Source organism: Pseudochaenichthys georgianus, chromosome 7 (assembly GCF_902827115.2).
Source record: "Pseudochaenichthys georgianus chromosome 7, fPseGeo1.2, whole genome shotgun sequence".
Taxonomy (NCBI): Eukaryota; Metazoa; Chordata; class Actinopteri; order Perciformes; family Channichthyidae; genus Pseudochaenichthys; species Pseudochaenichthys georgianus.
Window position 1 is genome coordinate 2929710 of NC_047509.1, and position 72089 is coordinate 3001798.

Genomic DNA, 72089 nt, shown 5'->3' on the forward strand with positions numbered 1-72089 from the left:
ATGCACGTTGATGGTTTAGAAGAGAGAATCATTGAATTTAATTGTTCAAGGTTTATGGCTGAAAAGCATTCTAGTTTACTATCTAGTGTAATATTAGAACTTACGTTTCTGGGAGCTGTTGATAACACTATACTGGTCAAAGGCAAGAGGTCATTAATTTTGTTTCTTAGAGTAACAATTTTATCGTTAAAAAAAGCACATAAAATCATTACTACTGAGTGCTATGGGAATAGAAGGCTCAATCGAGCTGTGGCTCTCTGTCAGCTGTTAGGAGATTTAGTGGACAACTCGTCCGCGTTCTTAAATCTCCTCGCGTCCCTAAACATGCTGATTATTCTTACAGGAAGGAATTCACTGCTGCCAAGTAACCGTTAAACAATAATCCACTTTAATGGTAATATAACAATGCAATACAAATCAATACAGTACAAATTAAATACAGTTTATCTGTGGGATCCCATAGTTACCTGATATCACGTGTGCCAGCGAGAGGAGAGAGAGAGGGCACACAGCGGGGTTCCTGTCTAAATACTTCGCTGACCAGAGGAGGAGTTATCTGCGCCTCCCTTCCAGACCAGTGATTGGCTGCCCAAATTATTATCAACACCTCACATCTTAAATTCCCCAATCCCAGTGGCTTAGCTTCATTATCACAGGGATCTGAGATGACTGTATGTTAACTCCACACCTTCCCCCTCTTCCTTTGTCCTCACAAAACCAAATGTTCACAGGCCCAAATTATTTTCCCTTTTTCAGCTTCTTCATAGTTTGCATGAATACATACAAATATTCCCTTACAAATCCCCCTTTTGGTCTACACTTAAGAGACCAACTATTCCAAGACATTCACATTATAACCTGGGATTCAGACTATTTAAACATTCAGGAATGGCTCCACATATCAACTTCATATGACCGTGTAGAAATACCAAAATATGTAAATAACTCCATACATCAATTACATTACTTAGTAATAACAAAGTTAATAAAAACCTTCAATCAGAATGATTGAGTACCGCTAATCGTAATAGAAAATCATCTCTCCTCAGTGTTTAGACAAATCGTTTATCAATAGCACAAAAATAAACATACCAAAAAATATAGAAGAAAACAGTAAAATAACATCCAAATAACATCTTTTATCATTTATCCTTCAGTCCTCCTTAATCATCAAATTACAAACTTTAAAAATAGCTTGCATCTCAAAGATTTGCTTCAAGACCCTTATAGTAAAAACACATTTAAAATGTTAGGATTATTAGAAATCCACCTGAGGTATAAAATCTGGATTGTAAAGGTCCAGTTGAAATTCACAGTTTAAAGTATAACCTTCACAGTGGTGATTGAATTAATCTGTAATCTGCAAAATTGCAGTGTCTTCAAGCTTTAACATTACTCCACGTATACTTCATTACGCTTTAGTCCAAAGTAAGGCACTTATCAATACATTTATTTTAGTCCAATACATGGTTCAAAAATCTGAAAAGAAGAATCAGACATTTATTGCGTAGTGTGAAAACCCGAAAAGATATATACATCTTCTACATTCTGAGTGTCAATTTTCATCAACTTGTCATTCATTTCGTGGGGGTCCCCATGGCGCAGACGCCGTGATTGAGCCCCACGGATCTGAAAGCTGGGCGTCGTACATCAACACGGAGTCATTTACTGTGGAATATCCTACTAGTGTCTGGGGAGCCTGGAGGGCGGTTTTGGTCATCTTTCGTATGGCTAGTTTAACTACAGTGACCAAGCAGATTATCACAATTAGCACAACTAGGATAAACATTGAAACGGTCACTGCAAATTTAACCAACCCCGCACCCCACGATCCAAAAGTTCCAGTTAAATCCCCAAGGGTAAACCCATGAGTTTCATGCAACTCTTTTATCCCCCTGGCGATATCATGAGCCATGTCCATTATTTCAGGAGTAGCATCAGAGATGAAAGAACAACACTCAGATCCAATCACCTTGCATGTGCCCCCCTGGGCGGCTAATAGAAGATCCAGTGCCATACGATTCTGTAATGCTACAGTCCTAACGTCCTGTAATTCTTTATGTTCGGCTAACATGGCGGTGTTAGATGCATTTAAGTGATTTTCCACTACTTTGGACAATGCCACAATTTCCTGCTGAGAAACATAAATACCGTACCATGGTAACAATAGACTAGCCACCCGCTGTCCTTTTGTAATTGACCTGCTGTTCCTATGTGGAGAGGGAAGTATAGCTGCAATCTCATCAGCCTTTACTTCACGGATTAAAGGGATTAGATAGGCCAGGTAACAGGTGCCATAGAAAATGTCATAAGGCATACAGCCATAGGCTCGGTCCCCACAAACTAAGTAAACTCTCTGTGGGAGGGGCGTTCTGGCTAACTGCACCGTTATTACAGTATTACAGTCGCTGTGTCCCACATCTGGAGAGGTAAGAGATCCTCTTTCATTTTGGAAACAGATGGACACATTCTTCCACTCATGTACTACCACTGGGGGAACATAGACAGAACAGTCACGGGTAGGGGACTTACCTAAGGGTAATGGCTGTGAACAGTCATGTATTTTAACCACAACTGAGTCCACTGTTCTGGAGCCAAACCAGGGCACTACTGTTACCAAAGCCTCAACTAATAAAGATGGAGTGTGTGGTTGCAGTGTACATATTGGACTGGCAAAGTTAACCGAGCAATTAGTCTGGGCTAGAGCTAATTGGAATCTGTATTCAAAAGCTAGGTTAATATATTTCTTCACATATATTAGTCTCAGGACCGTCAACTGTTTGAAGCCCTCTGGCAGGTAATCTTTATTTACTGTCTCAACAATGAGCGAGATTAAACCCTTGTATTCTAGAGGTTTCTCAGAGTTTATTGGGTACGATGGAGTGTAACAATCTTCGGCATCATCTCCAATGCGGGATGCTATGTCGTTCCAGCTAACTAAACTGTAATCAGTTTTTGAGAAAGGAATTGGGCTAAACATGGGAGAATGTACGGATTCTGGCAGGTTTTGGCACAGCCAACAGTTACTAACATTACATTCGTGTTCATAGTCTAACATTAAACTTATTGCCGAATTGGTCTTAGTTAGTTTAGGTGGAGCGATTAAAGCCTTCTTTGGAAAACGTGTTTCATGCTCTGGTTCAATAAATGCACATCCGGTGACCCCCGAATCGGGAGCTTTGTAATCTGGTTTCCTTGTCGTGCACTGGGACTCGTATTTTAACTGTTCTGCCGTGGTACACCACAGTTCTGGGGGCATATTTGCAATGGTGTTGAGTATTATTCTTACCATCCATGGTGAGACCCGGAACTCCTGATACTGTGTCCTTGGATACGCTTTCCACACCGTGGAGTCGCCCCCCTTGTTAAAAAACACAGGGTACTTAATAACACAGTTTGGTGAGTCACATATTGCAGTTGGGCAGTTAAAAGAAATGTTCTGTGGTTCGTGAGCAGAGAGAGGGGCATTCCTCCTTCTTCTCACTCTGTGTCTCTCTCTTTGTCTTTCTCTCATCGTACTGTATGTTCGTGTGGTGCTTGGAAACAACCTGTCTTTGTCGCTAGGCACTGATTGGCCTGTTGGTGTGATTTTGCCCTCAGGGTCTGGGCTCTTAGATAAGAGCACCTTACTTTCTCCCCCCGAGGGGCGAGAGCCCTCGCCACCTGTCGTTGGAATGGCCCCAGCTTCATCAAGCAGGGCTACCTTGGACAGGTACAGCAGGCCCAGGATGAGGGGGATGATGACAGCTTTCACACGCCAGCCTCCGGTGGAGAAGACAGATGCCATCTGGAAGCGTTGATCCACCCCGCTCTGCCTCGTTCCCTCAGTGCCGTTCCTCCTCTGGGTCGGTGATAGGAGTGTTGTCATCTAGGTCGGTGATAGGAGTGTTGTCGTCTGGGTCGGTGATAGGAGTGTTGTCGTCTGGGTCGGTGATAGGAGTGTTGTCGTCTGGGTCCTCCTCTGCGCAGACCACGTCCGTGATGAGGTCGTCTAGAGTCCTTCCCGGAGGTTTCCCCACGGCGCACTGATTCCAGTGGTACCAGATGTCTCCTTTCCCTTCCAAGCGGACAGCGTGAGATGTCCTCTGCATCACCCGATGGGGTCCAGAGAACCTGGGTCTCAGCCACTTGGGTCTGATCGCTTTCAGCCAGACGAACTCCGCAGTGTTCGCTTCGTGTTTCTCGGGTCCCCCTTTTGCCTCTGCAACCTGGGTGGAAAAATCTACCACTAATCCCTTAAGTTGCTGGAAGTATGGTTTCGAACTCAGAACCTCTATTTCCTTTCCTACACTTAGGGCCCCTGGGCCTGGGAACTGGTGACCATGAGTGAGCTCAAATGGAGAGAAACCTGTCCCTTTGTTAATGGAACTCCTGATTGACATAAGAGCTAGAGGAAATGCGTCTAACCATTTCATGCCTGTCTCCTCGCATGCTTTGCTGAGTTTTTGTTTTAAGTTCTGGTTCATCCTTTCCACTTTTCCCTGAGACTGTGGATGATAAACTGCTCCAAAACTGTGTCTTAGTCCTAAGGACTGTTCTACTGCGCGTAGGTCATGGTTCTTGAAATGGCTGCCATTGTCTGACCTCACTTTCCTAGGAAATCCATGTAATGGAATGTAATGCGTGACTAGGAATTTGATCACTGAGTCTGCATCCTCTCTCCTGCAAGGGATAGCTTCTGGCCAACCTGTGTATGCATCTACTACAACTAACAAATATTTGAATCCTCTTACTTTGTCAATCATGTCAGTGTAGTCAATGAGGATTTCTTCTCCTGCCATCTTAGGTAAAGGAAACTTTCCCTGGTGTGGTTTCACTGTGGCTCTGATGTTATGGGTTAAACAAATTACACACTCTTCCAGGTGATTAGCTATCATGTCTGGTAGGTAAGGGTGCCACCAGTGAGTCAGGTGTCTGCTCATCTGAGTTTTACCACAATGCGTTGGGCCGTGTGCTTCTTTAAGCATTGATCTTACCCATCCTGGGGGTATCACTGGTCTCCCATCTGGGGAGTACCATATCCCATCTTTGTTGGTAGCTCCCCTGTTTGACCATAGTTTTTTGTCTTGAGGAGACCCCGCTTCTTGAGCTTCTTTAAGCGTCTCGTCTGTTATTGCGGGCAGCAAGTCAGCAGATTTTAAGACAAGCATTTGATACCATGGTGTATATCCTGCCTTCTCTTTAGCTGCTTTGTCTGCTGCATTGTTACCCCAAGCCAAGTAGTTATTTTCTGTGTTGTGACCTCTACATTTAAGTAAAGCTAACTTGTTAGGCAACATTACTGCTTCTGCAAGCCTTTTGATCTCTTTCTCATGTTTGATGGGGGTATTTGTGGACGTTACAAAGGCTGCTTGGAGCCCGTCGGTGGGGTGTCTGAAACAACAGCCATCTGTGAACAGGTTTTCTGCATGTGGCATAGGCTCTTCTCTGAGATCTATTCTTATCTTCACATCCTGGATGATTCTCTCCTCACACCTATGGGGTTCTCCGCTGCCTAGGGTGTCTGCGCTGTTAACTCCGTCATGTGTGTAGGTGATGTGTGCTTGTGTCAGAGTTTTCTCTAGCCTGGTCTGTCTTGTGGAAGTCATTGTGAATGCACTTGAGTTCACAAAAGAGACAATGCTGTGTGTTGTCAGTACTGTCAAAGGATGGCTCATCACAATGTGTGAAATCTTGTTCAAGATACGTGCTGTACCTGCCGCATGTCTCATGCAGGGAGGTTCTCTGTTTTCCACTCTGTCTAGTGTAACACTGACATACATCAATATTGTCCTACAACCCCCCTTTTTCTGAAAAAGAATCCCATTTACTGTGTTTTCATTTTCAGAAACATCAAGAAAGAATGGTAATGCATAAGATGCAGAGGCGAGAGCCGTGACTTGGGACATGGACTGTTTGAGAGAAATGAACGCAGCTTCTGCAGCTTGTGTCCAGTTCAGCGTGGCAGTGAGATTGCGCATGCCTTTCTCATTGATCAGTGTTCTGAGTTCAGCTGTTCTTGGGTTATACTCTGGGATGTAGTGTCTGCTGTAGCCCGTGAGACCCAAAAAAGACAACATGTCTTTTACTGTTTTGGGTTTCGGGTGGTTCAAAATGTGTTCCTGATGCGCTGCCGACATGCCCGTGCCTGCTGGGGAAATCACTCTGCCCAAAAATGTCACCTCTTTACGGGTGCATTGTAGCTTTTTCTTGGAGACTTTGAACCCTGATGCGTGGAGCCGCACCAGTAGGTTTCTGGTGGCCTCCAAACAAGAGGCTGCAGAAGGTGCTGCGATGAGAAGGTCGTCTACATACTGTATCAATACTACCCCCACTGGCAATGTAACACCCTCTAGCTGTTCCCTGAGTACTTTGTTAAATATCCCCGGAGACAAACTGAAGCCCTGTGGCAGTCTTGTGTATTGTAGTTTCTCCCCTCCTATTGTAAAAGCAAAAATAGGTCTCATACTCTCTGCCAGAGGTATGCAGAAGAAAGCGTTGGCTAGGTCAATACAGGTGAACCATGTATGTTCAGGTGAGATATTACAGATAGCCGTGTAGGGGTTAGGAACGGGTATCAGAGCTGTAGTCGTAATAGCATTAACGGTTCTCAAATCATGAGCCATTCTGTACTCCCCGCTAGATTTTGATACAGGAAGTATGGGAGTATTCCAAACGCTTTGTGAGGGTTCTAACACCCCTGCACTCTTCAGTCCCTCAACTGCCTTGTCAACACCCCCTTTTGCCTGTGCTTTGATCGGGTATTGCGACCGGTTCACAGGCACAGAGCTGCTCACCTCAAATGTTACTGGTGTGGCTTTTAAGCAGAAACCTACATCATGAGAGTGCGACGCCCACAGGTCAGACGGGAGATCACGCAACATGTCAACTGTATATGCATGGTCAGTTTTCTCCCTACCATGATGTCTATCTACTTCGTGTCTCTCCATGTGGATGCATTCTTGTGTGCAGATTTTAAGACGATAAGCTCTGTGTGTGGGAGAGTATGTCAGTGCCGCGATCTGCGTAGGTTCCCAATCTTCGACTTCTAGCAGCGTCTTTACCATGGGACCAAGTTCTTTAGCTTCATAACCCTTCCTGATAGCTAATGAAATGTGTGGTGTGGCCTCAGCAGACAAACGGTACCAATACAGCTGTTCATCAGAGAGCTCAACCGACGCAGCCACCCCCGCCTGTCCCACAAAAAGATTTGTCGTGGTAACATCCCAAACGGCCATAGACACCTCATTATAGGAAGTCTGTTGTGCCAGTATTCTCCTGAAATCTCCCAGACAGATAGTCTGTCCTACAGCCATGTCTGCAAACCTTCGCATCCAATGTCTCCCTCCCTCAGTAGGCAACGGCATTTTATCGATCAGTGCATGTATGTCCCCTAGTGTGAAAGGATGATAAGCCGTTTTCCCACTTTGCACGGCCAATAAAGGCGCCTGTAATACTGGAGCAATAAAAGCATGCTTGGTGGGGTCTTCTGTGGTGTGTTGAGACCTCAATCTGTTACGGGGCATTGAAAGAACCTGACCTACTTCCAGTCGTTCACTGATTGTTCCTGTCAGAGATATCAGCTTAACTTTGCACCTCGCCCCCCTGCTGTCTTCCTCTTCCTGTCCTGCTTGTTCCTGCTGAAAGGTGTCCTGACAGCTGTCTTTATGACCCTGACCTCCTGCTCCATTGTAAAACCCCTCAGTTTTATGACCTGCTGTTTCCCTATCTCTTTTATGGCCAGCCGACCTTCCCCCACTTCTGTGGTTTGCTGTCTCTTCCTCACTTTCATGGCCCGACGCCCCCCCCTCAGCGCATGGGTAATAAGACGTCGATGTTTGGCGTGATCTGTTCTGAAAAGGATCACATTTCTCCCCCTCCTCAGCGCGCCTGCGTACACCTGTGTGCTGGTCTCTCCTCTCCCTAATTTCCTCTATATCTTCTCCCGAACCCTCATATCCGCTCTGTTCCTGTCCCCTGACTTCCTCCTTACGTCTATCTTGAATCTGTTGTTCATAGCACCGTCTTTCTTGTATTTCCCTCTCGTCTAGGAGGTCAGTTATGTATGTTATTTCTGTCTGTGTAGCGCCTGAGTGGCTCTTTGTAAGATCTGTCAGAAGGGAAGTCAATTGTTCTGAGGTGGGCTCCCTATCAGGTCGACTGTCCCTTCTCGGGGGAACCACCCCCTGGCCTGTGTTAAAACTAGGCCTGCGCGTGGTGTGTGCGCTGTGTATTCTGTCTAACGGGGAGGAAACTTGTGTTTCTTTAACATTTATTCTTTTCTTTGGAGTAGGGACGGACTCAACGCTACCGTGCCCACCATCCTATAATTCCCCCCGCTCATGGCAGTCTCCCCTCCTTCTGTGTCCGATGCATCTGCTACTGTCATTTGCAATTCATTTGCACTTTCGTCGGGTAGAGAATAAGGGGGAGGGGGCTGTGTAATCAGAGTACCTAAATTCGGGTAAAGGAGAGAGGAGCGGGTGGGAATGGCTGGGTTTTGTATGGGCCCCGTTTGAGATTTCTGCTCTGAGTTAGAGACACCCTTATTTTGCATTGTTGTATAATATTCGACTCGTTCCGCTATATAGTCAAAAATGTCACCATCTGTAGGCACCTTCGTGTCTTTGTCTTCATGTTTTTCTATGGGGCTTTGGATTGTCATTGCACCCGGGAGATTTTCGTCTGTGACGGGAGGAACATAAATCCCAATCATTGCGAGGGCAGCATTGTGACAAATCCTCCTCAATCTATCTAGTGCTTGTATTTGTTTGTTCCATTTGCTACGGGCAAACCATCTGGGCTTCTGTTCGTTTAGGTGTGCAAGTTGCTTTATAATCTGTCTTTCATATAGATTCAATGCTGTGCCCAAATTACCTACGGTGTCATCATCCTCCACTCTATTCTCTGTTATCATCTTATCGTGTAGGAATCGGAGATCATTACAAGCCTTTTCCTTAGCTCCCTGTTTGACTCCACTTAAAATCAATCTCTTAATCTGTTCCCATTGCTCCCTGTAACTCCCTGGAATTTCAGAATTGTCTCTACTTTTCTGATGTTCCATTTTGACTTCGTTTTTTTATCTGACTTAATTAAATATGTGTTCACTTGTATTAATATACTAGGCTATTGTCGTCGTTACTATTAATGTGGTCCCCTTCTTCAATACCGAGCAGCAATATACTGAGTAAACTGTAAGGGTGTTACCCCCTTTCAGCCACTAGATGGCAGCAGCAGACCACAAATGAGCTTCACTCTTCTGAGTGCTTTGGTCACACAAGTATTTCAGGTAAAAATCACACAGATTTATTCCCCGTACAGTTTGTCCAGCTTTATAATGTGATGTTTATTTCAACAGGCAGACCAAACCATGGACGGTGCTTCAACACTCATAAGGAATGTGACCGTCCCATGGAGCTTAAACGCCCAGGTTTCAGCGAGCCCTTTATCACACGTTTGCTTTTCAAATTAATGTTTACAGACAAGGGAAACGAGAGCCGGTCTCGTCACAATGTAGGTGACGTTAGCGTTCTCTCCCCAGGATTTAACATATAGCAGTCCGCTGACACTTTCGCTTATTTGGTCTTAGACTGCTATTTACCCCCAGTTATAAACGGCGGATCGATCTGAAATAGCGAACGTCCAGGTTTCGTCGTGTAGGAATTACACCTCACCACCCACAAACTGCACCGCTTCCACGCCACTCCGGAATAAACTACCTGAGATCCACGCTAACTGCTTTATATCTCATCACGCAGGACTCTCTGTACCTTGCGATCAACTTTCACGTGTTTTATATAACTTTCCTAACATGGTACAATATGCATCGTATATTCCATTTAAACGTTTTGTTTTTAAAAACCAAAAAACACCGTGAAACGCCTACAGACAATCCTAATGTTTTAGATATACCCAATCACAGACAGTTGATTTTCATAACAGGCGTCTGCGATACCTTTTGTCTTGTTGTTGCAGGGCCCTGCCGATTGTCTGAGGTGTTTGAAAGCGTTTGTTCCCGACCCAGTCTGGCCGTCAGAATCCTTCCACAGCTCTGTTTATTCGGCACGTCGAGATCACCATTTGTTAGGAGATTTAGTGGACAACTCGTCCGCGTTCTTAAATCTCCTCGCGTCCCTAAACATGCTGATTATTCTTACAGGAAGGAATTCACTGCTGCCAAGTAACCGTTAAACAATAATCCACTTTAATGGTAATATAACAATGCAATACAAATCAATACAGTACAAATTAAATACAGTTTATCTGTGGGATCCCATAGTTACCTGATATCACGTGTGCCAGCGAGAGGAGAGAGAGAGGGCACACAGCGGGGTTCCTGTCTAAATACTTCGCTGACCAGAGGAGGAGTTATCTGCGCCTCCCTTCCAGACCAGTGATTGGCTGCCCAAATTATTATCAACACCTCACATCTTAAATTCCCCAATCCCAGTGGCTCAGCTTCATTATCACAGGGATCTGAGATGACTGTATGTTAACTCCACACCTTCCCCCTCTTCCTTTGTCCTCACAAAACCAAATGTTCACAGGCCCAAATTATTTTCCCTTTTTCAGCTTCTTCATAGTTTGCATGAATACATACAAATATTCCCTTACACAGCCTGGCTACAGTGCTGAAAAGAAATCTTGCATTATTCTTGTTCTCATCTATTAATGAAGAGTAGTAGGCTGCTCTCGCTTTACGCAGTGTTTTCTTATATTCATTGAGAGTAATATGCCAAATTAAACGAGATTCTTCAAGTTTAGTGGAACGCCATATCCTTTCAAGTTGTCTCGACTTTTGCTTTATTTTGCGGGTTTCGGCATTATGCCATGGAGCTAATCTATGTTGTTTTGTTTTCTTCTTTTTCAAAGGAGCAACAGAGTCTAATTTTATTCGCAGCGCATCTATAGCACTATCAACAACATGATCAATTTGGGGTGGTGTACATTTTGTATAAGTTACCTCCCCTACATGCAGACATGCTATCGAGTTAAGTATTGGTTGAATCTCTTCCTTAAATGTGGCTATAGCACTAACAGATAGGTTTCTGCTGCAAGAGCTTTTGACTAATGCTTTGTAGTCTCGTAACAGTACTTCAAAAGTTACTAAGAAATGGTCGGATAAAGCAGGATTATGCGGTTCGACTAATAGTGGCTCAATTTCAATACCATAAGTCAGAACAAGGTCGAGAGTGTGATTATAGCAGTGGGTTGGTTTATTTACACTCTGACAGAAACCAACATAATCTAATATAGAGTTAAATGCAACAGTAAGGCTATTTTTATCATCGTCAACCTGAATATTAAAGTCACCCACGATAATTACTTTGTCTGTTTTAAGAACCAAAGTTGATAAAAACTCAGAGAATTCTGATAAGAATTCTGAATAAGGACCTGGTGCACGGTACACTGTAATAAATACGATTGGCTGCAAAGTTTTCCAGGTTGGATGCGTAAGACTAAAAACGAGGCTTTCAAAGGAGGTATAATTTTATTTTGGTTTAGTATTGATAAGTACACTTGAGTCAAAGATTGCTGCAACTCCACCTCCTCGGCCCGTGCCTCGAGCAATATGAGTGTTGATATGGCTGGGTGGAATGGCCTCATTTATGCTGACATATTCTTCATGTCTCAACCAAGTTTCAGTGAGACAGCATATATCAATATTATAATCTGATATTAAATCATTTACCAATATTGCTTTCGATGCTAGAGATCTTATGTTTAAGAGACCACATTTAATCTTCCTGTTTTGTTGCACTGTAGTAGTTGTTACATTTACTTTTATTAGGTTATTATTATGTATGACACCTCTATTAGGTTTTACCTTAAATTGTCCTTGGGCAGACACACACACCGCTAATATTGGGTATTTTAATGGGTTCGGGATTCCTATGGATGACTGCCTAGGAGAGAGCGCAGAGAAGCATGTAAGACTGCGACTCCGCCTCCTGGTTTTAACTCCAGTTTGTCATGGATTAAGTCCACAAAGCCCTGAAATGTTTGCCGAAATGAGATCGGCACCATCCAAAGTAGGATGAATGCCGTCTCTCTTAATCAGACCAGGTTTTCCCCAGAAGGCTGTCCAATTATTTACGAAGCCCACATTGTTTGCTGGGCACCACCAAGACAACCAGCGCTGAAATGATGACATGCGGCTATACATGTCATCATTGATCAGATTGGGGAGGGGACCAGAGAAGATTACGGTGTCCGACATTTGTATTTGATTGTTATATTATATATGAGTGTTTGCCTCTTTATTTAATATGTTAGTCTACTAGTTCCGTCAGACTATTCAATGGCCCCTGGTAGACTCCAACACAACAGACTATTGATATATTGTGCAAAGGGTTGGGTACCGAGAACCGGTTCCAAAATTTCGATTCCAACGCAGTGGCGGTTCTAGACCAATTTGACTGGGGGGCCAGTTATTTTCTGAGGGGGGCACAATAAATGCAGGACGAAAAAGAGAACTAGACAGTATGAAGTAATTGCGCATAAGAAAACAATGCAATACAGTTATTGGTATTTGTTTCAGTACACTTATTTATTTCAGATATATCTTATAGTTATTACTGTTAGCTTCAGCTTAAGTTATAGTGCAATGTTTGCATTAACACCATATTTATATAAAAATAAAGGCAATGAACAGTTACATCTCTACTTTACATAAGGGTGTCTGCACAATCTCACATTACAGCAACAAAATCCTGCGGTTTTTGGCAAACCGAGTACCAGAAAATATACATTTAAAAAAAAAAACCGCTTCATTGTTAGGGGGGCCACAGGGGGCAGAGGTCAGTGTTAGGGGGGCACTGCCCCCCCCCTAGAACCGCCCCTGTTCCAACGGCATTATTTAGAAATGTGAATTTCGGTTCCGCTTTTCGATGCCTGAGGAAATGTTTCTCGCCACTCTCCGTAGCCTACTGATGACTGCGGCGGGTCGGGAAATGTAGCGTTGTACCTACACGTCCTACAGCGTAACCTGGGACCAGGGCCCTTTCTCATTTAATCAAATCCCCCTCTTCGACTCCTCGACTCCTCGGTCCGGAAATTAATTTCAGCTCGCCATGTTGAAGGACATCTCATTTCTCGAAATGCACTTCGAGGATCGAGCGTCGAGGAGGCTCTCTGGAGGAGCTCTAACCGAGGATACACTGATGGGTCCTCCACGGTCCTCCACGGCTCCTTCGTGGATGCATTTCCGGGAACACAGGTGTTTCAAAGAGGCGTGACGCACAGCCGGACTTATCTCAGCCAATGACAGCTCTGCATGCATCCCCTGGATATTATTTTATTAACTGCTCTCATCGCGACGCGATGTTCCCAGAGAGAACAGCTGTGAGGTCCTGCAGAAAGCAGAGCAGTGTGTATAATATATATCACTCAGTATAACAGGCCTACTCTCTTTATTTGCTTTAGTTTAGTAGATATCTACAAACAAAGAGTCCATATTTTTCTAAAACCATTTAGTGCTTCACATAATAAAATACACAACGGCTGTAGCCTGTGTTAGGAACTGTATGTGCGTGTGTGTGGTGTTGGTGTGTGTTGTACAGTGTGTGTGTAGATGCAGCGGACAGACAGGTCTCAGTTGGTTTGGTGTCCTCTGCTTACTTTTAATACTTGTAAATAAAACTTTTGGCCCGTAATTTATGTTCCTCATTGTAGCGACCAGAGAGGGGAGAGGGGGGGGGGGGGATATATCTAGTCTCTGATAGTGTTACATTATTATGAGAGTGCTCTGTTTGATTCTGAAATTGTATATATTTATATAAATATATATGTGTGTGTGTGTCCACATCTGTAGCCTGTTATTGTCTCATTATACCGCACTGTGAATGAATTAAAAGTAAATATAAAGTGATCATGAACACATCTGTTCGAGTTATACACTGAGCTCTATGTGGGTCTTTAAAACTAACGCGTGCACACGCACGCACGCACGCACGCACGCACACACACACACACACACACACACACACACACACACACACACACGCACACACACACACACACACACAGCAGCAGCCCTCTTCTTGCTACAAACTGAAATATGAAAAGGTTAAACTACACACACACACATCATCTCGGCTCGCGCAGCACGCTCACATACATAGATTGCGCAATAATGTATTGCGCACCTTGGAGGTGCCGCGCAGGCATATTGTCATTGAAGAGATGAGTAGTTCTTTTGGTAAACATGTTTTTCTTTTAGCCTATTTACCTTGTTAGCGTAAATAATACCCATTACATTGACACATGCATTATTTGTGATTAAAATACTGGTTGTTGGTAATGTATTAGCGACCCCCACAGATGTATGATTTCACTGTGTCCGTGGGAGCTGAGACCCCTCCTTATGGGAGCTTAGCTCCCATTGGCTCCCACATAACTCGAACCCTGCATCTGTCCATCAGACAGAGGGCTGCTGTGCGTGTGCCCCTGTCATCATTAATGGACGTCTCCTTAAAATGACCGCTCAGAGGAGAGGAGTTCTCATATCTCTAACCGCCTTCTGCTTCCCCTCCTCTCTCCTCGGCTCCTCCGCTCGCACCTCCTGTGGGCGGGACCAGAGCCCTAGAGAGATAATTATTGATCTTTGTTAATTATCTCTCTAGGGCTCTGGGCGGGACTAAGTATCGAGGATAGGAGTCGAGGAGGGGAGTTAGAGAAATGAGAAAGGGCCCAGGGCCAGCCCGTCGCACTGGCGTTATTGATGTTCGCCAAGGGCGCCAGATCTGTGGATGTGCTGCGCTGACAGCTCTGGGAGAAAAAAAAAAGTTTTGACCGTTGGGGCTCATCCTAATGTTCGGCCTTGATGTAACAACATTCATAATTAAGTAAATGTAACACCCTTTTCATCCTGGTTACACTTTTCATTTGCCCTGTACGATGGGCGCTGCAAGTGATGAAAATGGGGGATGTTGGTTTATCTGGCAACCGCAGCTCACAGCCAAAGTGCGAGTGAGCGAGGGAGCGAGCGAGGGAGAAGGGGAGGGTGCACCGGTACCAGCGCTGTTGTTATTAGCATCTGGTGCTAGCTGCTCTAACGGATATTAGAAGAAGATGTTTCTACAATGATGTGGAGGAGAGTCCTCTCCAGTCAGACTGAGAGGCTGATAACTTCAGCTCAGTGAGGTAAAGGACTCGGAGTGTTTAGATAGTTCACTTTAGTCTAAGTTATCTCAGTGGGTCTCAAACGTTTTGATCACAATTTATGTAAACACATATTTCCAAGGCACTCCTTTATAATTATTGGGATAAAACAGGTTTGAAATAATTCCAATGTAAACTATAGGACAGTAAACCAGACATATCGTTTTAAACTGGAGATAAAAAAATATACATAAATAAAATAGTAAAATAAGATATGAATGAACAACACAAATAAAATACGTTACATGTATTTGTTATTGGCTATGGTAGGTTATTGGTTATGCTCACATACTTATTTCCTTTAAAAGTTGGACTGTTGCACTGTTGTAGCTTCAGTGGTTCTCAGGTTAAAGTTACATAGCAGTGAATATAAACAGACTGATTAATGTGAACATTACTGTAAACTAACCTGTGTAAAAGTTTCTCGAATAAATGTAATTGTTTTGGTGGAAGAAGCATGTATCATTTTTTTACCCTGCCCCTCAAAGAATCGGAATAGAGAACCGTTAAGAACCAGAATCGAAAAGTAGAATCCGAATCCGAATCGTGGAAATTCAAACGATACCCAACCATAAACCTCTAACGTGCAATAGACACTTTTCTTTCTGGCAATTATAGTGTGCAATAATCATTTTTAAGTACAAAACATCATCGTTATAACATCTCAAACCTTGTTCTGTTCGATATTTAAATGCTGATAGCCTACTCATTTTTAGTCATGGATGAGTTTTTAGTATTTTTGTTACAAATGTCCTTTTTTACTAGATTCAAGATTGAAAGGTTTTATTATATGCACAAAGCGTAGAAATGGCAATGCAATTATTCTGACCTGAGCTCCTCCAACAATGCGACATATAATAAAATACACAGATACAAAATAAAAAGTAGTGCAAAAAGTCTCTATATTTATATTTCATATATTAGCTTACTCTTAATTGTTGCTGCCTTTTTGACCTGCTATGTCACCTTTGCTCTAACGCTGTACGTGTCCCCATTGCGGGATTATAAAACGAATTCTGATTCTGATGTTTGCCTTTTAATCTGCACTGCCGTTTGCTGTAACATTGTAAATGTCCCCTTATTTCGGAAATTGGTATTTCCCATAGGTCTTGAACGCAGCAGGGGAAGTGGGAGGGGCTTAAAGTGACACCGCAGCAGCAGGTGAAGATCCTCCACCGAGCAGGAGAAGCAGCAGGAAACGCAGCAGAGTTTCAGCAGAAAGAAACCACGGTCACCTGAACAGGTAAGAAGCCCATCAGCACCAGAACCTTAAACTGATCCTGAACCAGTACCAGCTGCTGGTGCTGATATGTGTGAGTGAGAATGACTGTGAGAGAAGGTGAAACTTGTTGGGTTTGAAGCCAGAAGTGTGTGTGGTGCGTGCGTGTGACCCTGATTAAGGTGTGTTTGTTTGAGCTGCACATTTTACTGTTTATTTGTATGTGTGTTTTCATTGCTTATTTCACCTGTAAACTCTACTTTTATTTAAATGTTGATATGTTCAACAATGTTTTTACATTATCACAAATACATTCTTCATCATAAACTTTAAACATTCTTTTTAGGAAAATGCGAAAGTCAAAATGAATGTCTTATGATTTAGTTTTATTATAGATATTGTGCAATTATTTACACCTTTCTTCCAAATGTAGCCTTACATATTTTGTATATGGGCAAACTAAACTTTTAAATAAAGTTATGTGAAGTTGCAGCTAACGATTAAATCCATCTTCTATTCTTCAGATTGTTTACTCTGTTAACTGATTGACAGTTTGGTCTGTAAAATGTCACACATGTAAAAGTGCACCACTATTCCCTGTAGCCCAAAGGGATGCATTAACTTACTTTGTCTGATCAACATTTCAAAATCTAAATATTTAAAGTTAATCATCACTTGGAAAAAGGAGCAAATCATCTGAATTAGGAAACTAATGAGTTTGAGAATTTTTTGCGTTAAATCCATCAAAATAGCCGGTGATTTTCTGTTGACTCGTATATTGAGCTGCAGCGTTTTATGGGTTTAAACCATATTTGGACATTCAATATGAGGTTTCATTTGACTGTTGTAGAGTTTGGAAAATATCTTATTTTGAAGCTACAAAAGAGTTCTGTAAAGCCTAATGTCATAGGCACAATGTTTAAATACGCTAAATCGACTGTTTCATTTTTAAGGTCAAATGGTGTTAAAGATGAACTAGTTCCCATGTTAATTGGTGACCGGCTCACATAGTTCCAAACTTTACTCAGTGAATCTGCTCTTTGAAGCCTACTTCTGTGTTTCCTGCTCAAACAGGGTGTGTATTTCAATCAGTAAGAGGAAAGACACTTTGATTGGATATTGGGAATGATGGGGTTTTATAAAACATCGTGTTGACTTTCCAGCACAACCGCATGTTTTTAACTGAGCTGGCCCTGCCCCCTCCTACCTCGTTCTCTTAACCCAGTGGTGTCCAAACTCTTTTCACCGAGGGCCTCATACAGAAAAATATACGAAGGGCTGGGCCATTCACTAGACTAGAGGTATATCGCCTCATAAGTTCAGTTATAAGTCAGCAAAATCAATCACATGTAGGTAAATGATGCTTGTGAGTGTTGGCAGCTCATCCCTTAAAACAGAAGCTCAGATTGATTATAATCAGGGGTGTATTTCAAGCTTGTAAATAAGTCATTGGGCTTTTGTCTTATCAACTAAGATATGTTAGAAGATGTTTCCAACTTTAATAGACTGAATTTATTTGAGAAGTGGTCTTATTACCACGGGAATTCTACTGTGTAATGTATTCTTACTAGGGCCTGGACTTTAACGCGTTAATTAAGATTAATTAATTACACAAAAATTAACTCGTTAAAAAAATTAATACATTTTAATCTCACTTTAATCGCACTTATTTTTGCACAGCGGAACGTTTCTCACTGGATGAGTTTCAGGCGTACCGATTATACTGGAGCACCAACTAACGTTCATGACTTCAGCATGGGACTTCAAACAACAACAAACCACGGGGAACAATAGTCAAACATGAACGAACAAGCTGATGAGACCGCTTTGGTCGGCCCCGTGGATGGGACATTTTGTTTTAAAAAACGGACGGATGGAAGCGTCGATAAGAGCACGGTTGTGTGCAAATTATGCAAAAAAGAATGTGCATATCACCGCAGCACATCAAGCCTAAAGTATCATCTAAATGCAAAGCATGTAGCAGCTAGCGTGGACGTTAGCCCGACTCCGAGTGCAAGGAACCACACCCTGACCCAACCCACACTCAACCAGGTGACTGGTTTCAGGGCCAGGTGGGGCGGCTGTGGCTCAGTGGGTAGAGTGCTGGACTTCGAATCAGGGGGTAGCAAGTTCGAGTCCCACTGCAGTCAACATGTCGTTGTGTCCCTGGACAAGACACTTCACCCCAAATTGTTCCTGTGGGGATTGTCCACAGTATTCAATGTATGTAAGTCGCTTTGGATAAAAGCGTCTAACAAATGACATGTAATAGTAATAGTAATAAGTAAGTCCACGTCTGAGGAAATAACCAGCTCCCTGGCTCACTGGATTGCACTCGACTGTCGACCACTTGGAGTCAAATCCATGTGAAAATTGCTTCTCACTGTTCTCAGGTCAAATATGTATATTTGATTAAAAATGCGATTAATTTCGATTAATTAATTACAAAGCCTCTAATTAATTTTTTTAATCGAGTCCCGGCCCTAATTCTTACATGTATACTGAAGAAGTGCAATATAAGACAAGTTTCACTTATGGCCGTATTACATTATACTTGTTTAATTTGCTGAGGGCCAATTCAAAATGGTCCGCGGGCCGCATTTGGCCCCCGAGCCGTAGTTTGGACACCCCTGTCTTAATGCTTCCTTTGAACATTAGGGTTGGCCTACACACACACACACACACACACACACACACACACACACACACACACACACACACACACACACACACACACACACACACACACACACACACTGCATTTTTCCCCTTTTTGTGTCTTATTCTTAAAACACAAATCAGGAGATCAGGAAACAGAAAAGGGGAAACGTGTTTTTGTTGCTTAGCTTCTTTTGAAATGTTCCTCTGTCATTGTTGTTTGTTTGTTCTGTGATCTGAAAGCTCACTGTTGACAAGATGTCAGGTTGCTCGAGCAGTGATAGTGATATCATATTACCTGTTTTGCCTCAACAGTTTACATGCATCATTTCATCTGTGTTGCAACACATAAAATGATTATATTCTAGCTTCATTGTATGGTTTTAAAATGTTATAAAATAGTGAAAATGTCCCTCCTTGTTTCTGAAAGTCCAAGGTCGAGTTTTTCAGAGATGTCTTCTGTCAGAAACCCAAAGATATTAAATGTGATATGAAAGTGAGAAAACAAGGACATCTCCTATGGAGGTTTAAATGGCATTCGTTCATTAGCAATATTAGGAGCCGATTGTTCTGCTATTGATTTACTAAATCAATATATTGACTTGGCTCTAAATTGAATAACACCACAACCCACATTATCCAAAATGACTTACTAGATGTATTTTCTTCATTTATTTGTAAATTATTGTTATTGATGCGTGCAGTTGTATTGGTCCTGCATATTTGCTTCAAATAAATATATAAGTTAAACTGTTGGATTTATTTTATTAGTATAAGGTAATAAAACTGGGCAACAAAAAATTAAATCATCTCAATTATAATTTTTTTTAAATATCAATTTGTTTTGATTGACATTTAAATTGATTCAACCCTAACTGGTCTACGAGTACATGGTGCTGCATTTAATCTAGCTTTAATCGTTGTTTAATGTTAATATATAAAACTGTGTCTAGGTGTGATGGCATGTGTTTTATAAGATAATAATAAAATCGATTTTATAAAGCACCTTTCATTGCTAACAGCAATCCCAAGATTAAGATAACATAAGATAACATAAGAAGCAGCATAAAAAGACAAGGCATTGTACATTAGAGAAAATAAAAGACTAGAAATAAACATTCCAAAATGTAAACATCTCAAATAGAAATACAATAGCATTAACAAAGTAGAACATATACATGTTGACATTCACATTTACAGTAACAAAATATAAAGCAGGATATAATGTATACATTAAGTGTGTGAGGAATGGAATATTAAATATTAGATTTAATTTATAAATGTAAAATATATATTCTTTTCTTTTAAAGGTCACATATTATGCAAAATCCTCTTCTTCATGTCTCTTCTACATCAACATGTGTCCCCTCTTCTTCATGTCTCTTCTACATCAACACGTGTCCCCTCTTCTTCATGTCTCTTCTACATCAAGACGTGTCCCCTCTTCTTCATGTCTCTTCTACATCAACACGTGTCCCCTCTTCTTCATGTCTCTTCTTCATCAACACGTGTCCCCTCTTCTTCATGTCTCTTCTTCATCAACACGTGTCCCCTCTTCTTCATGTCTCTTCTTCATCAACACGTGTCCCCTCTTCTTCATGTCTCTTCTACATCAACATGCGTCTCCTCTTCTTCATGTCTCTTCTACATCAACATGTGTCCCCTCTTCTTCATGTCTCTTCTACATCAACATGTAAAGAAGCCAACAAGTAGTCGTAGAAGGGGTGAAATCAAGTACAGTTCACGTTGACTCTGGTGTCCCACAAGGCACTGTGCTGGGTCCATTGCTTTTCTTATGCTACATTAATGACCTGCCGTCACATGTAGCATCTACAGTGCGGTTATTTGCGGATGACTGCCTGCTCTACAGGCCTATTAAAAATGGAAGTGACCTGACTAGCCTTCAGGAATGGGCTAACACTTGGGGAATGTGCTTTAATACTAGTAAGTGCTACATCCTACGAACAAGCAGATCAACTAACCCGCACATTAAAAACTATACTCTATGTGGCCAGGTGTTAAAAGAGGTGACCCACCAGCCTTATCTTGGGGTAGAAATCCATAAGAACCTGAAGTTTGGCCAACACATTGGCCAAATTGTAACACAGGCAAACCGTTCGCTCGGATTCCTACGTCGGAACCTGCGACGCTGTCCCCAGAAACTGAAGGAGACAGCTTTTGTGGCCCTAGTACGTTCTAAACTAGAGTACGCCAGCTCGGTCTGGGACCCCTACACTGATAAAGACAGTAATGTCCTGGAATCAGTACAAAGAAGAGGTGCAAGATTCATTTTTGGAGATTATGAATGGGACAGCAGTGTCACAGAAATGCTCGAGCGGTTGAACTGCGTGGAATTAAGTGAAAGGCGGCGATTGGCTCGTTTGGTTCTCTTCTTCAAGATTGTCCAGAACATCTCAGCCATCGATGCATCGATGTACCTAGAGCCAGTTAGAAGAAGTGCAACCCGCAAAGCCAATTCTTTGAACTTTGAGCACATTTTCGCAATTAGTGACACTCTTAAATACTCCTTCTTTCCGAGAACAATCAGAGAGTGGAATTTGCTACCAGAAGAAGCTGTCATCGCAGAAACCGTGGAGAGCTTCCGGCACATTTTAAGACATTTAGCGGGGATCATCCATCCCCCACTGAGCGTGATACCTCTGGGCTCTGCTCAGTATTAATCCAGATCCAGATCCAGAACAGTCTCTTCTACATCAACATGTGTCCCCTCTTCTTCATGTTTCTTCTACATCAACATGTGTCCCCTCTTCTCCATGTCTCTTCTACATCAACATGTGTCCCCTCTTCTCCATGTCTCTTCTACATCAACATGTGTCCCCTCTTCTTCATGTCTCTTCTACATCAACATGTGTCCCCTCTTCTTCATGTCTCTTCTACATCAACATGTGTCCCCTCTTCTTCATGTCTCTTCTACATCAACATGTGTCCCCTTTTCTTCATGTCTCTTCTACATCAACATGTGTCCCTTCTTCTTCATGTCTCTTCTACATCAACATGTGTCCCCTCTTCTTCATGTCTCTTCTACATCAACATGTGTCCCCTCTGTGGAAAGAGACTCTGAAAGCTTCAGGAACAAAGATTCTCTCTCTTTTTGATCCATTTCTATAAAAACCTGTCTGAAAATGAGCTGATCAGATTTTGACCACTTTATGATGTCATAACGATTTTTTGGCTTGTGTAACCATTAGCCAATCAGCAACCAAGCAAATGTGTGTGTGTTTTTTTGAGGGAGTGTTTGTGCAGAAGCTGCTCTTCTGGTCCCACCACCTCCGGGGAGGGGCTGCAACAGTCTCAACTGACTCACTGTGGATGGATTAAACAACTGTGTGTGTGTGTGTGTGTGTGTGTGTGTGTGTGTGTGTGTGTGTGTGTGACCCCAGTAACAGCTTCATGTTCCACATTTATAGCAGCTAGTAAACCTGTCTTTACTACTAAATAGAAATCCAACCATTCCACCACAGACGGCAATTGCTTTAAAAAAAAGTGTTTTCTGTTTACTAATATTACTTTAATTGTGGAATTGGTGGAGGCAAGTTCTCACCGATAGACTGAAGGTTAATAATCTCATTTCAGAGAGACCAACAGATGCACTCTGAGATCAGAAGGAGGCTTTAGAGTTGTGTTTGCACTCCTCACTGAAATCCCAATGTTTACAGAGGAAGTGCTTAATGCAGTAAACTCACAGTGACATCTTTTCTCTATGACTTGACATAGTGAATATGCAGGAGAGAGGCCAAACTGTGTCGGATCAGCATTCATTCAGCATTAGTGCTGTAGTCGGCAGGAATGTGATGATGTGATGATTACAGCATGACAACAAGATGCTGGTCAAATGAAACCAGCGATGGTTGTCGTTTCCTCACGTCATGAAGTTCTTCACAGCCGTCTGAATGGAAGTCTGAGACCCTAACCAGGGCTATTCACACTGATGCATTCGTGGGTGCTTAAAGGTCTGACACAGCTGGGCCTCTTCCCTTTTTATTCCCTTCCCTCTTCCCCTTTTATTCCCTTCCCTCTTCCCCTTTTATTCCCTTCCCTCTTCCCCTTTTATTCCCTTCCCTCTTCCCCTTTTATTCCCTTCCCTCTTCCCCATATTCGTGTGATTAAAATGTGGGGTTTTATCTACAACCGTGGGTTTAATGCAGTCTGCACTTCACATCAAATGACAAAAACACTTTCAGTTCTCCAAACTCTTCCATCTGATTTCACTGCATGTGTAAATCCCCTTTACCCTTTTTAAAAGAGACCTTGGTCTCTGAATCCATGACAATTATTGTATTTATTGATTTAATAGCAAGCTATGATTTACAATGATGTTGAGATGATGCATCATGTGATACGGCTTCATGGATACTAATGTATTGAGATATGGAGAACACGGCATGAGACTCCCTGTCTAAGCTCAGTGTGGATGTAATAATAATGAACATAGTATTTAGTTATCCGTCTTTGTAGCTGCCAATACAAACACATATAAATAGGAGATTAGTAGGTGACTGTCGCCCCCCCGCCTCAGGTCTGAACATGCTCTCACTCCTCCTTCAGACCAGTTTAACCACTAAACCTGTCGCATATTTACACTCGGTTTCTACTGTGGAAATGAGAAATGCTGCCAAAGTTCACCAACATTCCTGCTGTGTTTCTTGGTTGGGAAAACTCTCCTGCAGTTCATTGTTTCTTTCATTTCTTTTGACATTTCTTTAAAAGTGCTTTTCCACCCACTCGCTGCTTCCTCTTTGTGTAAAGTGAGAATACCATCTCAAGGGAAGAGTCGCTGTCTCACCGCACTGTCACATTTGGTTTCACTTCACTGTGATGTGCATGGCAATATATAGTTTAGTTTCTGTAAAAAAAAACAATATATATAATCAAGGCCCCTCCACTTAGTTAAATTCCTTTTTTATAATTTGTCAAATCGATGTAATTGCTATAGTAAACCGATTTAAATGACAGCTCAAGGAGTTCAGGTTAGCAAGAAGAAATATAAATTGTGCATCTACATCTGCAAATTTTCATTTGTTTTAGTTTTTATTTATATTAAGAAAAACACATTATTTTCAAGTATAGAAACCAAACCGTCTTCTACTGTTGTCTCTGACGTTTTTTCATAAATATTCAAGAAATCAAGATGGAGGCCAGCATGTCTGACAATAAGAAATGTTAGAACATTGGTGTGTGCATAAGTTAAATGAGAACAGGCAAAGTAATTCATAGCTGCTATCATTTCTACCCTTGCCCCACCTGACACAATCATTTTACATTATGCAAATATTGTTTGTGGGTAGGTGTAAAATGGCAAATGTATGGTATTTGTTGTTTATCAATTTTATTTTACGTCATTGATTCCGACCTGGCATTAAAAAAACGTTGTCTCACTGATAACTTTCTATAGACATTCAGGTTTATTTATGTAGCACATTTTGTGCAGCATACTGTAGGTCTTCTTTGTTCTACAGTAATGCAAAACTAAATGCTACAAGTGCTTGTGTACCGCTTTTAAAGTCAAAATTCAGTTGTAAATCTGCTCGAAGATTGTAGGTCAACTTTTTTGAGAGACTCTATGGCCGTTTCTCAATCTTGAGGATGCTGGCTTGGTAGTCGCGTACTTCCAAGTCACTTTCTTCAGAAACGAAGCAAGTATGCTTCCAATCCACGGCTTCGGAAAACGAAGAAGAATGGAACAGGCTAACAAGTGTGCCACTCTCTAACGCAGGGGTGTCAAACTCAATTTCATCGTGGGCCACATTCGCATAAAGGTTGCACTCAAAGGGCCGGTTGTGACGATATAAATATAAAATAATGCATTATATTACATTATTGCCTCTGACTTGGATTATTATCGGATAGGGTAATAACTTAGTAATTAACTACGTCTGAAAGCAGAAGTCCAGGTCTCTTCAGTGCGCATGTCACAAAACGAGATGCATTGTGGGACATGTAGTTTATGGGCAACCTGCTTCTGTAAAGTGGCATGTAACCGGTATAATAAACTTATTATATTCTTTGCAAGCTCTTGCGGGGCCACATAAAATGAAGTCGCGGGCCGGATTTGGCCCCCGGGCCTTGAGTTTGAGACCCCTGCTCTAACGGTTTCAACATAAACTGTACCGAAAATAAATACCTCACGATGTCTATCTAATTATGAACTTGCTTTACTTTCACGGAACACCTTTTTGGTGATAACAAATGTAACAAAGTAACATATTTACCAACACATGTTCTACACCACTACATACTTACATTTAACACGAGAACCGCCGGAGATTTATTTATACCTAAAACCGCCACCAGGGTCAACTTTACCCAGCATTAGAATGCATTGATTTTCAAAGTAAAAGTATTGCTTTAAAAAGAAAGATGGTCCTGTGGTATTGGTATTTTGACAAGCAATTTTGTTAAATTGTTTCGTTTATTAACTACAACATAGGGTTTCGAGAGGAGAGTTTCTGCAGCAGAGTTTGGAGGCAGAAGTTGGAACGAGTCAGAGGAAGGGAGGGCTGAGAGCAAAGGTAGAGGGGGGAGGGAACGAAGGTTGCGGCGGACAGGTGAAGAATGAGAAGAGATTAGTTTGTTATGTTTGGAAAGGGGTAGAGAGAATGAAATGAAGAAGTGATCGGAGGTGTGGAGCGGGTTTACAGAGAGGTTAGAAGTAGTGCAGTTCCTTGAGAATATGAGATCAAGGACATTGCCAGCTTTATGAGTTGGTGGAGACGGAGACAGTGAGAAAGCAAAGGTGGATAAGAGAGATGTTAGTTCGTCTATCTTCCCCGTCTGGAGGTTGAAGTCTCCGAGAAGTACAGCGGGAGGACCAGTTTCAGGGACGTGTGAGAGGAGATGATCTAATTCCTCCAAGAAGTCCCCCAAGGCGCCTGGTGGATGGTAGAGAACAACAATGGTTAATTGTATAGGATGGGTTACTGTGAGGGCATGGAATTCAAAGGTGGAAGGAGTGAAGTTAGGTAGCTTGAAGAGGGAAAAGCTTCATTTGGGAGAGAGCAGGAGACCAGTGCCACTGTCTTTGGTTGTTGTTGCCAAGGAAGCTACGGTGATGCAATAAAAATGACAGACTCAATCTAACCATAATCAGAATCAGAATACCTTTATTAGTCCCACAGAGGGGACATTTGCATAAAAGTATTATCGTATCATATATCAATATCATAACTGACAATTTTGCCTAAAGGGGCTTTACAATCTACACTGCATACGACACCCTCTGTTGTTCGAGCCTCATTTCAGATCAACTTTATGACTTCATATAGCTAAACAAAAAGACAAAACTCAGCATACCTTATTTCAATGTTTTATTTTATCCTCACATGTAACCGTTCAATGCTTCACATCAATGAGATTGTGTTGTTTTCCCTCCCCAGTCTGACCATGAGGTGGCACTTCCTTCCTCTCCTTCTCTCGCTCCTCTCCCTGCTGGTGGAGGGAGATTCAGGATTCAGGATCTGTGCCTACAATGTGGACAACTTCAACTTGGCCAAAGCGTCACAAAGTAGAGTTCTACACACTCTGACACGGGTAGGACACACACACACACACACACACACACACACACACACACACACACACACACACACACACACACACACACACACACACACACACACACACACACACACACACACACACACACACACACACACACACACACACACACACACACACACACACACACACACACACACACACACACACACACACACACACACACACACACCATGTATACATCACTTCAGGGGACATTACATTGACTTGGAGACTTATCATAACCAACACATGCCTAACCCTAACCTACCGAGAGCCAGTACACACACACACACACACACACACACACACACACACACACACACACACACACACACACACACACACACACACCCCAACCATTTTCTGAGAAGCTGAAACATCCTGTTCCCAATGTTTGCCATATTATTGATTTTTAAGTCCTGCTCTATTACATCATTACCATGCTGTCAAAATAAACTGGCACAATACATATTTTATTAACTAAAACAATGATTAAATATTATCTGTGATGTATGAGCTACAGTAAATACAGGTACTTTCAAATCTCATGGACCTTTTTACTGAACTAATGCATAACCTGTAGTCTAATGTTTTAAATTGTATGTGTATTTCTGTCTGCAGGTCGTGGCTCGCTGTGATATCTGTCTCCTGCAGGGGGTGAAGGATCCTGATGGTAAAGCCATTCAAAAGCTTCTAATTTCTGTAAACAGGTAAGGAGAATATTAGTGAAGCAGGTCACTGTGCTTCACTCTCTAGTTTGTAGGAAGGAGCACAAAGCCTTAACGTTTTTATTTTGTCTGTGAAATATTGCCTAATTTTTATTGGCAACAAAAAACACTTGCTGGAGGCAGTGGCAAATTAAGTCATAAAGCACCTTGTATTACATGTTTTAATGACTCAATGATTTACTGATATGTTATACACTTATAAACCATAATTGACAACACGATTTGGATGTAAGGTTTTGAAATATCCCATTAGTTGGTCAGTAGCAGTTTCTATAGGCGCTTTCACACCGGAGTACTTTTCCCAGCAATAGTTCCGATAGTTCCTGAGATTTTGCGTTCACACCAAAAAGATCTGGAACTAGAACTTTTTTTTCGGGAACCTTTTCAGTCCCTGCTAGAGAGGTGGTACTTTCCTGGGGAGGAAAAGGTTCCAATTTCTGATTGGCTGGGCAGATTGCAAACCACGGCCGCTAAAACTCAGAAAAGTTTTGTGAAGCTGCCATTTTATTTGCTCGCATTAGCATTATTAGCATTAGCCCAGCGCACCAATGGAGAGAGACTAACTTATGGCAACAAAAAATAAAACATGGGAGTGATGAGGAGGTGTCGGTGCTTCTGGCGATTTACTCGAAAGGCTTCAGTAGAAACTGCTGGGAGTCTTCCCAGCAGCTTCTACTGAAGTCCACAACTCCAGGGACTTCGGGTGGCAGTATACGCCGTGAAGTCGTTTGCTGCCTGCCATTAAACCCAAAGCAGAAGAAGAAGTGACGTCAGCGGCTTCCTTTGCGTAATCTTCCCTCAGGGACTTGTTCCGGTGTGAACGCGATCTACTGGATAGTTCCGGAACTAAAGATTTCCGGGTAACTAAGTTCCGGGAACTCTTCCTGGGAAAATTACTTGGGGTGTTTCTCAATGTCGAGGAGGCTTGCTTGGTAGCACATGTACCTGCGAGTCAGTTGCTTCAGAAGCGAGGCAAGCATCTTATAGCCTCGGAAAACGAAGAATTGTGGAACAGGCTAAGAGATGTACGTCATATGCGAGGCCCCGCCTTAAATGGACCGCGATTTCCGCCAAAGATTTGGAAATGGGTCTGAGCGCAAAGCATTGTGGGGATTTTAAGACCGCGGAGTCTACACATGTGCAGCCTCGAAATTTCCCGCTACGAAGTACCCCGGCCTCGGTAGAATTCCAAGTATGCTGGACATTGGAACAGTCCTTCGGCGGGACTCAATGACGTAGTATCCTTGAAATAGTGGCTCTGGAGCAGCTTTCCTCGACATTGAGAAAGACCCTTGGTGTGAAAGCGCCTTATGATTACACACTTTTATAAGGATTCATGTTTATTTTTTTTTATTAATTGTTACTAAATTCTGTTTAGAGACAGAGTTAAACAGATGAACGGATTATTTAAACATTAACATTTCACATGACCAGGGCAACAGATTTGAAATTTCCGCACACGATTTGAGAGAAATTAGACTAATGTGCATTGAGAAATATATTTGATTTCAACTCAAGAAAAAGTCAAGGTTCAGAGAACAGATGAAAGCACAAAATATTGTGTAATATATTGTGTTATATAATAAATTGTTTCTCTATTCACGACAAAAGCTGTTAAAAGTGATTTTGCATACAGTACAGCATCACATGTAAAAATCTCTGTAATTATTTTTGAATGTTGACAAAAAATCACAACTTTAACTGCATCAACGTGGTGATCGTTGTGTGTCTGCTGTCTGCCTCCAACAGGGCCACTCAAAGGTACAGTGGATTTATGAGCATGTAGAACTTCATCTAATTACTAATCCTGTTATGTTTAACACTTTATTTTGGATAGTTGACGTTAAGGTACATTTGCAACAAGCTGACTGTCAACAAAATCTGTTTCCACTGGAAGAAAAGTATATGAATTTGTAGGTTTATCAACAAAAATATGGTCTGGCACATTGAATAATCATGATTTTAAAGCATTATTGATGTGCCTGTTGAACCTTAAGGTTAAAGGAACTGCTTCAAAGACACAGACAAGCCTAGCTTAACACAAATATGATGCAAACTGCAAACCTAAAGATGTGGGAGAAGTACTCCGATCTTGTACTTGAGTAAAAGTAGAAGTACTCAGATCTTGAACTTGAGTAAAAGGAGAAGTACCAGAGTGTAGGAATAAAAGTAGCGACAGTAAAAGTAGTCGTTGTGCAGATTGGTCCATTTCAGAATAATAAATATGATATGTTTTATAATGATTGATCATGAAAGTGTTCTCAAAGCTGGTAAAGGTGCAGCTAGTCTGAAGTACTTTGTAGACTGCAGGGTAGCTGGTGGATTTACTCCAGGTGGAACTAAAGTCTGATTTAACACTTGATTATATTTCACATCATCATCGTAACTCAAGGTACAACATTTATGTAGTGGAGTAAAAGTACACTATTTACCTCTGAATTGTAATGGAAGTACAACGTAGCATAACATGGAAAGACTCAAGTAAAGTACAAGTATCTCAAAATGTTACTTAAGTACAGTACTTGAGTAAATGTACTAAGTTACTTTACACCTTTGCAAACCTCAAGCTAAATCAATAGTTAGCACATTCACTTTCCAAGTACCTGGAATGTCACTGGTTTACTTTTACCATATGGTTTATTAAACATTATATTCAAAGAAATGTGAAAAGGAGACATTGTGTTTTAAACCAGCAGTTAGCATTGACACTATTTCATATTTTTGTTTATATTTTATATAGGGCTGCACGATTTTGGGAAAAATCTAATTGCGATTTTTCTGACAAATATTGCGATTGCGATTTGCGATAAATGTTTTTAAGCGACACAACGGAAGTTTATTGTAAAAAGGCCATATCTCCGGCTAGGAAGGTCGTATCAACGTGCTCCCGTCTCTAGCACCCCCGCAGCCCGAGCTACGAGTGAAATAACTAAACTTACATTAAATTGCTTTAAAGTCAAGCTTTAGTTTAAAGTGGACCTATTATGCTATATTGGAAAAATATATTGTAGGGCCATACCTATACAACACATGTCTGTGAAGTTTTTTGCTTAAAATACCAAACAGATCACCCATTGTAGCCTTGCCTCATACTGCTCATACCCCTCTTTTGCAGCCCTGTTAGAGAAACGCGGATTTTGGGTCCTTAGCTTGAAAAAAAAAAAAGAGGAGGCGGAGCTCATGCCTGATCAGAATTCTACCGGAGATAAAGTTAAATTCTGCTGTGATAAAACGCCATCCTGTTCTAAACCACATCAAAGATTATTTCTGAAACAGTATGGAGCTCAAATGCTTTTTCTCTTGTGGGTTTATCACAAGATGAGTTCCTTTTTTTATTTCCTGCTTTTTAAACACATGTGCTTTACAGTACAGGTTAGCTCTGAGTGTTAGCGAGGCTTGCTAATGTAAACAAAGACGAGATTACGTCCAAAACACATCAGGCATTGTTTCTGATGGCAACTTTCTGTGGGTCCGCTGCCGATTTGACGTCAGATCGGCAACAAACCTGTATCCGCTCGTTGTACCCCCGTTTTTCAAAGATTTGGGTACGGAGGAAAAGAGAGGGTTTTATTTTCTGATGCTGCGTGAGTTCCCCGACGCACCGGGGACACATATTTATCACAAATTGCATTTTGCATGATAGGTCCCCTTTAAGATTCACCCTGTAATGGATGTAAAACATGTGATGGAGCATTACTAGCCTGACTCAGATGGTTTGTTTCACCAAACCATCTAGGAAAGCTCCATTGGAAGCCATTTGGAAAGGGCAGGCACTTTCAAAAATACTTGGCAGGTGATTGGATCAATCTGTCTATCACCTTCTATCATGGGCCACTTCTGATTGGTTAACAATGGCTGGTACATGTGGAGCACAGCACTTCTGATTGGTGTGGATGACTGACACACAAGAAAAAAAGAAAAAAGTAAAAAAAAATCGCAGGCTTTGCGCATAATCGCATCATTTAAAATCGCAATTTCGATTTATTATCGATTAATCGTTCAGCCCTAATTTTATATTGACGCAGTGAGTGTAGATAACTTTGCAGAACTGAACAAAACCATGCTTGTTGTTTATAACTCTACTGTCTATTAAACCCAGCTAACTACAGGACCTGACTAGCTTGATAGCAAACAAGATACAACATTTAAATATTTTGATTCAGAAAGGCTAGCAGTTTCCCCCTTCTTTCAGTGTTTGTGCTAAGCTAGGCTAAACAGGCTGCAGACCTACATAACAACATATGCTTTTGTTGAGTCAACTGAGTAGATTTACCAAAATAAAGTGTTACACCTGACTATATCAAAGGGTTTAAATTGGAATTTATTCAAATCAGACGCATGTTTTTTCGGCTTGATTCAGTCAAAAAGCATTATAATATACATTTTACTTCACCTACTATTCACACATTTACGTTAATTTATTCGAAGACATTAGAGTTACTGTGTTGTCAAAAATCCCAGGGAGTTTAATCAGTTTTATTCCATTATAACAAAACATCTAGGAGCACATTTCCAAAAAAAGGACTGTGAACACTGATAGCTCGATGAATTTTGCATAATTTGTCCCACGTCAACTGAACGTAGATGTCAATGTCACTGGCGATATATAATCATACGTTCTTGAAAATGTGACTGCTGTACGAAGACCAAAAAGTAGTGGACCCAATACTAAGCCATGTGGGACACCATATACAGGAAAGTCAGATGATGTGGTTTTTAAAATAATCAACTATTTTATAACTTGGCAAATTAAGTTTAGTTACAGTTGTTAGAAAGAATTGTTTGGTGTTTGCAGATCACTTTTTAATTTAATTATAATCTAAAATGTAAATAATACTGTGGATATTTATTTATTCGTTTATTTGGCAGGGACATTGCACATTAATGAACACTTAAAACATGAAATGTGCCAAGTGTAAATATAACGGATTTAGCTTTGAGCTACTTTCCATAAGTCCCTCACTTGAGTAAATGAAAATTACAACTATAGCAGTACAAATACATAAAATGTAAGAGTAGAATACCCAAGTATTGATATTGAGGATAAGTCGCTGGCTGTCAATTATCAAACCACTACAAACACTTCAAAATATCCAAAAATAAACTTGTTTCACTGAAATTTTAAGTCAGTATATTTTCAATAAAGGTTGGTATGTACACCAATGTTTTGCTCCACCTTTGAAATTAGCCAATTAAACCCAAAGTATATATCTGGAACAAGGCTTTACTTAAAAATCGGCTGCTTTCTTTCTGGTGATGGCTAACGGGGAACTATGATTTTGTGTCCGTATCCGTCTAAAAATTGTTGGTGAATAATTAAATTGCTTTAGCTAATTGGCTTTTTTAATCGACAAATGCAAGTCTGTTGGTTTCCCTGGGACAATTATGAGGCTATAAACCATGAATCAACTTGGGATAAAAAGCATGATTTCTATATATTTTACTGTAAACCGTCTAAAGCGAGGTTGTTGTGCATGTGTGGATCTGTGGGAAACGTCTTGTCAAACAAAGAGAACATATATATTGATGTAAAAGTACAAGTTCTGCATTCAAAAATCCTACTGAAGTATAAGTCCAGCAGTGTTATAAGATACATTTACTCAACTCAGCGAAATGTCTCTTGAGAGTGATACATTATACGACATAAGTAGACTTCTTTATACACATTTATGTAGTTTAGTCCAATGGTTTATCAACAAAGGAGTCACACGCCTCTAAATTGTATCACACTTTATGGAGTATTAGAATATTTAATTGAAACCATGTGGGAAGTTAAGAGGAGACATTTTTCTTTCTGGATCTGAATGCATTTCATAGACCCAACTAGAACATTTGGTGTTCCCCATTAGGACAAGCATTTGTTTGCAAGAGGTCACAGATTGCGACCAATAACAATCGAACACTTTGTTGTATTTTAAATTCTTATCTTGTGCGCTAAAATCTATCTATCCAAAAATAGATGGATAGATGGATGGACGGGCGGTGGTGGCGAAGTCCATAGGGACTCGGCTTGGCAACTGGAAGGTCACCAGTTCAAGTCCCAGAAAGACCAAGTGCTACCGAGGTGTCCCTGAGCAAGGCACCGTCCCCTACACTGCTCCCCGGGCTGCGTACATAATGGCAGCCCACTGCTCCTAACGCTAGGATGGGTCAAATGCAGAGAAACTATTTTGTTACATAATACCTGTACTACATAATGACAATAAGTTGAATCTTCTTCTTCTTCTTCTTCTTCTTCTAAAAAGTACAATATTTACTCTAAGTGTAGCTTGTTAACCCATTGAGTTGAAGAGCAGCTGGTGAGAGCGATATTATCATGAGTTGCTGTCCTTGCCTTCAGTATCAGCTGATCTTAAATCAGGAGTTTGGTTTGTTTAGATTATATGTTTTTGTGCCTGCAAAACTGAGTATTCTTAAGATGTTGAAATCTGAAATGAATAGTAGGATATGTAGGAAATGGTTTATGTTCTGCATGGTCCACACATACACACAAGCACAATACTATCTGATTTTATGAGTTTTTGAATTGGTTTTGATTGATTTGATTAAGTGTTTAAAAGTCAAATGGCATGTTGACATCTATTAAAAGTCTCCAAATCCCTGTGGGCTTGTGTTCAGAATGGAGGTTTTGGTTCTTTCTCACCAAAATCTGAGCCCTGTCATTTGTGCATATATTGACTGCTGTCTTTGTTGATTTTTGTCATTAATAGTTGATTTTTGTCTCTGTTGTAACAAGGTATGAACATCACAAATACAAGGAAGTATCCAGTAAGAGTCTGGGAAACTCTCCCGCCGACATGCAGCAGTATGTTTTCATCTACAGGTAAGACCAAGTTCAGGTTAAAACCACACCGGAACACCGCTTGTTTCGCCTCGATTTCAATTAAAAAAAGGAAGAAATGAAAAAATTATATCATAAAAACAAACTTCTATGGATGGATAGATGGATAGATGGATGGATGGATAAGTACTTTATTGATCCCAATTTGGGAACATTGTTAAAAACCGATCCATAGAAATATAAGATGTTCATAGCATATGCTCCAAAATCCAATGAGGTAGTACAATAAACATTATGGTAGTGATAAAGTTTGGATTAATTGAAACAGAGAAAAAGGTTTTGAACGGTTCTTTTAATACATATTTCTTTGAGCTATGACAGCAAGTGCATATAACACTTTCCCTTAATTTGTTTTACTTTTGGTATTTTAAATCTTCCAAAGGTTTCTGCTGTGAAGCTTAAGCTTGTCAATATTAAGATTTGAGTCGTAGTCGACCTCTTACTAACCTTGACTGAAGAAAATCACAAAGAAATAAGTGGAACATGTGATAGAAATCGTCTGAAATACCCAATGACCCAATAAGCTCTGGGATAAAAAACGACCACAAAAAACCCCTGAATACACTTGTTGGCGTCCACCAGCGGACAGAGGAGACGGCTGTTTGTGTCCCACGCCAAACAAAAAATCGACTTATTTGTGTTGACTATAGAGTGCCACAGTGACGCGTCCTAAAACCCGGAGGTAAACTCCTTCCGGTTCCTTCCACAAAAACCAATGCAATTTCTCCATAGGATTTTGGAAAATAGCTCAAAATAAGGTCGGTGGTTGAGACACATTGAAGATCACGTTTTGTTCATTCGGACAATCTCCACATGTCTACCCTACTTTTATAATTCAAATCGTAAATCTATCGATTCGATTTATGATTTTTTGTCGAAGGAACCGGAAGTGCTAAAATGCTAGCTTACTTACTCTATTTAACTTGGGTAACAAGTTTGAGTTCACAAGGTTAATAACCATGTGTTCACAATCTGTGGTGGAGATTCATGGTTTTGTCACGAGAACCAATTGTTTGGTTTCAAGTTGATGCCGATATTTGAAAAATCAGTAGCCAAGGTATCGTAGAAGTATTGCAAGGGCTTCAGACGTAATTGTGTTTGGGACACAGTAAACTAAAGCTTCAGCATGTCCTGGTAAATGTACTTTTTTCCGCTTTTAAATTGCTTCAGTGCGACCAACAAATCCATATTGAATTTGGTAGGGCTAGTTACCGTAAGCTGATGACAGTTTTGCACTTTTCAAGCTCTTTCCAGTAATAATTAATTAATTAATTTTACAATGATGAGTTTAATGACATGTTGTAAAAGTGATTTGGCACAACTTGAATGGATACAGTTTTAATAGAAAATAGATTTTAGAGTGGGAATCATCATGACTTTCTAAAGAAAACAGTAAATGGTAAAGAAATAGCGTTTATTAATTATATTATTCAGTTTGTTATCTTGGTATAGACATTGGTATGTTTGGTATTGAGTACGACCTTTCTCCTATAGTGACATCCTTAAGACAACATTTTTTTAAAGTGAACAAGCCATGGGAACATGTTGGTGGGATGTATTACACAAATGAGATTGACTTTAAGATGATGCAAAGACATCTTATACGATCCTTTCAGTGTGTCTGAGAGACTGATATGTCAAATATAAAGAAAATGATAAAAACAGATTCAGATCAGTCTTGTTCCTCGTCTGACAAATCATACTTCTTGTTCTTCTTGTTGTTCTTCTTCTTCTCTTTTCTACATTAAGATCAGGCATGGTGAAAGTGACAGGGAAGCATCAGTACGAGAAGAAAAATTCCTTTGTCAGAGCGCCGTATGCCGTTCAGTTCCAAAGCGATAAAACTGGTCAGTGGACATGAAACATAAAAAAAATATGTTTTCCAACAAATCTAGTTAATTGACAGCTTTAGTACGTGGTGTTAATCGGAACTAAATAATTCATACTATAATTCAAAGGTTTGTAATCCTCTGCGACGAATAATTATATCAATCCAGTCCAAGTTTGAGATGACTACTCTACAAGCCTGAATGATTCATACTTTTATGTGAAATAGATTTTTTTATATATAAGGTTTGTTTTGTTCAAGGGGAACAAAACTCGGAAAGGGACAAATACTGAGCGAAAATTAAATGAGAACAGAGGAAATCAGCAGTCATTGGCAAAATACACTGACCTTTAGCATCATGATGTACGGATTGAATCCAGAATCACACATTTGTTTATTACTTAGTATATTTTCAAATCCCCTTTTCCCCTTCCCATTGTTTTTGTCCTGCAGCAATCAAGAACTTTGTTTTGGTTCCACTGCACACTGATCCCAGTAAGGCTGTTCAGGAGATCGACCGACTGTACGACGTCTTTGAGGAAGTCCGCAAGAAATGGAACAACATGGTGAGAAGATGGGATTTGATATGATCGAACCATGTCAGACTATGAAGGGAATGCTTGTAAACATCAATGAAGATTCAAGGCTTTTATCGTCATTTGTTCATAGCTACAGTGTAGTTATGTCAATGAAAATCTTAGGTCACGGCCTCCTCCAACAGTGCAACACAATACAACAGATAAAATAGTGCAGGTAAATACAAATAGAATAAGTGCAAGAATAGTCTATATACAAGTCATTGGAATATTAGATACATTGATGTGATGTTAGCTATAGCTGTAAGCTGGAAACAACTTGGACTTGTTTGAAGGGGCCCTGTTATTATCTGTGGGGTTTTCCCTCTCCTGTAGTGTGTTCTATAGGTTTGTGTGCATGTAAATGGTCTGCAAAGGCTAAAATCCCAAAGTTCCCTCCGGAGGGAGTTTCTCTGCCACAAACTCCCTGCCTGGAACGCCTCCATTGGACTCCTTCATTTACATCAGGAACCTAACTCACAGACATCACTACGGAAAACTCGTGCTCCTATTGGCTAGCGCTCCAACACATTGTACGTAATAGGCTAAGGGGCAGGACATCTCTAAGAGGTTGACCAATCACAACAGAGCCGGCCAGCTAACCAATCAGAGCAGACTGGGCTCTGGTTTCAGACAGAGGGTGAAAAGAGGTGCTGCAGCACAGTATGAGAAAAATAAAGAGCTTTTTGGACATTAAAGCATGGAGACATGTCCCAGTAGAGACACTGCATACTGATATACACCTGAACATCAGCAGGAGAGGACTCTTTAAAGTAGAGACACTACATACTGATGTACACCTGAACATCAGCAGGAGAGGACTCTTTAAAGTAGAGACACTACATACTGATATACATCTGAACATCAGCAGGAGAGGACTCTTTAAAGTAGAGACACTACATACTGATATACACCTGAACATCAGCAGGAGAGGACTCTTTAAAGTAGAGACACTGCATACTGATATACACCTGAACATCAGCAGGAGAGGACTCTTTAAAGTAGAGACACTACATACTGATATACACCTGAACATCAGCAGGAGAGGACTCTTTAAAGTAGAGACACTACATACTGATATACACCTGAACATGATAGGGCCCTTTAAATGAAATGAAGAACACACTCACCACTAGGTGACGACACAGAGCTGACAATATCTGTGAAATAAAATGAAACATCCTACTGTATATCAAACAACCTCACTTCAGCAAACTTACAACAATGATATGAATCTTTTGTTTTGTAACAAAGACCTTTCTGAACATTAAAGCATGAAGACCTGCTGTCACAGTAGAGACACTAAATATGAATATGAACCTGAAAATGAGCAAAACATGTCCTCTTTAAGTATCACATTTTGTTTGTGTTCGGTATAGAATGTGATGTTCCTGGGAAACTTCCATGCCAGCTGCGCCTACATGACTCGAACGAACAAGAAAGACATCCGACTCTTCACTCGGGCCGGTTTCTCCTGGCTGATCCGAGACAAAGTGGACACCACCATCGGGGAGCACACCAACTGTGCTTATGACAGGTAGGTCTGTGTGTGAGTAAATGTGTGTGTGAGACACAGTCAAAATCAAGTGAAGAAGAAACATAAACGTTCTAAAAATAACTGCTTTCATTTTAAGGCTTACCCTAAGGATGTATTTTAAACAAAGTACATGTATCGATAACATGAGTCAATGAATACAACGGTAAATGAAATGCAACTTTCCTGCCTTCAAGACATGCTGCTCAAAATACTTGACATCTGAAAACAGAATAAGTTCAATGTAGCAGAGAGGGGAAGGGGGAGAGAATAAAGGCACATTTAAGGGACGTTTTTCTATCATTCTGGATGTTTTTTGAATGTTTAATAATGTTTTCTTTTAGCTTACTTATTCTATATTATTTTGTGATTGTGTTTTCTCAGGATCGTGGTATATGGGAAACCCTTTCTGAAGGGCATCACTCCGTTCTCTGCGATAGTCTTCAACTACGTCAAAGAGTTCAAACTCTCCAAGACCTGGGTACGTCTCTCTGTCCTCTTTCCTCTCTTACACATTGTGCATGGCTTGGTGGATGGTAATGTCTTGCTGTCTGTCTACACTTTGGTTCAGACTAAAATATTTCATAAACATCTCATTGTGATTCACTAACCGTTGCCACTTCAGATACTGTAGGTGACATCAGTGAGATACAGTAAATCACTACTTAGTTGTCATTCTTGTTTGCATCTTACTTTTTATAAATACGTTTTATATTTAAAATGTTGCCTTTTATTCAAACAGTTCAGCATTTGTTATTGTTTTAATGCAAAAAGCACACAGTAGCAGGCAGATGGAGATTTTGGTCCAATTCCAAACCACACCCTACCCACTCCCCCTCCGTGATGGAGTGGACTCCGGCTGTGGTCACACTCTCTGCTGAATGAGGCTCCCTTCTTTCAGGTGGAGGGAGTAAATACAGCGGCAAGCTTTGGGACGAACTCCCCTGTCTCAGGCACCAATAGGAAATGCCATCATTTTGTAACAATGGTTTAAAATCAGCATCTCTTGGATTGAAAATAAGAAAAATAAAACTCAAAAGTCTATGTACATTTACACAACTTTAACCGTTTTCTAGACTAGACATGAGTAAATGATCATAATAACCATCAAGTTGTTAACATCTGTTCAGCTCAGTTTATCAATGAATGTTTCTATGGAACTGTTTGTAAACGGCGTGTTTCCTGACGGACACAAACAGCGTTGAGTCCCGTCAGGTAGTGCAGCAGGTGAAGTCAGGTGCCATGCAAACTCGCTGGTGGAGGGCTTGATAACCCACTCCCCCTCCACACTCGTTGGTTTGGAACAGCACTTAATGTGGTGGACCCTCCGCGAGAACACGCAAACGGAGGGGTAGTGTGTAGGGGGTGGTTTGGAATAGAGCCATAGTGTTTTTTTTTTTTAACTCTGTGTTCTGTTGCTTCTGTCTGCCAGGCGCTGGGTGTGAGCGACCACTTACCTGTGGAGGTGAGACTAAAGAGCTCCGCCTCTCTCCTCCAGGCCATCCCCCTCCCGATCCTCATCAGCGTCTCAGCTATCGTGCAGTACTTCCTGTCTGCTCTGTGATCGTCTGCTTCAGTCTTGAGGTGTAAAGCCTTTTTTTTTTAATCCAAACCTGCAAATCAATGCTCTGATTATAAAGAGGGATCTGGTTTATTTTAACAGTGGTTAGAAGTAACACAGATTTCTTTGTAGATGTACTAGTCGTTCCTCTAATTTAGTGTGTCATATGACAAGCAAAGGTAACAGACAAGCCTCGAGAAAAAGAAAATTGAGTGACACATTATTTCATTTTTATATCAAGATAAATTATGATTATTGGGGTGCTCATTTTTATTTTGAAAACCCAATGTATTTACCTTGTTTCTGAAGATATCAGACCTTGTGATATCGTATACCGTTTTTCCAATGTAATGGCTTTTTCTCAAGATAACAAATGTCCCATCCTGTATTGGTCTGCTTCCTTTATTATAAATGTAATAATAGTAATGCAATATAAGATAAAATAACATAATATATTCAGGATGGATGATACAGCAGTTGCGGTTTTTAAACTAGCTTAATGATTGTAAATACTGTATATTGAATTTGAATAACACATTATGCAACTGTTTGGATTTTCCAAATGGCTAATAAGTCAACTTATTATATCAGAGATAATATTTCCTAATACTTTTCTCTGTAAATATTTGGAGTATGTGAGGAAATTGTAAGACTTTTATTGTACTTGAGTTTGTGTGTTTTTAATATTCAGTGAGTTTTTTTTTTTATTTTGAAATAAAATGTTGTCATTACTTGAAACCTGTTGGCTTTTATCGTTACAATATTTACAACTCGTCCTAATTCTTAAAGGGGCCTTATTCTGCTTTTTAGGGTTTTACCTTTCCTGTAGTGTGTTATAAAGGTTTTAGTGCATGTAAATGGTCTGCAAAGGATAAAATCCTTGTTTTCCCTCCATAGAGAGTTTCTCCCTCACACTCTCCCCCCCTGCCTGAAATGCCTCCATTGGACTCCTTTGTTTATTCCAGAACATAGTGACATCACTATCTAACACTCACGCTTCTATTGCTCCAACACATTGTACGTGATAGGCGGGGCGGGACATCTCTAAGCGGTTGACCAATCACAACAGATCAGGTGCATGTTGCAAAACATGTTTCCAGTGGATGAAGGGGGGGGTCTAAAGTCAAAGATGAATCTTGATTGGGCCAAATTTGACCTGGAGTCACCCAAAACAATTCTGCTGTCTCCCCAGACCCGAACACCAAATTATACACTTTTTTTAGAGACCTTCAGACTTGGCAAAAATGGTCAAAATCAGTTATGTAGTGTTTATAGCTGTTGTGGAGGATATCAGGAAGCCTTGTTCCGATAAAAAAAAACTAGAACGTAGTTATTATATCATTTTAACTTGAAACGGGTCACGGGAGACCCGAACACAACGTAAGGGTTAAAGTAGAGGCACTAGATAGTAATATGAACCTGGAAATGATAGGGCCCCTTTTAAAGGAAAATAAGAACACACTCTCACCACTAGGTGACAACACAGAGCTGACATATAAACAAAATGAAAAATCCTACTGTGTATCAAACAAGCTTCAGCAAATGTACTGAAAAGAAAAAGTTATGAATGTTTTGCTTCTGGTGTTTCAAGCAGCCAATGCATTTCACAAATGTTTCTACAATATGAACACTTACTTTAGTAATGTCCTAAAATATTCGATATAATATAAATAAAGTAAGTACATAATATGCAGGATGGCCCATTTCGGATAAAATATAATAATATATGTTCCAGGATTGATACCTGAATGTGCTCATCACTTTGTTGCAGATGATAAAGGTGGAGCTGATAGAAGAGAATTATCGTCCAGGGACTTTATCACAAAATTATATTTTATCTAATGGACTTACCGATAGTTTGTTTTAAAGTTAAATATTCCACTGTTAAGTTTGCGTTTTAGGAAAGTGAGAACATATTTGATTTCAAGGAATTTCAAAAATGTTCAGGGAAAGTAACAGAGAAAATGTAAAATCTTTGAAATAGGTATTGCTTTGACTTCTCTATACTTTACAGCAGGTCCAGCTTCATGTTGAACGTCTGCTTCACTTTACATGTCTTAGTTCACTTTTAAAGTCTCATGCAATACTCACTTTCATATCTCCTGTGTCCGGTGCCTTGCTCAAGGGCACCACGGCCAAGGAGGTGAGACCTCTCCAAGTAGCAGTTGGAGAGGTCTCGACTAACTCCCCTTTTGTGTATTTGCAACTCTCAACATGCCCAGACGTTTAATGATTTTCACCTCATTCTGAAAGCAAGAGGTGAAATGTGCTAAGGTGACGGCCATGTTGGTGACGTGTGTTGTGCGGGACCAGAGATGTAGTTCATTGAGCCGTTTCACACAAAAAAATGTTACTTCACAGTTTTACCACAACTTTGTTTTTCTTGACTTCCAAAATTATCTTTTAAATTGACAAACATCATATGTGTAATTCATGGCACAATTCAAACGGCATCGAAAGATCATTTCTCTCTCGCCATTGACTTCAATACATATTTTTTCGGAAATAAGGTCCCATCGTGTTCCACCGGAAAGGGAGGGACTTCGGCTCTCTATAGCGGGGCGCAGTACGTGAACTCGCCTCGCAGGTGCACACGCCAGGACGGAGTACATCTGACTCGAGACAAAACTTGCTCAAATCCGAGTCCAAGTTGGAGCGTCAATGTACAAGTCAAGTCCAAGTCATCGTGCACGAGAAATCACCAGTCCGAGTTCGAGTCCGCGTCAATCAGTACGCGAGTCGAGTCCCGAAAATCGGCACTTGAGTCTGAGTCCAGAACTCGAGTACTCCATCTCTGCTATCAGCTGACGCCAACAGGCCAGAACAGGGAGACAAAACGCCGAGAGCAGCCGAAGGTTTCAGGCCTGATCTCAGCGAGGTCAAACTGATAAACTGGGTCAAAGTTATGGGCCCAGGAAAATGTTTCCCCAACACCCCCCACACCAGAGACAATCCAGGGAGCGGACATTGAGATTGTGAAATCCTACAAATACCTGGGTGTTCATCTGAACAATAAACTGGGCTGGACTGATCATTCTGCTGCTCTGTACAAGAAGGGACAGAGCAGACTCTTTCTGCTGAGGAGACCGAGGTCTTTCGGGGTGCAGGGGGCACTCCCTTCAGACATTTTATGACTCTGTTGTGGCATCAGCCATTTTCTATGGTGTGGCCTGCTGGGGCTGCAGCATCTCGGCTGCTGACAGGAAGAGACTGAACAGACTGGTACGGAAGGCCAGCTTTGTGCCCAATGTCTCACTGAGAGATATTCACAGCTCCTTCCTTCCTGCAGCGGTCAGACTGTATAACCCTCATGGTCCCTGGTAGACCCCCACACATAACAACAAAGACTATAACACCCCTTGTTGTGCAATACCAATTATGTGCAATATATACCTTGCTTCTATATCTCTCAGAACTGTTACAGGATGTGTGTTTTGTAAATGGTGTAATTTTTGTATCTTTAATATTTGCTATGCATGCTTCTTGTTAACATTAAGCTGTCTTTGGCTCTTTTCTTGCTGTAACAAATGCAAATGTCCCCTCTGTGGGACGAACAGAGGTATTCTGTTTCTGATTCTGATTGGTTGAGTTAAGTTGAGTTATTTTTCAATCGCCTCACGCAATGTTTTTTAAATGTATTATTATTAAACAATTATTTGGCCAAGTCCCATCGAGAATGGAAAACGTATCATCCAATGGAGCCCTGGTCAAGAAACTGGCCTACATGCAAACATTTGAACATGTAAAACAAACACACTGCCTTTATGATGACACCCACATAAACTTTGAAACAAACATGCAGTATCAGCTGTATATGCAAAGGACGAAAAGGGGAACAAAGATGGACTGAGGAATTCGTTGGAAGAGGTCTGCAGGAAGTCAGGCCACAGAACTTTGAATATGCATATGTCTTTAGCACATGAAAGGCCAACTGTAGCTGTGTACATGACAGGATGTATGATGACCTAGAAGAGCATCAGGACTGTTTTAGGCATAAGATAGCTATGTGATTAACATGATGATTCAGCCTCTATGGAGACACACATATGACTGTCATGTTTATTGCTTACGTGGGTCTTAGACAATCTGAACGAAGCATTGAATACTGCTTAAACCGGTATACATGTATCTTGTGACTGTAACTCCCTCTCTTGTATATCAGCGTGTGAAGGACACTGTTCAGGAACTAGTTGATGCTCTGTATGTGATGACTCCTTCCATTCTGGAGAGGATAATAAATACATGGATCCTGATATTGAAGCTGAAGCCGGTGATGAGTGATATTTTTCTAACAAGTTGCATTGATGACCTTTTTGACCTCACAGGTTGCGGTTCAATTCAAAAGATTATCCTATCGTCTTTTCCAAACCACTATTCCTTAACTTCTGAGTTAAACATCAATAGACCTATTTCTAATCTTCCGTTCCTCTCAAAAATTCTTGAGATAGCGGTCGCAAAACAGCGATTATTTAAGTGATTACTTAAAAAACAATGATTTATTTGAAGATTTTCAGTCTGGCTTAGAACACATCATAGCACAGAGACAGCTCCTCGACCATGACATCCTATTGCAAAGACTCGAGCACTTAGTTGGCATACAGGGAACTGCTTTAGGCTGGTTTAGGTCCTATCTATCTGAACGCTGTTATGGAAATCTAGGGCCCAAACACAGCTGGAGAGTACAAGTCAAATGATCAAAAACAAATAAATGGTGAATCAAGCAAAGCTGTCTTTTGGTTATTTATTTGAAGCTTCAAATACACGACATAATAATATATTGTCACCGGTCGGACAGCGTATGGAAAGTCTGCCCGAGAGTGCGCAGAACAATGGGAAAGCAAAGGTTATATAAGGAAAATGAGTGGGAAAGAGAGAAATCTGGATTCACACAGTCGGATTGTTTATGAGACACCCAGTGGCCTTGAGTAGATAGCATAACAGTTCTCAGAGCAGGGAAGTTCGTGTGTGTCTGTGTGAGTCTCTTAGTAGCCAAAGCATCTCTTTGGCCTTGAAGGAGAGGAAGAAGAGATATATAATAATGGTAAGAATATATCAGGAAATAAGAAGCATTTGGTTTAAACATATGAAAGATATAATAAGGATAATAATAGGATGATAATATAAAAATGTCCACTACATTCTCCCCTTTTGATCATACTTGATCAATAGAAAAAAACAAATGATAGGATAGACTGATATAACACATCAATGAATACACTCCATCGCTGGTTTAAGTAAACACATCACAAATATATCATAGAAAACTGGCTGTTTTGTGGAGACAGACTCCAATATAATGTAAGCATAAGAGAGGAGATACACACATGATTATATTGATAAATCGGAATCAGACTCTTCTGATTCTAGCTGATCTATCTTACTGTGGCGCAAAGGATTGTCTTGTAATGGAATAGTAGTATACTGAACGAAAGCTGAGGACACCATGCTAGAAACGCATTTCTTCAGTATTGGGATAATCAAAACAGGTTGTTAAGATGCAGCACGGTGTCAGTGATGTTCTTGGTGGCGTCGGGAATGTAAGTGCAACAGGAGTCACCGATTACATGACACAGGCCACCCTTTGAGGCGAACAAAAGGTCAAGAGCGAATTGGTGGCTGCATGAGCATGTTCCTAGAGGCTATTATGAATGGGGTCAAAGCCTGGAAGCCTTGCGTCCTCTCCTAAGTGAGGTTCTCTAGCCGGACGTGTAAGGTATCTATTTTATGGGCATTGTTTACTGTACCCCACCATGGGAACAGGCCACCCATGAATTTAGCTCCAGCGGACGTCATATCTCTTTTTACCTTGTGGTGGTCGGGGTGTTGGAACTCTGGGTAATGATGTGTCGTGTGCATTAAGGACGTGAGTACAGTGACTGCTGGATTCAAATCCACTAGAGTGCATGTCCCTATCCAAAGGGGAGCCAGAACTTGATAGAGCTTGTTGCCGCACAACCAAACGTAATCTTCTGGCGCGCTAAACCCAGCATCACTGGGCCCAGTTGGAGGGAAATATGTTAACATCAGGGAATGCTACGTTAGAAAGGATTCTCTCAGGGGCACCAGATATGTGACAATACGAGATTTTGTAAGCACCGTCACCGCATGTGTTCCGTAGGATGCGAGTACAACCAGTAGTAGTGCCTAGGAAAAAATAATGGTGGTGTAAGAGACGTTTTGTGGTAACTCTCTGGATGCAGAGGCTGTGTTTCATCCCTCTCAAATGACTGGGTGCACATGGCTGACGGGTTGGTACTTTGCGTATGTGGTGTCAAGCGTGGATGCACGCAAAGAGGAGTCAGACCGATTGCTGCATGGTGGGGGAAGCTGCCGAGCATAACGCCACTCGGTTACGCTGTCTTCACCCTTGATGGGCTTGTCAGAGCCATAAACGCGCAGAGGTGTTCAACCTGGGTCAGAGAGCGCGGACGAACTGGCACGGACATTGATGAGTCCTGGGGGAAAAGGTGCATGCATAACATGACCCATTTGTCCTGCGGCCTGCAAGAATGATCTCAGAGTGTGCCACCAGACGTTACCGGTGATCCCATTACTGGTCTGACCCACATCAATGTTGCTATGGTTATCGCCTATGTATAGATTAAATGTAGATGTACCTATGGATGTCAACAGTGGCGTCAAAGGTTGCTTACGTTTTTCCGGGTCTGAGTTTTGGGCGCGATGTCTATGTAAAATGTGCCACACGGGTCGGCGCCGGATACATACATACAGACAACAAAATAAAATAAATGTGGTTCGCCCTGCTTTCCCCATGTACCTCTTAGATACCTCGATTTTGGCTGACATGCTGTATGCTGAAATGGATACATAAAATATAGGACTAGTCCTAACACAACTATCATGGCAAGTATGCAGAGGAACCATTCTATGAGTGTCCAGGCTCTCCAGTAGCATTCACATTGCTCACGGTTGCGTTGTCGTCTCTCCAGGCGAGCCCTCATCACGAGGGGGAAATGTTCCATGGAGTGTGTGAGTGTATTCTCTCGGTCGATTTCGTGACACGGACCGTCAGACTTCGCACACTGATAACACAAACGAGGAACCAGAGAGCATATGGAACCGCTCAGCTGGCACTCGCTCGTGACACCTTGTGTGTAGTGTGTTTTGGTGTATGTAGTGCAAGTGTGGTGCTGGTGGTGACTAGGACACGTCACTTGCTGTCATCTCTGTTGGTGACTCGGACACGTCACTTGTTGTCATCTGTTGGTGACTTGGACATGTCACTTGTTGTCATCTGTTGGTGACTTGGACATGTCACTTGTTGGTCATATGTTGTGACTTGGACATGTCACTTGTTGTCATATGTTGGTGACTTGGACATGTCACTTGTTGTCATCGGTTGGTGACTTGGACATGTCACTTGTTGTCATCTGTTTCTATCGTTTCTCCTTTCCTGTGACCACGACCTTGCAGTGGCTGGCGTGGACCCATGTAGCTCTCTCGGCGACCTTGACCGCTGTCTGGGTGACGAGAAGCACCTGGTAGGGACCTTGCCAACGATTGGATTTCCAGCTCTTTCTCCGGAAATCCTTGACCAGCACGAAGTCGCCCGGTTGAAGGCGGTGAAGCGGACCAGTGGCAGTCGCTAAAGTGGATGATAGGTTAACACAATATGACAACATAGCATCCTCACACAAAGTTGTGGAGGGAAGAGGACATCCTGGAGCCTTGAGTCCAATCTGTGGAGGAGCCCCAAAAAGGATTTCAAATGGGCTGAGTTGACTCCGTGTTCTTTTCCGCATCCTCATGTACATCAGCACAATGGGCAGAGCTTGTGTCCATGACAGACCTGTGTCTGCACAGCATTTTGTTAGTTTGTAATTTTGCATAATGCAGATTAGCATGCTTCACAGTGCTTTTGAGCTGTTACTGTGAACCCCCTTGTGAACCACTCCTGATTTATAGACTCTAACATCCCCCTTTTGACACATGATCCAACCCATGTGTCAACTTAGCGAAATGAGGGAAAAAATGTCTGGGAAGACATGGATTGGAATTTGGGCCAACCCAAAAACAGCCCCAGCAGCCTTCCATTGAGCCTTCTCAACTGGCGTAGCTAGCTGCTGCATGGAAGTCAGTGATGACATTTTGTCAGTGAAGGAGGGGACAGGGATTTTAACAAATGAGTGTGCGTGAGGTGCGAGAGGAATCAGAGCAGCTGCCTTTGCGGCTGAGTCAGCAGACGCATTTCCTAGGGAAACTGGGTCTGTACTGCTTGCGTGTGCGGCACATTTACAGACTGCAACCTCAGATGGGAGCAGAATGGCGTCTAGTAAGCCTGCAACCAGTGCATGGTTAAGTACTGGTTTGCCATCAGATTTAAGAAATTGTCTACACTTCCAAATAGCCCCAAAATCGTGTACTACCCCGAAAGCATAGCGTGAGTCAGTGTAAATAGTCACGGTTTTGCCTTCTGCAAACGTGCAGGCTTCAGTTAGTGCGATGAGCTCTGCTGCCTGTGCTGAGAGGTGACATGGAAGCGGTCCAGAACGGAGTACAGCAGAATCTGAAACAACAGAAAAAATTGACTTGTTTGAAGGGGCCCTGTTATTATCTGTGGGGTTTTCCCTCTCCTGTAGTGTGTTCTATAGGTTTGTGTGCATGTAAATGGTCTGCAAAGGCTAAAATCCCAAAGTTCCCTCCGGAGGGAGTTTCTCTGCCACAAACTCCCTGCCTGGAACGCCTCCATTGGACTCCTTCATTTACATCAGGAACCTAACTCACAGACATCACTACGGAAAACTCGTGCTCCTATTGGCTAGCGCTCCAACACATTGTACGTAATAGGCTAAGGGGCAGGACATCTCTAAGAGGTTGACCAATCACAACAGAGCCGGCCAGCTAACCAATCAGAGCAGACTGGGCTCTGGTTTCAGACAGAGGGTGAAAAGAGGTGCTGCAGCACAGTATGAGAAAAATAAAGAGCTTTTTGGACATTAAAGCATGGAGACATGTCCCAGTAGAGACACTGCATACTGATATACACCTGAACATCAGCAGGAGAGGACTCTTTAAAGTAGAGCCACTGCATACTGATATACATCTGAACATCAACAGGAGAGGACTCTTTAAAGTAGAGACACTACATACTGATATACACCTGAACATCAGCAGGAGAGGACTCTTTAAAGTAGAGACACTACATACTGATATACACCTGAACATCAGCAGGAGAGGACTCTTTAAAGTAGAGACACTACATACTGATATACACCTGAACATCAGCAGGAGAGGACTCTTTAAAGTAGAGCCACTACATACTGATATACACCTGAACGTCAGCAGGAAGGACTCTTTAAAGTAGAGAACACTACATACTGATATACACCTGAACATGATAGGGCCCTTTAAATGAAATGAAGAACACACTCACCACTAGGTGACGACACAGAGCTGACAATAGCTGTGAAATAAAATGAAACATCCTACTGTATATCAAACAACCTCACTTCAGCAAACTTACAACAATGATATGAATCTTTTGTTTTGTAACAAAGACCTTTCTGAACATTAAAGCATGAAGACCTGCTGTCACAGTAGAGACACTAAATATGAATATGAACCTGAAAAGGAGCAAAACATGTCCTCTTTAAGTATCACATTTTGTTTGTGTTCGGTATAGAATGTGATGTTCCTGGGAAACTTCCATGCCAGCTGCCGCCTACATGACTCGAACGAACAAGAAAGACATCCGACTCTTCACTCGGGCCGGTTTCTCCTGGCTGATCCGAGACAAAGTGGACACCACCGTCGGGGAGGCAAACCAACTGTGGCTTATGACAGGTAGGTCTGTGTGTGAGTAAATGTGTGTGTGGACACAGTCAAAATCAAGTGAAGAAGAAACATAAACGTTCTAAAAATAACTGCTTTCATTTTAAGGCTTACCCTAAGGATGTATTTTAAACAAAGTACATGTATCGATAACATGAGTCAATGAATACAACGGTAAATGAAATGCAACTTTCCTGCCTTCAAGACATGCTGCTCAAATATTGACATCTGAAAACAGAATAAGTTCAATGTAGCAGAGAGGGGAAGGGGGGAGAGAATAAAGGCACATTTAAGGGACGTTTTTCTATCATTCTGGATGTTTTTTGAATGTTTAATAATGTTTTCTTTTAGCTTACTTATTCTATATTATTTTTGTGATTGTGTTTTCTCAGGATCGTGGTATATGGGAAACCCTTTCTGAAGGGCATCACTCCGTTCTCTGCGATAGTCTTCAACTACGTCAAAGAGTTCAAACTCTCCAAGACCTGGGTACGTCTCTCTGTCCTCTTTCCTCTCTTACACATTGTGCATGGCTTGGTGGATGGTAATGTCTTGCTGTCTGTCTACACTTTGGTTCAGACTAAAATATTTCATAAACATCTCATTGTGATTCACTAACCGTTGCCACTTCAGATACTGTAGGTGACATCAGTGAGATACAGTAAATCACTACTTAGTTGTCATTCTTGTTTGCATCTTACTTTTTATAAATACGTTTTATATTTAAAATGTTGCCTTTTATTCAAACAGTTCAGCATTTGTTATTGTTTAATGCAAAAAGCACACAGTAGCAGGCAGGATGGAGATTTTGGTCCAATTCCAAACCACACCCTACCCACTCCCCCTCCGTGATGGAGTGGACTCCGGCTGTGGTCACACTCTCTGCTGAATGAGGCTCCCTTCTTTCAGGTGGAGGGAGTAAATACAGCGGCAAGCTTTGGGACGAACTCCCCTGTCTCAGGCACCAATAGGAAATGCCATCATTTTTGTAACAATGGTTTAAAATCAGCATCTCTTGGATTGAAAATAAGAAAAATAAAACTCAAAAGTCTATGTACATTTACACAACTTTAACCGTTTTCTAGACTAGACATGAGTAAATGATCATAATAACCATCAAGTTGTTAACATCTGTTCAGCTCAGTTTATCAATGAATGTTTCTATGGAACTGTTTGTAAACGGCGTGTTTCCTGACGGACACAAACAGCGTTGAGTCCCGTCAGGTAGTGCAGCAGGTGAAGTCAGGTGCCATGCAAACTCGCTGGTGGAGGGCTTGATAACCCACTCCCCCCTCCACACTCGTTGGATTGGAACGGAAACTAATGTGGCGGACCCTCCACGAGAACACGCAAACGGAGGGGTAGTGTGTAGGGGGCGGTTTGGAATAGAGCCATAGTGTTTTTTTTTTTTAACTCTGTGTTCTGTTGCTTCTGTCTGCCAGGCGCTGGGTGTGAGCGACCACTTACCTGTGGAGGTGAGACTAAAGAGCTCCGCCTCTCTCCTCCAGGCCATCCCCCTCCCGATCCTCATCAGCGTCTCAGCTATCGTGCAGTACTTCCTGTCTGCTCTGTGATCGTCTGCTTCAGTCTTGAGGTGTAAAGCCTTTTTTTTTTAATCCAAACCTGCAAATCAATGCTCTGATTATAAAGAGGGATCTGGTTTATTTTAACAGTGGTTAGAAGTAACACAGATTTCTTTGTAGATGTACTAGTCGTTCCTCTAATTAGTGTGTCATATGACAAGCAAAGGTAACAGACAAGCCTCGAGAAAAAGAAAATTGAGTGACACATTATTTCATTTTTATATCAAGATAAATTATGATTATTGGGGTGCTCATTTTATTTTGAAAACCCAATGTATTTACCTTGTTTCTGAAGATATCAGACCTTGTGATATCGTATACCGTTTTTCCAATGTAATGGCTTTTTCTCAAGATAACAAATGTCCCATCCTGTATTGGTCTGCTTCCTTTATTATAAATGTAATAATAGTAATGCAATATAAGATAAAATAACATAATATATTCAGGATGGATGATACAGCAGTTGCGGTTTTTAAACTAGCTTAATGATTGTAAATACTGTATATTGAATTTGAATAACACATTATGCAACTGTTTGGATTTTCCAAATGGCTAATAAGTCAACTTATTATATCAGAGATAATATTTCCTAATACTTTTCTCTGTAAATATTTGGAGTATGTGAGGAAATTGTAAGACTTTTATTGTACTTGAGTTTGTGTGTTTTTAATATTCAGTGAGTTTTTTTTTTTATTTTGAAATAAAATGTTGTCATTACTTGAAACCTGTTGGCTTTTATCGTTACAATATTTACAACTCGTCCTAATTCTTAAAGGGGCCTTATTCTGCTTTTTAGGGTTTTACCTTTCCTGTAGTGTGTTATAAAGGTTTTAGTGCATGTAAATGGTCTGCAAAGGATAAAATCCTTGTTTTCCCTCCATAGAGAGTTTCTCCCTCACACTCTCCCCCCCTGCCTGAAATGCCTCCATTGGACTCCTTTGTTTATTCCAGAACATAGTGACATCACTATCTAACACTCACGCTTCTATTGCTCCAACACATTGTACGTGATAGGCGGGGCGGGACATCTCTAAGCGGTTGACCAATCACAACAGATCAGGTGCATGTTGCAAAACATGTTTCCAGTGGATGAAGGGGGGGGTCTAAAGTCAAAGATGAATCTTGATTGGGCCAAATTTGACCTGGAGTCACCCAAAACAATTCTGCTGTCTCCCCAGACCCGAACACCAAATTATACACTTTTTTTAGAGACCTTCAGACTTGGCAAAAATGGTCAAAATCAGTTATGTAGTGTTTATAGCTGTTGTGGAGGATATCAGGAAGCCTTGTTCCGATAAAAAAAAACTAGAACGTAGTTATTATATCATTTTAACTTGAAACGGGTCACGGGAGACCCGAACACAACGTAAGGGTTAAAGTAGAGGCACTAGATAGTAATATGAACCTGGAAATGATAGGGCCCCTTTTAAAGGAAAATAAGAACACACTCTCACCACTAGGTGACAACACAGAGCTGACATATAAACAAAATGAAAAATCCTACTGTGTATCAAACAAGCTTCAGCAAATGTACTGAAAAGAAAAAGTTATGAATGTTTTGCTTCTGGTGTTTCAAGCAGCCAATGCATTTCACAAATGTTTCTACAATATGAACACTTACTTTAGTAATGTCCTAAAATATTCGATATAATATAAATAAAGTAAGTACATAATATGCAGGATGGCCCATTTCGGATAAAATATAATAATATATGTTCCAGGATTGATACCTGAATGTGCTCATCACTTTGTTGCAGATGATAAAGGTGGAGCTGATAGAAGAGAATTATCGTCCAGGGACTTTATCACAAAATTATATTTTATCTAATGGACTTACCGATAGTTTGTTTTAAAGTTAAATATTCCACTGTTAAGTTTGCGTTTTAGGAAAGTGAGAACATATTTGATTTCAAGGAATTTCAAAAATGTTCAGGGAAAGTAACAGAGAAAATGTAAAATCTTTGAAATAGGTATTTGCTTTGACTTCTCTATACTTTACAGCAGGTCCAGCTTCATGTTGAACGTCTGCTTCACTTTTACATGTCTTAGTTCACTTTTAAAGTCTCATGCAATACTCACTTTCATATCTCCTGTGTCCGGTGCCTTGCTCAAGGGCACCACGGCCAAGGAGGTGAGACCTCTCCAAGTAGCAGTTGGAGAGGTCTCGACTAACTCCCCTTTTGTGTATTTGCAACTCTCAACATGCCCAGACGTTTAATGATTTTCACCTCATTCTGAAAGCAAGAGGTGAAATGTGCTAAGGTGACGGCCATGTTGGTGACGTGTGTTGTGCGGGACCAGAGATGTAGTTCATTGAGCCGTTTCACACAAAAAATGTTACTTCACAGTTTTACCACAAACTTTGTTTTTCTTGACTTCCAAAATTATCTTTTAAATTGACAAACATCATATGTGTAATTCATGGCACAATTCAAACGGCATCGAAAGATCATTTCTCTCTCGCCATTGACTTCAATACATATTTTTTCGGAAATAAGGTCCCATCGTGTTCCACCGGAAAGGGAGGGACTTCGGCTCTCTATAGCGGGGCGCAGTACGTGAACTCGCCTCGCAGGTGCACACGCCAGGACGGAGTACATCTGACTCGAGACAACACTTGCTCAAATCCGAGTCCAAGTTGGAGCGTCAATGTACAAGTCAAGTCCAAGTCATCGTGCACGAGAAATCACCAGTCCGAGTTCGAGTCCGCGTCAATCAGTACGCGAGTCGAGTCCCGAAAATCGGCACTTGAGTCTGAGTCCAGAACTCGAGTACTCCATCTCTGCTATCAGCTGACGCCAACAGGCCAGAACAGGGAGACAAAACGCCGAGAGCAGCCGAAGGTTTCAGGCCTGATCTCAGCGAGGTCAAACTGATAAACTGGGTCAAAGTTATGGGCCCAGGAAAATGTTTCCCCAACACCCCCCACACCAGAGACAATCCAGGGAGCGGACATTGAGATTGTGAAATCCTACAAATACCTGGGTGTTCATCTGAACAATAAACTGGGCTGGACTGATCATTCTGCTGCTCTGTACAAGAAGGGACAGAGCAGACTCTTTCTGCTGAGGAGACCGAGGTCTTTCGGGGTGCAGGGGGCACTCCTTCAGACATTTTATGACTCTGTTGTGGCATCAGCCATTTTCTATGGTGTGGCCTGCTGGGGCTGCAGCATCTCGGCTGCTGACAGGAAGAGACTGAACAGACTGGTACGGAAGGCCAGCTTTGTGCCCAATGTCTCACTGAGAGATATTCACAGCTCCTTCCTTCCTGCAGCGGTCAGACTGTATAACCCTCATGGTCCCTGGTAGACCCCCACACATAACAACAAAGACTATAACACCCCTTGTTGTGCAATACCAATTATGTGCAATATATACCTTGCTTCTATATCTCTCAGAACTGTTACAGGATGTGTGTTTTGTAAATGGTGTAATTTTTGTATCTTTAATATTTGCTATGCATGCTTCTTGTTAACATTAAGCTGTCTTTGGCTCTTTTCTTGCTGTAACAAATGCAAATGTCCCCTCTGTGGGACGAACAGAGGTATTCTGTTTCTGATTCTGATTGGTTGAGTTAAGTTGAGTTATTTTTCAATCGCCTCACGCAATGTTTTTTAAATGTATTATTATTAAACAATTATTTGGCCAAGTCCCATCGAGAATGGAAAACGTATCATCCAATGGAGCCCTGGTCAAGAAACTGGCCTACATGCAAACATTTGAACATGTAAAACAAACACACTGCCTTTATGATGACACCCACATAAACTTTGAAACAAACATGCAGTATCAGCTGTATATGCAAAGGACGAAAAGGGGAACAAAGATGGACTGAGGAATTCGTTGGAAGAGTCTGCAGGAAGTCAGGCCACAGAACTTTGAATATGCATATGTCTTTAGCACATGAAAGGCCAACTGTAGCTGTGTACATGACAGGATGTATGATGACCTAGAAGAGCATCAGGACTGTTTTAGGCATAAGATAGCTATGTGATTAACATGATGATTCAGCCTCTATGGAGACACACATATGACTGTCATGTTTATTGCTTACGTGGGTCTTAGACAATCTGAACGAAGCATTGAATACTGCTTTAAACCGGTATACATGTATCTTGTGACTGTAACTCCCTCTCTTGTATATCAGCGTGTGAAGGACACTGTTCAGGAACTAGTTGATGCTCTGTATGTGATGACTCCTTCCATTCTGGAGAGGATAATAAATACATGGATCCTGATATTGAAGCTGAAGCCGGTGATGAGTGATATTTTTCTAACAAGTTGCATTGATGACCTTTTTGACCTCACAGGTTGCGGTTCAATTTCAAAAGATTATCCTATCGTCTTTTCCAAACCACTATTCCTTAACTTCTGAGTTAAACATCAATAGACCTATTTCTAATCTTCCGTTCCTCTCAAAAATTCTTGAGATAGCGGTCGCAAAACAGCGATTATTTAAGTGATTACTTAAAAAACAATGATTTATTTGAAGATTTTCAGTCTGGCTTTAGAACACATCATAGCACAGAGACAGCTCCTCGACCATGACATCCTATTGCAAAGACTCGAGCACTTAGTTGGCATACAGGGAACTGCTTTAGGCTGGTTTAGGTCCTATCTATCTGAACGCTGTTATGGAAATCTAGGGCCCAAACACAGCTGGAGAGTACAAGTCAAATGATCAAAACAAATAAATGGTGAATCAAGCAAAGCTGTCTTTTGGTTATTTATTTGAAGCTTCAAATACACGACATAATAATATATTGTCACCGGTCGGACAGCGTATGGAAAGTCTGCCCGAGAGTGCGCAGAACAATGGGAAAGCAAAGGTTATATAAGGAAAATGAGTGGGAAAGAGAGAAATCTGGATTCACACAGTCGGATTGTTTATGAGACACCCAGTGGCCTTGAGTAGATAGCATAACAGTTCTCAGAGCAGGGAAGTTCGTGTGTGTCTGTGTGAGTCTCTTAGTAGCCAAAGCATCTCTTTGGCCTTGAAGGAGAGGAAGAAGAGATATATAATAATGGTAAGAATATATCAGGAAATAAGAAGCATTTGGTTTAAACATATGAAAGATATAATAAGGATAATAATAAGGATGATAATAATAAAAATGTCCACTACATTCTCCCCTTTTGATCATACTTGATCAATAGAAAAAACAAATGATAGGATAGACTGATATAACACATCAATGAATACACTCCATCGCTGGTTTAAGTAAACACATCACAAATATATCATAGAAAACTGGCTGTTTTTGTGGAGGACAGACTCCAATATAATGTAAGCATAAGAGAGGAGATACACACATGATTATATTGATAAATCGGAATCAGACTCTTCTGATTCTAGCTGATCTATCTTACTGTGGCGCAAAGGATTGTCTTGTAATGGAATAGTAGTATACTGAACGAAAGCTGAGGACACCATGCTAGAAACGCATTTCTTCAGTATTGGGATAATCAAACAGGTTGTTAAGATGCAGCACGGTGTCAGTGATGTTCTTGGTGGCGTCGGGAATGTAAGTGCAACAGGAGTCACCGATTACATGACACAGGCCACCCTTTGAGGCGAACAAAAGGTCAAGAGCGAATTGGTGCTGCATGAGCATATTCCTAGAGGCTATTATGAATGGGGTCAAAGCCTGGAAGCCTTGCGTCCTCTCCTAAGTGAGGTTCTCTAGCCGGACGTGTAAGGTATCTATTTTATGGGCATTGTTTACTGTACCCCACCATGGGAACAGGCCACCCATGAATTTAGCTCCAGCGGACGTCATATCTCTTTTTACCTTGTGGTGGTCGGGGTGTTGGAACTCTGGGTAATGATGTGTCGTGTGCATTAAGGACGTGAGTACAGTGACTGCTGGATTCAAATCCACTAGAGTGCATGTACCTATCCAAAGGGGAGCCAGAACTTGATAGAGCTTATTGCCGCACAACCAAACGTAATCTTCTGGCGCGCTAAACCCAGCATCACTGGGCCACGCCAGTTGGAGGGAAATATGTTTAACATCAGGGAATGCTACGTTAGAAATGATTCTCTCAGGGGCACCAGATATGTGACAATACGAGATTTTGTGAGCACCGTCACCGCATGTGTTCCGTAGGATGCGAGTACAACCAGTAGTAGTGCCTAGGAAAAAATAATGTGGTGTAAGAGACGTTTTGTGGTAAACTCTCTGGATGCAGAGGTTGTGTTTCATCCCTCTCAAATGACTGGGTGCACATGGCTGACGGGTTGGTACTTTGCGTATGTGGTGTCAAGCGTGGATGCACGCAAAGAGGAGTTAGACCGATTACTGCATGGTGGGGGAAGCTGCCTAGCATAACGCCACTCGGTTACGCTGTCTTCACCCTTGATGGGCCTTGTCAGAGCCATCAACGCGCAGAGGTGTTCAACCTGGGTCAGAGAGCGCGGACGAACTGGCACGGACATTGATGAGTCCTGGGGGAAAACGGTGCATGCATAACATGACCCATTTTGTCCTGCGGCCTGCAAGAATGATCTCAGAGTGTGCCACCAGACGTTACCGGTGATCCCATTACTGGTCTGACCCACATCAATGTTGCTATGGTCGTTATACGCCTATGTATAGATTAAATGTAGATGTACCTATGGATGTCAACAGTGGCGTCAAAGGTTGCTTACGTTTTTCCGGGGTCTGAGTTTTGGGCGCGATGTCTATGTAAAATGTGTCACACGGGTCGGCGCCGGATACATACATACAGACAAAAAAATAAAATAAATGTGGTTCGCCCTGCTTTCCCCATGTACCTCTTAGATACCTCGATTTTGGCTAACATGCTGTATGCTGAAATGGATACATAAAATATAGGACTAGTCCTAACACAACTATCATGGCAAGTATGCAGAGGAACCATTCTAGGATTGTCCAGGCTCTCCAGTAGCATTCACATTGCTCACGGTTGCGTTGTCGTCTCTCCAGGCGAGCCCTCACCACGAGGGGGAAATGTTCCATGGAGTGTGTGAGTGTATTCTCTCGGTCGATTTCATGACACGGACCGTCAGACTTCGCACACTGATAACACAAACGAGGAACCAGAGAGCATATGGAACCGCTCAGCTGGCACTCGCTCGTGACACCTTGTGTGTAGTGTGTTTTGGTGTATGTAGTGCAAGTGTGGTGCTGGTGGTGACTAGGACACGTCACTTGCTGTCATCTCTGTTGGTGACTCGGACACGTCACTTGTTGTCATCTGTTGGTGACTTGGACATGTCACTTGTTGTCATCTGTTGGTGACTTGGACATGTCACTTGTTGTCATATGTTGGTGACTTGGACATGTCACTTGTTGTCATATGTTGGTGACTTGGACATGTCACTTGTTGTCATCGGTTGGTGACTTGGACATGTCACTTGTTGTCATCTGTTTCTATCGTTTCTCCTTTCCTGTGACCACGACCTTGCAGTGGCTGGCGTGGACCCATGTAGCTCTCTCGGCGACCTTGACCGCTGTCTGGGTGACGAGAAGCACCTGGTAGGGACCTTGCCAACGATTGGATTTCCAGCTCTTTCTCCGGAAATCCTTGACCAGCACGAAGTCGCCCGGTTGAAGGCGGTGAAGCGGACCAGTGGCAGTCGCTAAAGTGGATGATAGGTTAACACAATATGACAACATAGCATCCTCACACAAAGTTGTGGAGGGAAGAGGACATCCTGGAGCCTTGAGTCCAATCTGTGGAGGAGCCCCAAAAAGGATTTCAAATGGGCTGAGTTGACTCTGTGTTCTTTTCCGCATCCTCATGTACATCAGCACAATGGGCAGAGCTTGTGTCCATGACAGACCTGTGTCTGCACAGCATTTTGTTAGTTTGTAATTTTGCATAATGCAGATTAGCATGCTTCACAGTGCTTTTGAGCTGTTACTGTGAACCCCCTTGTGAACCACTCCTGATTTATAGACTCTAACATCCCTCCTTTTGACACATGATCCCACCCATGTGTCAACTTAGCGAAATGAGGGAAAAAATGTCTGGGAAGACATGGATTGGAATTTGGGCCAACCCAAAAACAGCCCCAGCAGCCTTCCATTGAGCCTTCTCAACTGGCGTAGCTAGCTGCTGCATGGAAGTCAGTGATGACATTTTGTCAGTGAAGGAGGAGACAGGGATTTTAACAAATGAGTGTGCGTGAGGTGCGAGAGGAGTCAGAGCAGCTGCCTTTGCGGCTGAGTCAGCAGACGCATTTCCTAGGGAAACTGGGTCTGTACTGCTTGCGTGTGCGGCACATTTACAGACTGCAACCTCAGATGGGAGCAGAATGGCGTCTAGTAAGCCTGCAACCAGTGCATGGTTAAGTACTGGTTTGCCATCAGATTTCAGGAATTGTCTACACTTCCAAATAGCCCCAAAATCGTGTACTACCCCGAAAGCATAGCGTGAGTCAGTGTAAATAGTCACGGTTTTGCCTTCTGCAAACGTGCAGGCTTCAGTTAGTGCGATGAGCTCTGCTGCCTGTGCTGAGAGGTGACATGGAAGCGGTCCAGAACGGAGTACAGCAGAATCTGAAACAACAGAAAAACCCACCCGATTAGTGCCCCCTTGGTCGCGAGAGGCAGACCCATCAACATACAAAATGAGGTCAGCGTTGGTCAGAGAAACGTCTTTTAAGTCCAAACAATAAAAACCCTGTCTGTCTTTTAAGTCCGGTCTAGGTGTGCACCCCATGGAAAGTACGTCAACCGTCTTCAGGCAATGTTCAAACTAAATGAAGTCTCTCCTTTTGAAACATCATGTGTTGAAATAAACACCTGCAGTTCAAAAAATAAAAAAATGAATTGCCTAATATTTTTGTTGTGGAATCAATTAATTTCTTTCTTTAAAGGCAAAAACACGAAAAAGCTAAGAGAAAAACCCTATTGAATACAATATTATTTGGAGCAACTTAATTTATAAATAGTTGAACGGTAAAACAAGTTGGAACTTTTGGAGTAATCAACTTAAACTTGTGTTTATGCTACCAATTATTAAGTAAGTGGTAATTGAAAACACCTCTGATTGCAGAGGAAAAGCCTTCTCCCCTAACCCAAATAACTTTGTTGCTTTACCAACATTTCAATAGAAGTTGTCTTAACTCAATAACCATCGATGCAACCTATTGCCTTGATTTTCTTTGTTAAGCCAATGCATTTGTTGTTAGAGTGTACGTAGACTGGGCCTCCCATATAACCTGGCTGAGCCGATATAAAAACCAATCAGCAAATAACTTTTCAATACATTATTGATTACTATTTTTTAGGTACTTTTAGGTTGGAAGTGAACACTTTTCCTTCACTACATGTATGTAATACCTTTAGTTACTTCACAGATGTGGATGAATGATGTGAAATATAATCAAGTGTTAAATCAGACTTTAGTTCTACCTGGAGTGAATCCACAAGCTACCCTGCAGAATACAAAGCCATTCAAACTAGCTGTACCTTCACCAGCTTTGAGAACACTTTCATGATCAATCATTATAAAACATATCATATATATTATTCTGAAATGGACCAATCTGCACAACGACTACTTTTACTGTCTTTACTTTCACTATATTTTTATAATACTTTTCTACTTTTACTTGAAGAACATTTTGAATGCAGGACTGTTACTGTAACACTCTGGTATTTCTACTTTTACTCAAGTACAATATCTGAGTACTTCTAATTTCACTACAATATCTGAGTACTTATTCCACTTCTGGTAGTGTATTAGTCTGAATTGTAGCTACAAAATCACACAGAGCTGCATAAAAATAGAATAATATGTACACGTGTGTACAATGATTTGTAGGTAATTTTGACTACTCAAGACACCTCACTTATACATCTTCAAAGTATTGGCTTTCAGAATATTAAACTTGTTTCGGCAAATTCAGATGATAAAATACAACTTTGAAGCTTGTAACGGCATAATTACAAGCAGAGAACGGACTAATGTAATGTCACAGCAAGCATAACAACAGCCGTGTGTTATGAACACATACGCAAGAATGACATCATCTGTTGCTTAGTGACTTTTTTAACATTTAGTCTTAACACAAACGTGTGAATGTGTAAGGTTTACCATTATATTCAAATGTGAACAAAAATTGACTGTCTTTGTGTACCGGAACACTGGAAAAAAAAACATTTGAGACATCTATGGCAGTAAATATGTTGCAGAGGCTGGAACTTGGGAAATAATCAGATAAGAATTCCGGACGAGCGTGCATGCACAGCTGCATTTACATCGTAAATCCTGGACAAATCTCCACTCGTCAGGAGGTTTGTCTCTGATCTTTTTGACAGGAAACACTGGAATCGTTACACGGAATAATGACCCCTTGTTTAAGCAGAGAGGTAAACACTGGCCATCAACAGCTTCACGTTTCAATGGGTACGGTACGTGAACGTGGACATTAACCCTACGTCATATCTGTGAGCTGCCCAGAGTGAGTATGGCACATCTGAAAGCGCGGCAGGAAGCTCAGAGATATGAGAATTACCTTATCCTCAACCAACAGCAATGTGCGCAGAACGGCTACGTTCGTGCACATTTTCCTTTGATACACGTCACGTGACATAGAGTACATGACATATTCTGTGTGTGTAGGTGCCTAATCAGTGACTGACTCCCAATCTTTAACGATTGGACCCAAATCCCTCTATCTATCAGTGGGGCCCCCTGGCTAGTGAAATGTGTGGACCGCCCCTGGGATTTGACACAGCTGGTTGTGTCTTGTGTGTGTGTGAGTCTAACAGAGATAGTGCTACCCAGCGAATTCCAATACATTTTTAAATATGAGCTCATCATTCACACATTCTAACAGTAAAACTCTCATCATAGCATTTACACGGATCTTTCAACCACGTTAGCAGTACAATGCAAAATGAGAAGTTTCCACACAGCAGGTGGAAAACCACGTTGATCAGTCAAACGCAACAACTCCTGAAAATCAGGATATGTCAGCAGCCCATTGATACACATTCACCAGTTCTTTATCATCAAATGACACTTTTTTTTTAACCATCGTAGGAGATGGCTGTCGGACTTTAAGACCCTCATTTGTGGAAAAATGAGGTCCAAGCCGAACCGGATAATCAGATCCCTGCCCAGTAAATGTATTGGGCAGACAGATGATAAAATAACTGTTTTTTACTGATGTGGGAAATGGATTACTGTCAACACCGTTATCTCCACTCTGAAGTGGTACAGAAACTTCTCCTTTTCATAAACCCAGCACATGAATAAATCTATCACTAAATTTGCATTCAGGCAAATCTACCCTTTTTTACCACAGAATGTGTAGCCCCAGAATCAACCAAAAATGTGTGGGACATTTCTTAACGCAAACATTCACTGTCATATTTCAAATATGTACCCTTTTTAATTACAGACATGTCCTCTAATTCTTCTAATTTCTCAATAGCATGTATGATGCGTGTGTGTGTGTGTGTGTGTGTGTGTGTGTGTGTGTGTGTGTGTGTGTGTGTGTGTGTGTGTGTGTGTGTGTGTGTGTGTGTGTGTGTGTGTGTCACTTCCCTGGTTTGATGCTGCTGGCTGAATTTCCATCTCGCTCGATTGGGCCCCTTCCTTGCTGTCCCCCTCTGCCTCCACTCCAGTGTTCTGTGAGCAGTCCCATAATCCAATGTTCAACACTTCCACACTTGGAAACATCTTTCTTCAAATGAACGTCTTGCTTCTTGTCCTCTGCCTCTGAAAACCTCCTCTGCCTCTCCCTCGGTATTGTGAGCGGCCAGCATTTTGTTTAGTTTGCGCTGTGTCTGTGAGTCCGTTGAGAAAGGCATTACTGAGGTTTGTTTCCCAAACACCTGCTTGGTCTCCTAGGGCATCGGGTTTGTTTATCCCGCTGTTGTCGAGCTTGGAGTTGACGCTGACTGCATGGCTGGGGCTTGTAGTGGAGGTGGTTGAGGTGTTCCAACCAGATTGCCAGGGTTGTACGCCGGAGGAGGGAAGGGATACCCAGTCGAGGAGAGGTCATTCAGGCCTGCAATGGAAGGACACAGAGATGTCTGGGGTTTACATGTCTTTTGGAAATAATGTATTTCTTTTCTTCACATTCATTTTCAACCTTAATATTTTATTTAATCCCCAAGGCCAACTGCCTTTTTTTACTCCCCTTTTTAATTCCATCTTCACACTCTTGTAATTTATTTGATTTTTAATTTACTCAAAGAACCTCCCTTAGGAAATCCGAACATTTCCGTCCATATATTTAATTTAGACAGACTTTCTTCACCATATTTTGCTCGCATGACATCTACAGTCGGACCCTCAGGAGGCTGTACATACCCCCTCGCCTGCTTTGCCCCCATAGCAAAGTCTTTTAAAGTGTCACCAAAACACTCCGTGTCACCAAAACACTATTTAAAGTGTCACCAAAACACTCCGTGTCACCAAAACACTATTTTTCATCCGTCGATGCTAGATATGCCAAATATCTCTGTTTTCGAGCAGTCCCTCTCCTGATGTCATGGAGTTTTAATTACGTTTAACTTTAAACAATTTAGACTTTGCACATCTCACCGAGTATTGAAAGCCCTTTGAGTTCGTTGGATCTCGTGAAGTCAATCGGTTCCACCCCTCGCGCTGGTCCCCTCGTCCCGTACGTTTTATGTCGGGGTAGAGGAGGATCCAAGATCCCGGAGCTAGCAGCCACCAGCGTCCAGAGGTTTCCCCGATCAAACATACAGAGATCCTGCCGACAACGCCATTTGTTATGGAAATCTAGGGCCCAAACACAGCTGGAGAGTACAAGTCAAATGATCAAAACAAATAAATGGTGAATCAAGCAAAGCTGTCTTTTGGTTATTTATTTGAAGCTTCAAATACACGACATAATGATATATTGTCACCGGTCGGACAGAGTATGGAAAGTCTGCCCGAGAGTGCGCAGAACAATGGGAAAGCAAAGGTTATATAAGGAAAATGAGTGGGAAAGAGAGAAATCTGGATTCACACAGTCGGATTGTTTATGAGACACCCAGTGGCCTTGAGTAGATAGCATAACGGTTCTCAGAGCAGGGAAGTTCGTGTGTGTCTGTGTGAGTCTCTTAGTAGCCAAAGCATCTCTTTGGCCTTGAAGGAGAGGAAGAAGAGATATATAATAATGGTAAGAATATATCAGGAAATAAGAAGCATTTGGTTTAAACATATGAAAGATATAATAAGGATAATAATAAGGATGATAATAATAAAAATTTCCACTACAACGCTCTCAGTTTGTACGTGTCAACGATGAATCTTCCACGCAAACCAAAGTTAGCCATGGAGTGCCACAGGGCTCAGTGCTCGGACCTATTTTGTTCACATTATATATGCTTCCGTTAGGCAATATTATAAGGAATCATTCTGTAAACTTTCATTGTTATGCGGATGATACTCAACTATATTTATCAATCAAGCCTGATGAAATTAATCATCTAAATAAAATTCAAGACTGCCTTAAGGACTTAAAAACGTGGATGACCTTAAACTTTTTGATGTTAAACACGACCAAAACTGAAGTTATTGTACTTGGCCCGAAGAATCTACGAAACAAATTATCTAAAGCTATACTAACTATGGATGGCATTAATTTGGCCTCCAGTGAGATTGTAAGGAATCTTGGTGTTATATTTGATCAGGATTTATCCTTTAACGCCCACATAAAATAAATGTCAAGGACCGCCTACTTCCATCTACGTAACATTGCAAAAATCAGGCATATCTTGCCTCAAAACGATGCAGAGAAACTAGTCCATGCATTTGTTACTTCTAGGCTGGATTATTGTAACTCTTTATTATCAGGGTGTACCAAGAAGTCAGTCAAGTCGCTTCAGCTGATTCAAAATGCTGCAGCTCGTGTACTAACCAGAGTTAGGAAAAGGGACCACATTACTCCTGTTCTGGCTGCCTTACACTGGCTCCCTATAGAACACAGGATAGAATTTAAAATTCTTCTTCTCGCCTACAAAGCCCTTAATGGGCAGGCGCCATCTTACCTTAAAGAACTCATTATACCCTACTGTCCTACTAGGGCATTGCGTTCCAAGAATGCAGGGTTGTTGGTTGTTCCTAGAGTCTCTAAAAGTACAATGGGAGCCAGAGCCTTTTCTTATCAAGCTCCACATTTGTGGAATCAGCTTCCAGTTTGTGTTCGGGAGGCAGACACCCTATCCGTTTTTAAGAGTGCGCTTAAGACCTTCCTTTTTGATAAAGCTTATAGTTAGGGCTGATTAGATTCAGCCCCTAGTTTTGCTGATATAGGCTTAGTTTGTCGGGGGACATCTTACTTCTTCCTTCTCTCTGTCTATACCTGTGTACTCTCATGTTCCGATTAACCCAGCTTCCCCAAATGTCTTTCTTTTTGGTGTCTATATACGCCGGGATCCGGAGTCATGGATGATCCTGCGGTCCTGTGTCCTGGATCGCGAGCCCTGGATCTTGAGTCGTGGCTGTGGTCCTGGATCATCGGTCCTGGATGGATATCCTCGTGGATTCATCTTCCTATTATACACACATGCATTTCCAAACATTTGGACTACCTATGTTGCAAATGTATTATCTTTTCAATTTACACACGGCATCTATTGCACGTCTGTCCGTCCTGGGAGAGGGATCCCTCCTCTGTTGCTCTCCCTGAGGTTTCTCCCATTTTCTCCTTTAAACTGTGGGTTTTCTCCGGAAGTTTTTCCTTGTACGATGTGAGGGTCTAAGGACAGAGGGTCTAAGGACAGAGGGTGTCGTATTGTCATACTGATATTCTGTACACACTGTGAAGACCACTGAGACAAATGTAACATTTGTGATATTGGGCTATATAAATAAACATTGATTGATTGATTGATTGATTGATTGATTGATTGATTGATGAGGAAAACAGTAGATTACCATAAGCGCATGTAGATACTTTGCTCTTTGTGGTGATGATTTATAAACATGAACAACAGTATTACATTAAAATATATAAAACATGTTCTCCTTTCATTTCTAAAAGGGTGGTCGAGTGTATCCTAAACTAAAGGAAGCACTGAAGCTCTTTTCCTGTCATCAGAATCTGATCAGCTCTTATCACGTCTGACACTGAGGAGCTTCTGAGTCATTTCACTCCGTTAGGAACCTTCCCAAGACCCCAGGAAGTGCGCCGGCCGTTGAAGGATCTTTGCGTGGTGGCTGCATTGAAAAACAGTTGTAATTTGGATTTCCTGCTGTGTATCACCAGTCCTACGCCCATATTTCTCTATTTGTCTTTCCTTCTAAATGCATGTGCAAATGTAAGTAAATAAGCCTGATATAATGAACTGTTGTTCCATATCCACTTTGCATTAAGTCAAAAGTGCAGCTAACTAATGCATAATGTTAGTTAATGTTTAACCTAATGTATGTATGTGCAAATGTAAGCAAATAAGCCTGATGTAAAAAAAAACGGTAGGTTCCATATCCACTTTGCATTTTACCTAATGTATAATGTCAACAGCTGCACATCTACAGTCTCATTCCAAAAGAGAGGAACGGGGAAGAGACAAGGATGGAGACAGTTCTTCTGATCATCATCGCTCTTTCAGGTAATTATTATTTTTATTTAAAATATATTATCCCATTAGCAATGTGTAGTACTTTCTATTTTGGTTTCCGTCTGACAATTACTTAAGTTATTTAATTTACAGTTTAACTTCAATGTACTTTGGAGAAGTCGGTTCAGTAGTTGATATTGAATCTGATCAAAGTGTCTGTGTCTCTGCAGGGCTGAGCGCTGTCTCCTCACATGCTGAACGTCAGTACCATTTTGTTTCTGAAGCAAAGAGCATGTCTGAAGCACAGAGCTACTGCAGAGAGAAACACACAGACCTGGCCACTGTAGACAGCATGGAGGTCGTGAAGCTCCTGAACGACATGGCAGGCCAACACAACCAAGTGAGGTCACTCTTCTCTGTCTTTCGATTCAAATGAGTTACATTTATTTTAGAGTTAAATTGAAAAAGGAGAGATTATCACAGAAAGCTAAACCTGTTTTAAAGTCCTATGGAAACCTGAGTATTAAAACAGAGTTGAAAATGTTTTAAGCCAAAGCTATAGCATGAAACCCTGTAATAAAGTGGAAGAGGTTCAGAGTAACAAGGCTGTGAAGGAATGTTGACTTGAGGGGATTCCCTTTAGATCACCACGTACCAAGGCTGGTCTCATAAAGGCAAACCTTCTCTTTATTAAACATACACATGTTCTCAAGCAGCAGCTTTAAAAGCTTCAACAGGATGTACTAAATATAACAATGTCTTGCTTTCAGTCAGCCTGGATAGGGCTGCACGATGAGCGGGACACCTGGAGGTGGTCGATGTCAGACCCAAGCTTCCACGGACCGGGAGAGACGGAGTTCAGACCATGGGGGAATAATCAACCAGATAACGGGCCAATTGACCGATGCGAAATGTTGCATACTGATGGAACATGGTATGATTATGATTGTAATACCAGATACAGGTCGGTCTGCTTTGATGTCAAGGTAAGAATATAAACTTAAAATTAATATTACACATTTAAAATCATATTTTAAGCTTCTGAAATACAATGCATTGATCTTTATCTAACTAGCGGTTCCCAACCTTTTTTCTTTGTGACTTTTTTTTCTTTTGTTAGCAGTTCCACTAAAGACATTTCCCTTTTCACTAAAAATGCTCACATGGTTTCATTTAAAAGATAACGTAAAAGGAAATTATGTATATACCATTTTTTGCAAACTTGTTTCAGAATTGTAGGTACGTTTTACATCTTATACATCTGTGCTAAACAGAATAAGAACAATATAGGATCAATATAATTTGAATGAAGCTTTAACCTGTAACAGAGTATCTTCACATCGTTGTACTCCTGCTTTTACTCAAATATCTGAATATTCCACCACTGATACTACTAAAGTTTATTGCCAACATTCATCTGTTGAAAAACCCCAGAACTACAAATTACAAAGTACACATTTGTGGGATTTAAATGTAATATTTTATATTATAAAGGCATCAATACCACCAGAGATGTGGTATTGCTGTCAGGCTGTATGCCGTGGTGCCTCTTCTCAGCTTCTCTGGGGTCCATTTTCAGGGCCGAATGCAGCATTTGTCCCCATTTATAGCCGCATGACATGGACTGAGGCCCAGAGCTACTGCAGAGAACACAATACGGACCTGGCCAGTGTGAGAAACCTGACAGAGAGCCAGCAGATTGATGATCTGTTACCTGTAGGGGGTTATCGTTATTGGATCGGCCTTTACAGAGACTCCTGGAAGTGGTCCGATGGAAGTTCCTCCTCCTTCAAGTACTGGGCAGAAAATAAACCTGACCTCAGAGCTTTAAAGGTTTGTGTGGCTGCAGATTTCGACAACTCTGGAAAATGGGAGGACTTGGACTGTGGCCTGGAGAAACCATTCATCTGCTACAAATGTGAGTAACATTCACAGCTACGTCAAAGCAAGTGATGATATTGAGTCTGCTGAAAAAGAAGACACCATAAACGTTGTGACTGATGAAGTTTGTTTGTGTTTCTAGCTGTTGTGCCTGTTTCAATGCAAGTGATAAAGGTGAGGGTGGAGAAACCAAACGGTGTGGATCTGAACGACCCCGCTTTTCTGGCTGCGATGTTGGTGGAGGTAAATCATGTTTTCTACTTTGATGCAAAAACATCTCCAGAAAGGAAATTCACATGACATGAGAACAAGAGACGAAAGAGGTAGGAAACACATACATATCTATTAAAGAATAATTAATTCAACAAAAGAAAATGCAGTAAATTAATTTCAATACGAATGAAATGGACCAAGAGGAACATGAATGAAATTCTATATCCATTATACTTTCAATACTTTGGCCACAAATAACAGGACCCAAGCATTTAGTAAGAAGACGTGTAAATATGTGCAGAAGTAAAGAGCAGAAACTTAGCCACATGCCACCAAATGCATTAGGAACATGTACAAATACTATTCCATAACCTGAGGTAAGCCTTTACACTGGAAGACATAAGGGGAACAGCTACCATTTCAGATGAGTGAGCTAAAGAGAGATCATCTGTTTTTACTGGAACGATAATTATAATGAGTTTTTGTGTCTCAGGCGAAAAAGAACCTAAGGGCCCAGGGATTGGACGACAACGTCCAAGTGGCCTGGAGGAAGCAGCCGGATGGACACGTCTTCCACAAGGAGGAGGAGGAGAAGAGGGATGAGCTCTAAAGCTGAATTGCTCTGTGTGATTTTTATCAGAGAAAAGTGCATTTCTTTCCTCAAAGTCCTCGTGTTACAGAATTCAGCTGCAACAATGATCTGAATAATCTATCAGTAGCGAGATAAGATAAGGGTTGTAATGTTTTCTATATGGTTTTGAAGTTAATATGTTTGGGGTATAAATGTTCATGTATCTGCTTGACCTGCGGAAAACTGGATTTATTTTCCTATTTTGTGACTTTTTATATGTTTCTTTCAGATAAAATATAAGACATTTTAAAATAATATTAGATTTAATAGAGGGCAATTCCAGGAAATCTTATTATCAATTAACATGATGACCTCTAATGCATCTTTACAGTCATTTCATACAACAATTTAATTCTTCATTTGAAACTTATATTTTATCCTAAAAATGTGTTGAGCAATTACTCACTGTTATTAATATCTTCAATTGAGTTAAACATTGTGTTTATTGCTCCTTTTCTTTAGGGATGCAAACTTTAAGATATGTTCCTAAAATTGGTGAATCAGCTTCCAGAATATGAAGATGTAATGCTTTTCTCTGTGCTATGTGGTCATAAACTGAATCTCTTCGGGGTTTAATTCCCTCTGGCTGTGGGATATATAACCGGCATTTTACTCTTTTGTGTGACATTTGATAGATTAGATATTATTAGATTATAAATTAAGATACTATTTAAAAAGGATTACCTTTAACGTTCAAACAAATTAAATATCAGTTTTCGTTGCATGTATGTAATGTGAGGATATCTTCAAATAATTGAAATAGAAAATAATTAATTGTATTATTTTCATCCTTATTAAGGATATAAACTTGAAGCAAATGTCCTTAAATTATCTATAACTGTTTTACGTTACCCTTCTGGCAACAAAGCTGAATATTCGCTGGTTCCAGTTTCTTAACTATTATTATAAGATGTGATGTTGTTTTTTGTCATGTATCATCATGAAAGTAATATTCTGTTTTAAAAAGATAATCACGATGCAGAATAAACTATATCCAATAAAGAGATTATTTATTTGAATTATTTATTCAATGATTTCTCACATGTTGGATTATTGGTTATTGGCCAGAATGGTAATTTCCCTGATTTTAGACACTTTTTAGCCAACTGACTCTCAATGTAGATATATAGATATTTGTTCTCCTTTATTCAAGAAAATATATATTTACATCAAACATGATATACACACAACACCTTGACATCAGGGGTACATAGGTACAGACACAGTACAACACAAAGTAAAAAGTGAACATATATACTGTATAAACTTAGTACATGTACTTTAGCCTGTCGCTTAGGGGCCGGAGATGAGACTTCATGTTTGGGTTTTGGGCCGTCACAATTGGGTGTTATTCACTGTGTGTGCCATAGGGTGTCGCTGTACGATTCCCTATGGCACAGGTATTTAAGGTTTGTTTTGTCACCTGATTGAGGTGTTTTACTCATTTCATGCAGTATTTTGACAGTGTTGTGGATCTCCAAGGAGAACAGATGTATTGTCAGGTTTAGCCTCGGAGTTGATCGAACGATAATTATAATGAGTTTTTGTGTCTCAGGCGAAAAAGAACCTAAGGGCCCAGGGATTGGACGACAACGTCCAAGTGGCCTGGAGGAAGCAGCCGGATGGACACGTCTTCCACGAGGAGGAGGAGGAGGAGGAGGAGGAGGAGGAGGAGGAGGAGGAGAGGGATGAGCTCTAAAGCTGAATTGCTGTGTGCGGCTTTTATCAGAGAAAAGTGTGTTTCTTTCCTCAAAGTCCTCGTGCGACAGAATTCAGCTGCAACAATGATCTGAATAATCAATTCGTTACGATCATTTTGATAGAAGATAGAGAATGTGATGCTTTTCCTTGTTAAATATGAATTTAATATGTTTAGGGTTTTTACTAATTAGTGTATTTGCTTGGCCGGTGGGAGATAATAATACAATGTTTGGCTTTTGTTGACTTTTGATCAAGATTAAATCACCAATAAAAAAAGGACCTTTAATGAAATTTCATACAAAAATATGTTTCTTTATTTGCGTTCTAATTATAGTTTTTTTGTCTCACAATATCTTCAAATGAGTTATGTTGAAAACAGTAACAGGCCGTAGATTTCACACCTAGGCCTTCATAGTGTCTACCTGAATGAATCCACCTCCTAATAGCATTATTATGACGTCACGCTATAGAAGCATTAATATGAAACATTAACGCAGTATAACAGGGCGCTGCATCACAGACAGGTTTCTGATGTAGCGAGAATGAATGCCATTACTAAAGCCAGAACACCGAACAACACAATTCAACAAGCCTCCTTTCACTGCTGCGCCGCACATCCTCTCTAGCAGAAGCAACAATATTTACTCAATAAAATGACAAGAAAATATCAACAATGTTAAATAAAAGTCATTATAGCCGTTACTCACCAATACGTTTGATTATTTGTTCCCAAAAACCATCGTCCTTTCTTTCTTTCTGAAGAGTTCAGTTGCTGTGTTGTTCAGATTACCTGAGGGGTTCAGTTCCAATAATAGGTCCTGTTCTAACGCCATGGAGGCTGATGCTGGAAGTCGAGTCAGTTCAGTCGTATTTCTGTCAAAACACATCGGGGAATATAGGAATGAACAGAGTCCTGCTTCTGACACGGCTCAGTTCTCTTTATCCATGAACCTTCCTAAGAACACCTCAGCCACATCCATCATGCTGCACTTTGTAATGGAGGGTCTGTCCTCTTGTTGGGGGAAATTCAGAAGATCTTTGGTGAGAGATGTTTGGCCGGAATATATGCAAGATCCTGGATGACAAGACGCTTTTTTTTTTAAAGAAAATATAGGTAATGCCTTTTAGCCTATAAAGTGAT

The 72089-nt window shown here is 41.2% G+C and overlaps 2 protein-coding genes across 3 annotated transcripts; both read left to right on the forward strand.

The window, feature by feature from the left end:
• The first annotated feature begins 16296 nt into the window (after nucleotides 1–16296).
• LOC117449083 (deoxyribonuclease-1-like 2) lies at nucleotides 16297–40358 on the forward strand. Of its 2 annotated transcripts, XM_034086461.2 has the most exons (10): nucleotides 16297–16384; nucleotides 26413–26566; nucleotides 27197–27285; nucleotides 29053–29064; nucleotides 34040–34126; nucleotides 35894–35991; nucleotides 36426–36538; nucleotides 37927–38084; nucleotides 38466–38562; nucleotides 39514–40358. In XM_034086461.2, exons 2-10 carry the CDS (start codon nucleotides 26420–26422, stop codon nucleotides 39643–39645), a joined length of 933 nt encoding a protein of 310 aa, XP_033942352.1. In that variant the 5' UTR covers nucleotides 16297–16384; nucleotides 26413–26419; the 3' UTR covers nucleotides 39646–40358. The 2 variants fall into 2 exon arrangements, with proteins under 2 accessions (XP_033942352.1, XP_033942353.1); XM_034086462.2 differs by lacking the exon at nucleotides 29053–29064.
• A 26178-nt stretch (nucleotides 40359–66536) lies between these two features.
• On the forward strand, nucleotides 66537–69867 carry LOC117450151 (C-type mannose receptor 2-like). Its single transcript, XM_034088223.2, has 6 exons — nucleotides 66537–66573; nucleotides 66753–66922; nucleotides 67293–67508; nucleotides 68017–68440; nucleotides 68546–68646; nucleotides 69110–69867. Exons 1-6 carry the CDS (start codon nucleotides 66537–66539, stop codon nucleotides 69224–69226), a joined length of 1065 nt encoding a protein of 354 aa, XP_033944114.2. The 3' UTR covers nucleotides 69227–69867.
• Nucleotides 69868–72089: the final 2222 nt, after the last annotated feature.

Coding starts and splice junctions, on each gene's coding strand:
- LOC117449083 (XM_034086461.2), top strand. CDS start 26,420: ATGAGGTGGCACTTCCTTCCTCTCCTTCTCTCGCTCCTCTCCCTGCTG. Junction 26,567..27,196: donor TTCTACACACTCTGACACGG/GTAGGACACACA, acceptor TTCTGTCTGCAG/GTCGTGGCTCGCTGTGATAT. Junction 35,992..36,425: donor GTTCCAAAGCGATAAAACTG/GTCAGTGGACAT, acceptor TTTGTCCTGCAG/CAATCAAGAACTTTGTTTTG.
- LOC117450151 (XM_034088223.2), top strand. CDS start 66,537: ATGGAGACAGTTCTTCTGATCATCATCGCTCTTTCAG. Junction 66,923..67,292: donor TGGCAGGCCAACACAACCAA/GTGAGGTCACTC, acceptor TCTTGCTTTCAG/TCAGCCTGGATAGGGCTGCA. Junction 68,441..68,545: donor ACCATTCATCTGCTACAAAT/GTGAGTAACATT, acceptor TTGTGTTTCTAG/CTGTTGTGCCTGTTTCAATG.